The following is a 72,089-nucleotide window of genomic DNA, read 5'->3' on the forward strand; positions in this document are numbered from 1 at the left end:
GATGACTGATAGCAAACAAAACGTAATAGTTAATTTTTTTTTTATTTTTAAATTAATTTTGCAATTCATAAATTTACTAACCCTTAAACTATCTTTTTTTGAATTAAGTATGTGTATATATTTATTTTTAGAGACATCGGTAAAATAATGAATTTAACAGTATTTGTGGATAAAATAGAAGAAGTTAGAGGAGAGAAACACTCGTAAGTCATATATATATATATATATATATATATATATATATATATATATATATATATATATATATATATATAACAACAGACAAATTTTTCGTTATCATAAACTTATATCAGTTAAATTCATATTTACATCATGTTGATTTGAACCGATTCCTTTACCTTTGCAGGAGTTATTTGAATATAACAGCAAAGTTTAAAAATGATACAGATGTCAGTGGTGAAGTTCTGCAAGGGTAATCATTCTTAATTAATCTATACAAATATAATTATACTGTAACCCTACAAGTATTAGTGACATTACGTGACAATTAGCATTTGGGTTTCTAACATCCCCCTAGTATTGTATCATCAAATAATGATATGATTTCAATACTAATGAATGAGTTAGAAAAATTCATTTTATTTATATCCAACAGTACAATAAAACTTCCTGTTTCAGTAATGGAAATATACCTTTAACCTTTCTCCTTTTCAAAGCCTAACTGGGCACACTTGATTTTACAGAGATGTCAACAGAACTTAGATTTTCCATTCAATAATATATAAAGAATTGTCATATTAAAACCTAAGAATTTTTTTAAGGAAAGTTGAAAGGTCAACCCCAGAAACAAATTGTTGTTTAGTCTTCAATTAATTTGAAAGAACATTTATCACTCTCTTCTCGTTTTTAAATGTTTTAAAATGCAGGTTTTGATTATTTCTCTTATTCAATTTCCTCTAACAGTATGGTTTTAGAACACATGAGTGCGATTCTTGCTATTTTCTCCGTGGAAGTGCCAGAGAAATTGGTCAGTACTGAAGAAAGTTTTCCAGCCGCAGTCATTGCACTAATTGCGATCTGTGGAGTGATGTTCATCGGTACAATCATCCTTATAGGTGTCATATATACCACAACAAGAAGGTATAATAAATGGAAATGAATTTCAGATTTTTTAAACACTCTTAAAATATTTAATATCTTGTTAATACGCCGCTGTCTTGTATTAAATTATCTTCATTGTTATAATATATAACTGTTTTGTTGTAAAGGTTTAAGAAATATAAACAGCTTAGCGACCATCTTACACGAAGGAGTTCCTTGTACGAATCGCAAGAGATGAAGATTCAAATGACAGACGAGCAAACCTCAGATTATAACGGATCTATTAATGGATCCCATGATTTGCCAAGTCTACATAATGCGATAACTGGCGAGCTTAAAGAAGGTGTTGTATCAGCATTTACAAATCCAGTTTATCCTGTTGACGAAGAAACCTTGGTAAAATTGGATCCTGCAGAAGAAGAGGCACAACAGACTCTGAATGATTTGGCAGACCATCTTGATGCAGAAGATACCAATATCTTGCCTGTGGACAGCTATAATCCATCCGAGAGTGACATAGAGGTCGAAATTAAACCAGATTACGATGGACCAAATGACTATGTTAATGCTCCTCTAAAATTTGGAGAAAATAGTGCATCCGGATACGAAAACGTCACGAATTTGTCAAAATCATCGGATGTTGCGGAAGATTATCCAAATGACAGGAGAGATACTGATTTGATTAAAGATGAAGACAATAAACGTGAACAAAATGAGGACGAAGATGAACCAAATCCGGATTATGAGGTCAAGGCCGTTCGCTTCTCGACTCAAGTGCTAGACACAGACGAAAATAAATTCGAACCTTTGAAAGAAAAAGATAGTACTGATGCCAAAAAAGATGAAGAGTCTGGAGAAGACATCGATGAGAGAGAGGAAGATATCGATTCACAAGAAGATGGAGAAGAAGGAGACGATAACTCGAGAGAAGACCTTGACCAAGGGAAAGATGATGATTTTGGGGATGGTATTGAAATTGAACGCATCGATGAGGAAATTCTGTCTCCAAACGAAACACTTCCAGACGACAATGACTCAGATGAGGATAATATTCCTCACTTTGACTTTGATACCAAACTGTGATATATGCATGTCAAAAATATATACTTGACATCTATGGTTTCGTTTTTACTGACTAGTAATCAAAATCTCTTTGCAATAATATTTAGAGTTGTAAAATATATAGGTGTTTTTGTTTAGAGGAATAAGTTTTGTCAATAATGGATGCAGATAATAAGGAGACCTTCAAGAAATGTGAATTTTGATTTTAAAAAAAACCCAGATATCTATAACGTGTAAAGAAATCGTATTATTGTGTGAACTTTTGAGTTAAACCAGTTATGTACTGTAAAACGCACGTGCACATTGTTTTGGGTTGTAGTAGAAAAATGAGTCATAACATGTTTTAGGTAGAATGACCCTCCATTTAGAGAGACAATTTAAATGATTCCAGTGCCAGGAGTAATTAGTTTTCGAACATGTTACGAATAAACGACATTAAATAACATACCGAAAACGACTGCTGATTTACTTCCAATTTCGCTGTTTTACCAACTTTGCTCAACTCAAAACAGAGCCTTGATTACAAAAAATTATATTTCAGTGATAAAAGGTCATTCTACTTAAAACAAAGAGTGCGTAAGACTGAGATTTTGTTTAAAAAATATGTTTTTATACTTTAATCGATTGCTATGCATATTCTTGCCTTTGTCTATCACATAAATTTGTGTTTGTTTTGTGTATTGTTGATTTTTTGTGTCGAACACGTATGATTTAAATGCGTTGCCATATTTACTTAAATTAGATATATACGTATATACTTAAATAGATACCGAGATTTATTACATTTTCAACAGTGAAATACTGTAATTTATTTACTGAATAAAAGTGATATTCTGACACAGTGTGGAAGGATAACAAAAATGGTATTCTCACAGTGTGAGAATATCAGAAGTGCGGCAAATCTTACGAAGACACAAAGAGTGTTTTTTTTTTTTTTAAAAATCCCCGGCTGTTATTAGATAGAGTTAATGAGCCATCCTGACAGAGACTAATAGTAATACTACCAAAGTTTTTTTCCAAACATGTCGTTAAAAAATCCATGTTTACAACGTTTTTCAATCTAGCAACTTAGCTATGAAGTCCCAACCGCTCAATTGTGACGTCACAGCCTATGACACTGTATTACGAAAAGACAAAGGCGGAAATCTAAGAAAATGTAATAAACAGAAAATTCAATGTTTTGTAGATGAATATGGAATTTATTTCACTCGTGAGACAGGATTTTTTTTATATTTTCACTCGTGCTTCGCACTCGTGAAAATATCAAAAAATCCTGTCCCAGTCTTGAAATAAATTCCATATTCATCTACAAAACATTGAATATCCTCTATATCACACTGTAGTAATAACCAGAAAGTAAGGACATTATTTTATCTTTTGAACAGAGGATTGAGCTATGATTTGGAATTACACATATTTCTTGTTTCGAAATTTTAATGTTATGTTTACTGATATATATTTTCTGATGTACATCATGAAATTAGTTTCAATTAAAAATCTTTCAAAATAATGCAGATTTTCAAATTACAACGTTATCCAACCCAATAAAATTATAAATAAAATATATCTTCTTACTGTGTTATCTTTGTATGACAGATTACCGGTATATAAATATTTGATCGTCGCCAAAGAAATATGAAGTAAAGGTATTTACTTTCAACCCTTCAACAGTAGATTATATCATACAGTCGTTCAGTTGATTTTCTTTTGTGATAAAGTGTTATAAGTACAGTGTGTCTTGTTTTCCTACTACTCCTGTTCTCTCAGATCATCGTTTAATATCAGTAAGTGTAATAATGGCAATTTTTGGAGCCTAAGAATAAAAGAACCAACAAAGTAAAGTGATCTAACAGAAAGCGCACATTACCTTGAATAAGGATTTATTTGCTTTTGGTTAATTTACATTATGTATTCTCAGATTATATATGCATACAAAAGTAAGGTTAAATCACCCAAGGATGATTAGTACAATGTATGTTTTAACAACATTGATTAATGCAAAACATTGCGTTTTTCATAAAATGATGATATATCTATTTGCAATACAGGTTATAGTTAACTACAGCACCCAGCCTTTTTTTCAGATAATTTAGATTCAAAACATATTTGGAAATTCGTTGACAATGTAATTTTTTATCGCTTCATGCTCATACATGTAGACATTTAAAGCATTAAATTTTTTGTGTATGATAGGGAAATCGCCACTATTTCTTTTAAAATACAAGTAATCTATAAAAATAATCAAAATGATTCAAACAGATATTTCTTGAGAGCGAACATCCTTGATAATTTTTTTTTTCTGCTAATTTTTTTTTTTTTTTTTTTTTTTTTTTTTTTTGCATCACGTCCCTTGTTTGAAAATTGTGTTACCTGAAAACTACATCGGCTACCGATAATGTCTGCCTGCACTAAAGCGAAATGTGTTTGTATTTCTACTTTATTACGATTATATTAATACCTTCATGAGAAATAAATTATTAACACATATTTCTAATTTTAAGTATAAGGGGCTAGTAAAAAATATCTTAAAAAAAATAAGAAGAATATCAGATCATGATGACTTTACACTATTCAAATAACTTAGACACAGAGGAAGAAAGTTATTTATGAAGAAAAACATTCTAGTCCGAGTCACTGTGTTGTGTTATCGATGACCACCATTGCAAAAGCTGAGAAGTAACTCATCAACGGACGTCAAAACTTATGTAAACTTCCGACTGCTAAATATAGTGCAAGAAAAAGAGGAAAAGTGATTTTTACTTACATCTGAATATTAAACAGTATAAAATTCAAAATCTAACATGATACATCTTTCTTTTTAGTCTTGCAAGATGCTGTTTACATGATTATTTATATTAATCAAGTATAAAACATCAGGGGGAAATGTGGATTCTAAGGATAAAACGTTTCATTTTATTCTTCTTAAAATTATTTATAGACATTTACGGCATATGAAAGTAAAATTTAAAAAGAAATCAGGGTCTTCTGAAACGAATTCGAATTACAATTTATATGTTGAACGAAAAATGAGATTTCAAGATTTCGGTGGTCGATGGTTTCCAAAAAGTATTAAGCGCTTTAAAGTCGCCTTATGTATTATTTTCTGATTTTTCAACATTAAACGTAAATATTACTATGTTATGACACCTATGTATTTTCTGGCGTATCTGTTTCCAGCTTTGTTTTGCAAAACAGTCCAATTTTGAGTTCTGATATGAATTTATCATCCATAAAAGCGTAAATAAAAGGGTTCGCCAAATGGTTAATGATATAAAATAACTCAATCATTCTAACAACGCCATATTCTGTAACAGAGAGTCTCTCCCAAATTCCAACTATTGCACTCTCCAAAATAAACGTAACAAGTCTTGTTATGAAAGATATAATGAAGATTATTGTAATAATCATAAACATCAAAGAGACATTATTGTTCTTTTTCTTGTCATTTTCTTTTGAGTTGGCCTGATAAAATGTGGACAAAGGTTCCTTCTTCCGTCGAAATATGACTTTGGCTATTTCTGCATATAGAATGGTGAGTGCAATTGCTTCAGCTAACATAAACAAAGCACAGATGACACTGTGGATTAAAGACGCTGTTTGGGTTGTAGAGGTAAGTCTTCGACAAGCACTTCCTGTCACGTTCAGTTCTTCGTTGTATACATTCTCTGATCCAAATGTAAAATACGACGGAATAGCAAGCCCAATGGATAAAATTAATGAAAGCAACAAAGACATGCGCCTCCAAAACAGAGTCATCTGTCCACCAAATGGTTTGCATACTTTCAGGTATCGTTGTACCGAGATTATCAAAAGAATGAAAGCGGAGAGAATGGTTGTTAAAAATGCCAATGTGAAACTCCAGCTACACAGTTCATTATATTTGAATGTAACAGGGAAGAAGTTAGACATGGCATGTAACGCCACTGATAATATCAGAGCCAGTAGATCCGCCACAGCTAGATATGGAATGAAATAACGACCATTGTGTCTACCTCGTAGACGGAATCCGTAGACATATAACACGATAATATTCCCGGGAACTCCCACAGTTAAAGATACGAACAGGTAAACCGTGCACGGGAGAAAGGAATCAAATCTGATATTATCCCACAACTTAAGTCGGTTTTGCTCTGTTAGATTGAGGTGAGGATTCATTTTCTATTAAACAATACAGAAACAGTTCAAGCCTTTATGTTGTTTCTTATCATATCTGCTCCCAAAAGTGTTTCAAAGGTGGCTTTCTTGCTTGAAAATCAAATTCCAATTAAAAATAAATTAGGTGAACCACCAAAAAACACCTCAGTGTTTATGCTCTTCATAAATCGGTTATTCCGTGTAAATTCACGGAACAAAATATTTTAACAAAATCCCTCTAGTTGATTAAGAAAGCGAAAAAAATCATCCTTTAAAAGGAAGTAGCTCTTAAGTACTTATAAATAGGTCATGTGATCCATTAACTCCAAGTTAAAAGTATTTCATTTCCAATGAATATAATCTATTACTTAAGTTGAATAGAAATTGAACTTAAGGAAATATTAAAATTAAACAAAAAATATAAAAAGTTACATAACTAAATTAAAGCAATTGTGCCCACTTTCCATAACCGTGAATGTACATGCTTATTACAACATAAATTTTAGAAATGAGTGTCTAAAGGGTTTCAGACATGACAAGACATAAAAAAGACAAAGCACATATATTCGCACACTTCAACCTTTCGAATCTTGAGTCATGTCTTCTAGCAATGTCGTCAATACCTTTTCTTCACCATCTTCACAAGATAAAAATCCACAATACAATGTCATTCAGAATTTGTATTTAAGAAGCCGCCCCACCCTTGAAAATATACTGTTACTACTTAGCAGGGCTCTAAATAGGGATTAATTTAGTCACCAGAGCGCCTAAAAAATTTGATTGGCGCCCAGAATTTCTCTATAAATCGCCAAATTGGCGACATTTTAAATTGACTGGGCGAAAAAGACAATGGGAATTGGCAAACTCTTGAATGCTTTATATTAACATAAGTAAATGTACTAAGATTCCTTTGTAATAAGGTGAAATTCTCATTAGCATACATTTCCTTCAACGTCCAAATATCCAAGTAATTCTCTCTTATTACACTACACAATTAAACATCGTTTTAAAAAAGTCCATTGTGTTAACCATTTACAAAGATTTACAAAGTTTTGTGTACATTTAAGCAATGAAATCAGACCAGGATGAAAAATTCAGAATTCAGAGGAAAGGTTCACACCCTTATATTGATACTTCTAAAACTGAGACTTACCGAAATAAATAACACAAAAGAATTTAAGATTTTCAAAAAAAATCTTTATTTCATATTTTAAGAATGAACTTTTGTAACTTTTTATATGCCCATTTCTGTTAAATGATAGTGAAAGTCCAGATACGAGTCACAGAGACGGGATAATAATCTGCCTTAGGGAAATCGTGAATCATCATCGTAAAATTAAAGCCGTCAATTTTAACACCATCGGCGGCCATGTTGCCCTCGTTAAATATTGCATAGGAATTCTCAGATGCAAATGCAAACTTTTCGGAAGTAGATACATAATTGAAATAATTTCTGCCAGCTTCATTATACAATCCAGAAATTTCTTTAGTCTTGCCATTTTTATTTATCAATATATCAAAGTACTTCGAATTTAGAACTTCAGTTTCTTGGCCGCAATCATGAACAGCAGCTGTGTACCGAATGGTGACTTCATCTGTATTTGAACTAGTTACCTCAATCTTGCAACTGGATTCCATAAATTCGGTCTGTGTTCTATTTTGTAGGCTTAATTTTTTTTCTAATACGAAGGTATGGCTAGGGTATAAGAAAAGTGTGTATGTTTCTGATGCAGATGCTGACTTAATGGAGAACCAACAAGTCCCGCCATAAACTTGTAATCGCATGATGACTTCGAACTCCGAAAAGGTTCCTGAATCAGACACTAAAAAAGAAATTAATTCTAGAATCATACGATTCTTAAATTTGAGAGATGAAATACTTACCAGATTAGATGAGCCTAACTCTTTTATATTATATGGTATATCACCCAAGTTATGGCGATTCTGTACGTTATAAAATTGGGAACCTTACTTAATTATAAAAACATCTGAAATACTCTAACTAAATTTTTGTTATTGTATAAATCATATAGGTTTTATCCAATTATGATTTTTTAAATACAGGGCTTTTCAATCCCGTTTAAACGTTAGCATTTCTATGGTCGTTCTATTGACATCTTATGCAAATGCAACCTATCGTTGCGACGGGCTCACGGCGGGTGTGACCGGTCGACAGGGATGCCTTCTCTTCCTAGGCACCAGATCCCATCTCTGGAATTCCCAGGGGCTCCGTGTTTTATACTCTATTCACAGATTTGTATTGTTTTAGGTTTTTATTTTAGATCGATTACTATACGATATCTTTACCTATTTCATTTTGACTGACATGTTTCACACCAATTGCTAGACCATTGTTTTTATACTAATTTAGACTGTGCATTATTCTTTTTATCGCTAAATACATAGGGTTTACAGCGGGCTTGACCGGTGGACGTGGGATGTATACTCCTCCTATGCACCTAATCCCACATCTGGTGATTCCAGGGGCCCATAATTTTTGCCCCGCTTCACATTGTCTTTTATTAATTAACAATTAGGCATGTATACTAATTGGCAAATTAAAATTGTTAATTATAGTAAAACAAAACAATATGTATTGTTTCAAAAGATTTATGAGAACGATCACCGTTCGTTTTTTTTTTTTTTTTACCTTTTCTACCATACCGTCATGTGGAATGTCTTCGCTTTGTATTACTAACATGTTATAGAATAAAACAACTGTTTACATTGTATTCCATGCGAGAGTAGTACTGGTCTAGGAGCACATAATAAACGACTAATACTGAAGAAATTTGCATCAGATCACATTATAGCTTCAAATGTATGCAAAGTGAGTCATTAATATATCAAAGGTGTTTTTTCTATAGAAAAAATCCCAATTACTTAATTGTTTGCAGCACGCTAGAAGCATCATTTGCACATTTGCACGGATGAGCAATACATGTTGTTGGCATTTCCATATATTGACAGCAGACTTGCAACAAGCCTCATCAGTATGATAAAACGTTTGCTTGCAAAATTGCTTCATACTTGTTGCATATTTATAACAAACAAGTAAGTTACTTAGGAAGTGATGCTTGCTAAGATTTAACCGGGTGGTGGGGAGGGGTGGGGGATCTGTCGATAATTAGAAGTTACGATATATAAAGAAGTAGTCCCGGTATTTTGGTTTAGAAAGTTAGGGGTTTTAATTTTTTTTTTTTAAATTTGCTTAAGTATTGTTGAATATATGAATTATTATATATATTACGCGTGACGAAAAGCTATACAGATTATACAGTACCTTTCGCAAATTTCAACAACTGTAAATCGTCCTCACAGAAATCATAGACAGGACCATATACAGAATCAGAGGGACCGCGAAATCGTCCGTAGTAGGTAGAAAATTGCTGGGCCTCGTCGATTGAAACGTTCATATACAGAGGTTGTATCTTCATCTTTCCAAGGTCTCTCAACACCTTGACAGCCTGTAATTAAGGGAATACAATAATGAATCAGCGGTTTTTTTTTGAACACGTTATTTCATTTTTTTCATTTGTGAATTTTGCTTGGGACAGAAAAGTAAAATTACAATATGTTATAATAGTGACTAATGATAGCAAAATAAAGATTGAGAATTGCAAACTTGTAAACTCAACGGATCAAACTAATATTTTATTTGGAAAACCTGATAATTAGTGTTTTATGAAGCTTGTGCAAACTGTTCATGTCATTCAAAAGTAAGTTAAATGATTTTTTTTAAGTTTCTGAAAAAAAAAAAACAGTTTATATTTGTTATACTTAATTTGTGACCCAATCCCTGTCGTGGGGGCTACTGAATAGTCTTGTACTAGAAATCTGACATTCAATTTGATAATGTGTAGCTCTGACGTTCTTGTGAAAATTAAATAAGATTTTTTTTTTTTAAAACATTGTCTTGATGTCAGTGTAGGTCCCCAGAGGGATCCAAAGATCAGGAAGATTTATATTTAAAAAAAATTCTAAAACACTTCATTAGGACGCTTACAAAGAAATTTCAGCCTTGAGAAAAAAATAATGACAAATTGTTGAACATACATGTATTTCTAAATTTTACTTACGAGACCCTTTTTGTGGTTTCGCCCTGGTCCTTTCGGTCATGTTTGAATACTTTGAGTTTGCACTCATTAAGAAGGATTTGCCTTAAATAATTTGGTAAATTACAACACCGTTTACAGAAGACTGTTAGTCGCCCGCGTGGCGCAGTGGTTAGAGCGTCGGCTCTAGAGTCGCGAAGTAAGGAGTTGATCCTTACGTCGCGGGCTCGAATCCCACTGTGGGACGTGGAGACCGGTCCTTCGGATGAGACCGTATAAACCGAGGTCCCGTGTCGCAGTGGGTGCTGGCACGAAAAAGATCCCTCACTGCTCAATGTCCGTAATTGCCGAGTATAGGACAAAATTTGCAGCTCTCCACCGGCAAATGGTGGCGTCTCCATAGGAGTGAAAAATTCTCGAGAGGGACGTTAAACATACAAACAAACAAACACAGAGAGGATTGTTAGATGAATGTTATTTTTCCAATATATTTCTTTAAGACCTGGGACCCTTTTTGTGGTTCCATAATGGCCTTGGGGTCATTGAATGACTGTAAATGTAAACTACGTAAGAATGTCTTACTATTATAAATTTCACAATCTGCAGCCTCGTACAGAGTGTAGCTAATAAGCATTTCAAAAGAAACCTGTATATTTCTACTGCTTTTAAGGAAGTTCGTTTAAAATTGGCACAGTGGTTCTATGGATGTGAAAAATATGAAAAGTTCATGAATGACGGACTCAGACCAAAACAATAGATCACTTGTTGACATAAAAGTATTAGTAGAAACGTATTTATAGTAGAAATGTGATTATTCATATTGGCAGAATTGATTAATAGAAGTTTAAAAAAAAACTTACACAATGACTGCTTCCAATATGGAACACTGCAACATAAACAGCTACCCACGTGATGGTAATAAACATTTTCATACTTTGATTTTTAAAGTCCTTAGAGACAGTGTATTGATAGAACTGAAAGTTTCAACTGAATTCTAATATATATACAGGTGTTTGCACATAATAGAGATAATAACGATAAGGTCAGACTCATCCATTTACCATTAATTTGAGAATTTAGGTTGAAAATGACAGACTAATGTCATTATGTCAATTTGCCATATGGCAAAGACACCTACAGGGCTCTTTTCATAATAGGATCAGAGCTTGAAAGGAAAATTACACTACGTATGTCTTTCTGTGTTTAGAATATTAAAAATCTTTTTCTCCCAATTTTCTTCATTTAAATTACTTTTTTTCTATATTCTTGCAGTTGTTTTGGGACAAGAAACACAAGAATTTATAACAAGAAAGGCAAAGAAGTGCATTTTGGGAGTATCCAACTTATTACATTGAGGATACGATGCCCTCAAATCCCATCTGAGACGAAACAATGAATTATAATCCCTCAATGTAGCTTTCCTTTGCTCAGAAAATAGTAACTTAAGTCGAAAATTGTTTGCGACATCCTTTTTATATCAAAGACAAGGAAAACCCGTTCGTGTTGAGTCCATGTATTATTTATTAATGAATGAGCTTTTTCAGTTTATCATTAACTTTCCATAATGAGAGATTGGTTCACGTCGACAAATATTCGCAAACATGGGTAAGGCACAAATCAAATTGAACATTTCCTGGCTCTCGAATTATTGTTGGTTTACAGTAGATAACAATAACAAAAAATTAAATACATGTAACTGAAAGACTGTACAAAATTATGCAAAATATTTATGAGTACAATTTTAGTGAATGACGTCATTATACATGCTTAAATACATGTAAAACGGTCAAGAGGAGATCGTTTTCATTTAATGAAGGTAAACCTGTAATTTTATCATTGTGACCTTTTAAGAAACTTTGACCTTTCCACTATACGCATACAAATTCATTACTCTCCTGGAGAATTGAGATAAACTGCACATTTTTCTGATTTTGATCATATTTAATATCTACTTTTGGCAATTAAATGCATGGGTCGAAAGTTCGGAGTCGTAAAATGGCTTACTAATTTAACCTCATCCACTAAACACTAACAAATAATTTGTTGTTAGAATGTCCGTCTGTACTGAGCAGTTAAATCAACAAATACTTTCATAATTACACGAGCATAAGGTCTCTAGATGTACTCTTCCGTACCTTGGTGACTAGTGAAGAAGCAACGATAGTTATTCTGTAATTTACATACTAATTAAATAAATATACATGTATAAAAAAAAATTAGTCAAAGGAAAATTTAGCAAAAGATGCAAGAGCATGTGGCGAATGGACCTCTTATATAAATATTCCGTGTCATAAATTCATTACTAGTCTGAAATTAAATACTCTAATGAATTATAAATTCTGTTTTAAATACATTTAACATTCCACTCCATGTAAGTGGTTTGATTTACCGTAACTATTCTGGATTTTAAAATTAATTCATGAAAATCCTAACAAAGAAAGACATACTGCAGAGTCAAGTAAATTTTAAACCAAGACCCTATCCTTAAGCCTCGGCAAAAGATAAACTTCAGACCTATTGTGCAAAAAAAAAAAAAAAAAAAAATTCAAGAAATCGTGTAAATCAAATGTGGATTCTTAAAAAAAATCCCTCAAAATAACTTCTAAAAAATTTAAAATTTCAAAACTTTTGAAAAATTAATAGCATCAAAACATATGACTTGTCTACGCTTTTTACAACCATTCCTCGCGCTAAATTAAAGCGCAAGCTTTTTGACATCATAGACAAATGCTTCTTCAATATAAATGGAACTCGTAAATTTTCGTATCTTGTAATTGCCCATCTACAAAATTACTTTGTTGAATATCATTCTAAATCTACATACACGTACTCTGAAGCTGATATTAAACAGATGCTGGAGTTCCTTATTGACAATATCTATGTAGTTTTGGAGTAATTTTCATGGCCATTTACTGTGCTCCTTTTATTAACCGATTTTAAACTCACCATATATATATATATATATATATATATATATATATATATATATATATATATATATATATATAGATATATATAGATATATATAGATATATATATATATATATATATATATATTATATATATATATATATATATATATATATATATATATATATATATATATATATATATATATATATATATATATATATATATATATATATATATATATATATATATATACTGTCATCTTCCCTTATTTATGTAGCAATATTCCAACATAACCTGCACATGGTGTTTATGTCTCCTAACTAATTCGATAAGCAAGAGCATGCTCTGAATACGATCAATTTTTAAACCGTGGCAAGCTACTGACAAATAAGTTAATGTTACAAGGATTTCAACAAACCTATTTAAAGTAAGCTTCTTGCAAATTCTACGGTCGTTATAATGACCTTGTTTATAAATAAAACCTACCGTTTGGTCGTATTGTTTCATACCATTTTATTTATACTGAGTTTGATAACAACGTACTCCGTCTAACTGATCAGTACATGGGGCTCACGGCGGGTGTGCTGGTGAACAGGGGATGATTAGTAACTTCTTGAAATTTGATCCCAGCTCTGATATTTCCGGTGTCCGTGTTTTTGCCCTGTTGGCGATTCGTTTTACTTCTGGATTTATCAGATTGATCACTATTCGTTATCTTCACCTTTTACGTTAGAAGAGGAGGTTTGGAATAGAGGTTCCTTTTTTCAAAAAAAGGAAGAAAGAAACTGCTTGAACTTTACATCTCCAATTGGCCATTAGGGTGAAAATTGAAAATTTTGAACCTTACTGAACATCTCAAATCATATCCTAAAAAGATATTTGGCTACTGTGTAAAATGTAAGAGAATTTCAGGGAACAAGTTTTTTTTCGGAGCAAAATATCGTGTTTGGTCCCCAAACGGGCCCTAGGGAGAAAGTGAAAATTTTGCAACCTTATTGCACCTGTACAGAATCCACCAATAATGCTCCAAAAGATGATTTAATACTATAAAAATTAGGGGAAAAAACATGGAGTTTCGTAGGGAAAAATCCCGTTGATTTTGACCTCAAATTGGCCCTCAGGGTGAAAATGAATTCCAAAACCTTGCACATCCTCACCACACTATTTATCATATTCCACAAGGAAGATCGGCTACTGCATAAAATATAAAAGGAGTTTGAAGAGAAAGGTAGAACCAAATTATATCCCGTAGAAAGTATCGGAATAACAACACTTGCAACAATGGCTGTAAAATTAAATAACACTCGTCTTTTTAGGATATTCACAGTCAACTACTTAAAGTAACATAATTTATTTGTATGTTATGATATTGCAAATATACATGTATATATATACGCGCACTTTCTAAAGAGAGTTTGGGAATAATACTTTTATCTTCTTCTTCAAACTCCTCTTATATTTTAAGCAGTAGCAAATTTGTCTTTTTAAATATCTAGTAATAGGTGATGTCTTACAGATATGCAATAAGGTTTGGAAATATTCATTTTCACCCTATTGATCATTTGGGGGAACTCGAAAAGCGACGTTTTCTACAAAATCTTCTTCAAACTCCTCTTACATTAAAGCAGTAGCCAATTCATCTTGTGAAATATTATACATGGTATCCAGTAGATATGCAATAAGGGTTGGGAATTCTTATTTTCACTTTGGGGACCAATGGAGATTTATTTTTTAAAATCTTCCGCAAACTACCTTTACATATTAAGCAGTTGTTGATTCATCTTTTGGAATATAATACAGTAGGTGGTTTCCTGCTGATGTGCACAAGGCTTTAAAACTTTTGTTTTCATCCAGGGGGCCAAATTGAAGTCGCAAAAAGCTGCTTTGTTTCTAAAAATCTTCTTCCCCAAACTCCTCTTAAGATTTAAGCACCCGCCACTTCAACTTCTTCTGGAATATGACAGTGGCGTGCAATGTGCAATGACGTTCAGGAATTAATTTTCATTTTCACCCTAAGGGACAATCGGGGTAAAAAAAAACTTTTCTACAGAATCAGCTATTAGAACATGATTAGAGTGCCCTGAACATATGGAATAAGATTCCCGAATGATCTTTTCCATATAGGAGGGGTCAAATGTGGTGAGGAATACTTTTTAAAGACCAAAATTTTCCTTCCAAAGCTCTTTTTAAACAAAAATTATGCTTCATTATTTTCATTTTTTTTTTTTTTTACTTTCAGACTGGAGATGAATTTATTATATGAAATAATAACATAGGAGGCTCGCAAGGCCACGTGCTCACCTGAGCATTTTACATGTATATTCAATTTGATACATGCATATTTATGTAAATTCTGGAAAGCTTTTCAAATGATTTCTGTAAATTAAGTTGTTTCAATAGAATGAACTAGTACAAGTACTTATTAAAAACTATATTATTAATTAATCTCTACCTGATTTCACAATTGTGATCTTTGATTTTGTCAATAAAACCGGAAGGGGGTAACCCTTTTTATTTTCATGCATGTCGTCTCTCCGCAAGATTCAGAAATTAAATCAAATTTGAGAAATCTTTCTCTTGAAGAAGATACTTTGCTCTGTTAAAATTAAGCATGCGTTTGTAATGATAAAAAAACTTTCGATGATAATCATTTATTTCTACTGTTAAGAAACAAAAGTTGGGTTTAGTTATACATTCCATTTACGAGATAATCAATGCGAGAGTAATGTCGGCGTTGCCAGGATTCGAACAATTTTTTGCCAAAAATAACCATTATAGCTATGATAAAAAATATTCCAAAACACAACAATGCTATCAAGCCCCCTAATACTGCAGAAGACGGTTCCATTTGATTAATTTTGTTCTCAAGACGACCATTGGTGACATTTTTGTCTTCCTCTGAAACGAAAGTAACATCTTTATCAATAAATAAGTTACTAAATCAAATGTTATAAAAGCAAATTCTTTAACAGCGTCTGACATATGGTTCTTTAACGTATTTTACTTAGAAATTTTCTCAAAAAACTATAAAAATTGGAACTACTGCATATAGATTTGAATTAAAAAAATATTCACCTTGTGTCATTGTTTTAAGCTCCATCGTTTTGTTTGCATTCAGGTCACTTGTTTCTGTGGAAGAATTCGTGTGATCTATTTCTGAAATATTTGTCAATATTGCCGCTTTTGTCGTTGTTGTTGTTATTTTTGTGACATTGGACGATTCAATGATATCCGGTGCTATTGTAGTGACAACAGATGATTTGTTCTGTTGTGTAGTAGATAAAGATTTGGAAGATGAGGATGGCGATGAAGATGTGGTTGTTGATGATGATGTTGATGAAGATGACAACGACGATGAACTCAAAGGAACAAATGACTGTGTTGAAATTGGCGGAGGTTTAATTTGTGGAATTGTTGTTGAATTTACTAGGGATTCATTGACTTGAAGTCCGGGTAGTGTTATGTTGAGAAGTTGACTTATTTCCTTGTTTGTCAATTCATCACTTGTTATATTATTTTTATCAGGTTCCATATTCTCAGCTTCATTATTAGAATTCCTTATGGTGTTGTTTGTTATAGAAGCAGACGTTGTAGTGAATGGACCTAGTGAAATGACAGATGTTGCATTCTGATCGCCAAAAGACTTTGCAGCTGACACGGAAGCTTTGGCAGTTGTTGTTTTGAGCTTTGTACCAATTGTTGTCTTGTTTGTTGTGGTCTCCAAAACTGACGTCGACGAAACCATGATAGTTTTTGTTGTATTTGGAGGTGGTGGAGCTGGAGTTGTTGCTGTCCGTGTTGTTGTTGCTGACGGTTTTGTTGCATTTTTAGTTATTATAACAGGAGGAACGTCAGTTATCAACGGCGCCTTCGTCGGTGTCCCTGTTCCCTTTACTAATTGAGTAGTGCTTTTAACAGTTGTTGAATTCTTCGGTGTAGTTCTTGTCGTTAGAGTTGATGCGGAATTTGTTAGTTTTCCTGGAGTGCTGGATTCAGATGGTGGTGCATTTGTGGTCGACTTTGTCCCATCTTTCATTGGTCCATCATGGTTTTTATCAACAATAAAAGTCACCATACCATCTTTATTTTCAAAAACACACTCGAGTTCTGACGTACACTCAAGAAGAAAACAGTTTACTTTGGACTGGTTGTCTTCAGTGTCAAAAATCCCCACAGAACATTTTACTGGAAAAAAAAATAAGGATGAGTGTAATTAAGACTATAATATTAACTTATGCAGTAATAAGATATTTGAATGTTTAGTATAAATAATCAATGAAAAAAAGTTCATTTGCTCTATTTAATGCAAATAATGAAAAAAAAAAAAAAAGAATGATTCATGCGTATTTTATGTATTTTTTTTTTCGTTCTTTATTAATTTCTCACCTGTCTGACAACAAGCTTGTTGGCATTCCTCTTTGCTGCTGACTTGAGCCTCTGATAGATATCTGGGGTTGTGGTCATTCTTCAGATTATTAACGTTCACCCACTGATTGTCCAACGTATCTATGACGTCACAATGGTCAGCACGCACTGGGCGGACAGTGAGGGAAAGCACAATGGCCGTTATGACACTTCTAAGTGCCATATTTGAAAAGATGTTGACATTCGAGTAGCATCAATTCCTAGTCCATCGAAGTACACTTTTAAACAAAAAATATAATATCAAACGCCGTGTCCACTTTTGATTTCTTTTCCCTTCATATATTAATAAAACAACATGGCACGCGATAAAAATATGAGCAAGATTTACTGCATCTTAAACAAAGGCAACAGAGACGTAAGGAAGACATACACAAACTTTATTATGCAGGTAATTTTGTTTTTCATTCAATGATAGCATATGTGCGCAAAATCATAGGAAGATTTTGATTGATGTTTATTTTGTCTCCACACAAAATTAAAGGCGACAAAAGATTCTATACAGAGATTGCGGATTCGGCCCAGCTGTCTCATGGTATGCATAAGAAATCGATTATTTGTGCAAGATATACACGAGAGGTACTAAGGTAAGGTAAAAAGAAAAAAAAGGAAAAGATAAAGAGAAGTTAAGACTTTAATTTGAAAGATAGATAGCATTGCAAAGAATAATTTTTTTAAAAAAATAATTTTATTATTTATTTACTAATATTTATTGTTTAAGATAGATAGTTCTGATAGGATGGCAAAATATAGTTTATTATAAATCCAACGTAGCAAAATCCCAATAGGTCAATCTTTACACCCTTGCTTCCCTTGAGTTTTTTTTCCATGGTGATACGCAGTTTCCCACGCCACCCCACCAACCCAACCCCCCCCCCCCCCAATCCCCGGAAACTTCCATCTGAAGAAAGCTAGGCGAGCTAAAATTGAGTCGATCAGCTATAGAGGAACAGCAGGGTAGACCAACAACAATGTGTTGTGGAGTGACATTGAACTCCCTCTTATCTTGTTGTTAATTCTTAAAATTTATTTTAAAAATTCGGGTTAATTTACTTTTTTAAAAAAGAAATAAAAAAAAACTTTAAAACTCTTACCCTAGTTATATCGTCTTCTTCAAAACATGGGGTTATTGACAAAAACTTGTAACGAGACACGATCAATATGTGTATATGTAATGCACCATCGAATGTCAATCCCCCAGCTGTTACCAAGATTAAATAAGAGGCTGGAAACAGTCATATCCCAGTACATCAGGACTGTATTATATGCAATGCACAAATCTTTTCAAAACTGCATGGAACATGCATTAAATAAGTCACGGACACTTATTCATCTTAAAGTAAACATTCAAATTTTAAATGATCAGTACATTCAGGCCCGTATAAATCAAATCATTTTTTTCTTTAAAGGGGGAGGGCCAAAATCAAACAGAAATTCCTTTTTTTTTAAAGAAAGATCGTCGTGCAGACCTTATTATTAAGGGGTACGTACAAACGTAGATTAGTAATTTTATATGCCCCCACCCCCACGCGGGCCTGAAATTACACAAAAAACATGAATCATGCGTGGATCTAGAGGGGACCTAACCCCCCATCCTCACTTCCTATATGCAGGAAAGCGCCCTCTTTTACATATTTTTCGCATTGTAATGCAAAACTTTGAAACTTTCCTCGAATAGGCGCGAAACTTTCGCCAATAAAAGGGTAACTTTTGCGATATAATGCAAAACTTTTGTGAATAATCACGAAACTTTCTCCAATAAACGCAGAACTTTCACTATTATAAACGCGTATCTTTGCAAATCAACGCGAAACTTTCTTGAATAAACATGAAACTTTTGCGTTATAGTGCGAGACTTTCGCAAGTTATAAGTTACTTCAAACAGAAACTCATAAGAACAATGAATGAATTTAGATGATGACTTTTCTGCATTAAATGCGCTTTAACATCGCTCTCAGAGGTTGCTTATTCAATATAATGCTTTAATTTAATGTTACATTGTTCTGTCCCTAGATGTTTAAAAGAATAAAGCTGAAATAAACTGTAAATGGATAAATTGAAATGAATATAAGTATTATTAATTTTTATAAAACCATATAAAATCCTGGAGTCTGATACCCAGGATAAAAAAAAAATCAAGGATTTCACATTTTCAGTAAGGATCCATTGTTACAATTTGCTTAAAAGTACAAAAGTACAAAATTTGATGAAAGTTAAATTATAATGGCTTTCTTACAAAAAATAGTCAGATTTTTTTCTTTTTTCGTAGGTGTGGAGTTCCTGTGGACACCCCCACCCGGAAAAATTTCAGTGATCTGCGCTTGTGCATTTTGATTAACTCCGTGATTAATATGAAAAGCTGTCTATATCTTTTCCGTAAGACTACATGCATATTCCTTTTGTCTACAAGTCTCAATTATGTTGTCATTTACATGTTCATGCTGTTAGTGATGCAGAACATTGCAAAAGAAATATTGTGCGGTTTTTTTTTTGGGGGGGGGGGGTAAATTTTTATCAAAGTGTTAACAGGTGTCGTAGAAATTGTAATGATGTTTTTGTTAAATGTGGGCAATTAGTATCGGAGAGGGGGTAACTGTTTTCTTTTTTCTGAGAAAAGTACGATTTTTGCTGTTTAGTATGGAAATTTTCATTTCATGCACCCCCCCTCCCCCCATGAATTAGGTTTTCCGAATTTGGAGAGATATCTCGTCAAAGATTTTATCAGACAATCTACTTAATTTTATCTGCCCCCCCCCCCTTTTTTTTCAAAACGATACTACCTCCCTGAAATGCAAAAATCTCTGCCAGTATCCTATGTACCACTACCATACCTGAATGTTCATTCTAATAATTTTAAATGGTGATTTGCGGAAAATTATAAAATTTTGAATGCGTGTACAGGTTGACTGATGACATGCAACTCCATATAGGACGTATTTACTTGTAATACAAAGTGAACAGACAAATAAATAATTAATAAACAAATGTCAAATGATCAAATAAACCCTAAATAAAAAGGAGAATGTTGGTTTGAGTATATAAAATAATAGTTTCCAAAGTTCTTTAATTGAAGATGTGCAATCCAGTGTTCAAAAAACGTCAAAAATACTGAATATTCACTTTATCCTTCTTACAGTGATGCAAGGTGAAAATGGCAATTTTTCTGTTCATATTCAGTACATGAAATGAACAAAATTGAAATGTTTTTATACTATTCAAGTATCTGAAATATTTTCATAATCAGTCCACCAGACTCCCAGTTAAATGCACGATATGTGTTAGCTGTTATAGATTTTGTATGTGCCACAATAGAATCACTAATGTGTTACTTGTACATTTGTAGTTACCTGTTTATCTTTTCCCATGCACATATGAACAATCTTGCACAACTTTTCCTCACACATAATTATGCCTTGAAATTCAAAGCTCATAATGAAAATTCATAAACCAATGACAACATATATTGCTGATAAAACTAGGTTTTAATGAGAAAAGCATCTTTGAAGAGGATGGTTTCATCTACCACAAAACATAGATCAGAATTTGCACTGAAGTGCTTCACTTTTACTCTCAAATAATAGAGAATTCCATTTACATCCTTGCTTTAGCCTTACAAGAATCAATCCCATAAGCATATAAAAAAAACATGATCATGTTTCAACGTTTAGCTTTCAAGCAATAAAAAGATAACGAATACATGTACATGAATCAAAACTGATACATTTATAAAGTTTAGCTTTTTCATAAATTATTCACATACACATAAATCGTAAAAGCTTAACATATTTTTATAACATTAATTATTTTATTCAAAGCAAGACAACTTCATAATGTCATCTTCAATAGACATATCCTCCTCCTATTGGGTTTTAGCAATGCTCTTCTGGGACAGATTAATCTTGTCTCCCATACTCAAAGCCATGCCCTGAAAAAGAGGCAAAAAAGAATCTCTGAATTTCTCATTTGATGTTAAAAACAAGTGCTGGTGCCCTGTTCTCTCTTCCTTGGGGCAAGTGGAAATCAATAGAGAGAAAGCAAGGGAGACAAAGCTAAGAAGCAAGGGCAATATAAGGGAGACCACATAAGGCATGGGTGTGACTAAAACTTGCACAGTCATTTTCATCACCCTTTCTAGCTCTCTCTCATTGTCATTCTTGCTTTGTTGCTCTTGCACACTTACTCCCACATTTTTGCTCACTTGCACTTTTGTCCTCTCGTTCATGCGATGTTGCCCCTTATAATCTTACTCCCTTGCCAAAAGATCAAGATGATGGGAAATGTGTGGACCTACATTGTTGGAAACCCAAGGGTGATTACATTTCTTTCCTCTCATTGGCTCTCAACATGATGGAGTGAGAAAGTTTAAACAACAGTGGGCTTCCAAAATAGGGGACCTACATTACTGACCATATTTTTGATAATGTTTTACCAATATACAATTTACACTCTATCAGTAAGAAATCACTTTGTTTACCTGACTCTTTGCCCTGATTCGGATGTGACCTTGAACTGGAGCATCTCTAGACAGGTGGGCAGGCTTCTCAATGCTAAGATTTGCCAGCACATTCTCTCCAAAGATGGACTTGGCATACAAGTTAGCAGCCATAAATCCACAGTCCCCTTGTAATGCCTGAATAGAAGACAAACATCAAATCAGTATACATGTAATAACACTTCTCAATACAATAATAATATGTCAACTTTCAACTAATATCGTGTCTGTAGCTTTTACGAGATAAACTGCAAAATTTTAAATCTAGGAAACAAATGAAATCATCTCATTTTTTTTAATGTAAAAGCAACAATCTGTCAATTATAGTCCCAAATGAATAAACCAGACCTGTTTACCCATATTGTTGTCTCTCAGTATTTTTTATTAGATTTGTCAGTGAGATTTGGCATTTGCCCGTAAGATTTCACTTTCCATCGATTTTACATATATTACTTGTGAATACCAAAACATGGTTTAATAACAAGGAAAAACATCATACTTTGCTTTCTTTTGAGAGGTTTCTATCATTTTTAAACAACCGCGTTTTAGCAACCCGACATCACTTAAGTGTTTGAAATCTTTCTCTTTTTTCAGCGATTAAAAAGCATCAAACTGAGAAAGATCATAAGGAAAACTAACTGCAAACTGACTTCCCGATTTCCGTATTTTCATAATAGCAAAGCATGAGACGTATTTTGGACTCAAAATTTGTAGAAAATACGGCGAAATCGTAAGAGTAAACAGGTCTGATAAACTAATTTTCATCTTCTCTCTGTTCACTTATGAAAAACTTTTGCTTTAATGATAATAACTTTCCAAAAATAAAAATCTAATTCTACATGTAGTTAAAATGTGCACCATTTCAGCATATCCTAAGTACAAAATTTGACAGAAATCACCTCTTTTAAGGACATACGCAACGTACCTTACCTGCTGATAATTTTTCAAGATATTCTTAATTTAAGATTAAAGTGCAATCAGATTTTCGTAGACAAAAAATCAGCATGCATTACCAGGGGTTTTGAAAAGATATCAATTGATGAAAATTCTTGCATATTTTAAAGAAAAATATACAAAAATTACTAAACATATATTCTAGATGTTTTGTTTATCCAAACTTGTTTTAGAAGAAGTGTGCATTAGCATACATAGACATTAAAATGTATCACACGGTTCCTTTAAGTATTGGAACTCTTCAACTCCAGGGGAAAAGACAATAAAGTTCAAACTACGTTGCGTGTGTCCTTAAACTTAACACTTTTTTCAGGGGAAAAAAATCAATCCCAGTGAAAGTTATTTTTCCTGTCAGAAGATTAATGAAATTTAAGGAGTATATTTTGTAAATATCCATCTTAAAAGCAGGTTAAGACATTTATACCTTTTCAGGAGTGAGACACCTCATATTGGTCACCTTGATGACGTGTTGTAAGAACTCGGCAAGATCTGAGACATTGGTATTGACCGCCACTTTGTTCTCCCACTCAAACTCTGCCCACATCTGTCGGAATTCTGTGTCGTCGCAGGAGGCAGGGACGATGTAATCCATGATGTCGATGTGGATGTCGTTCAGCACCACACAATTACGGTCACTTCCTGCTCCACTGATATCGTACACTGAAATTTTAATTTCCATATTCATTATCGTGTTTAATTACCTTACTTTGTGTGAGGCCTTATTTTTTTTGTTTCCAGCTATTTTGTTTTCACTGTTTCAAAAGATAAATAGGACCACCTACACGTGAATTAATTTTATTTTGAAAATACAACGTACCATAATAAAATCAAAGCTGTGTGTAGTATAGCTAATGAAATGCTTTGCAACATGAACAATTCCATACAAAGTTTTGATTTAAGTGTCAATCATATGTATACAATTTTTTTATATTTATCATTTCAAAACACAAAACTTTTTTATGTAATCTGTGCAACAATTAAACATACATACCAATATTTCCAAATATGATTCCATTTTCTGTGGAAGCAACTTTAACATTTGCTTTAATATTACAGAAATCATGGGGTGCCATGGTCATTGGTGTGGGTTTTTCTACCAACTTCAGGTCACCTAAAATCAAAATTTTCTTTCATTAGTATTTATCCTAGTAATGAGAGTACAATTCAAACAGTGATTCTTATTCATAAACAAGTTCCTTTTCAAGGTCCAAATATTTCTAGATTACTTCATGTAAGCTAAACTTCCCATATTTTATGTAGTCTGACCTACTCTCCTCTCAAATCTTACAAATCTGATTGAACAATACAACACTTACCCAAAGTTGCCAGCTATACGTTCAGATTCTGTAAGGTAACACTTACCCAAAGTTGCCAGCTCTACGGTCAGATTCTGTAATGTAACACTTACCCAGAGTTGCCAGCTCTACAGTCAGATTCTGTAACGTGTCAGAGGTCTGGTTAACGACCAGTATGTCTAGTACTATGTCAAACTGGTTCACGTTGATGTAGGCCTCGGCATACACTGGGTCTGAGAAACCAGTCAACTGAGACACCTGAAAAAAAGAAACAATTACTGATTTATTCTGAAGGACACAGCAGCAGCTTTTCTAGGATTGGGGTACTTTTTCAACAAACATAGGCTATAAATAATTGCATGGACTCTAAACAGAAAACACTGCTTTAAATAAGAGTACTTGCAATCTGAGAAATGTCAAGTTGTAAATGTGCTACCTACCTTGTTCAACTTAGAAGCTCCAATAGGATCAGCATCTTTCTTGGATGACATTCCCAAAGCCTGGGACAAGGTGAGCTCAAACATGTTCTGAAATAGGAAAATCTTGTTCCATTTCCATTGAGATAAAAATAAGGCAGACATGCTAATTCATTTATTTTCCCTCCCTATCTATGTCATTTTTTCAATGTCATGTGAAATATTCTCTCTTAATATTACAGAAAGTCATACCTCAGTTGCTCCCATCTCAGCCTTGTTGACGAGCTGTGCAAACATTATAGGATCATCAGCTTGTACTTTCACAGCTCTCTTCTCAGAAGCCTGAAAACAGTAAAAAAATATTTCATGAAGTACAAGCAACTCTTTAAGTAAGACATGAAAAAACATCATATCTGTACCCTTACAATATGTATCTGTTCAATATTCTGCAAGAAAGAAATGTTAAAGAGTCTGACCTTCTGTAATTCCTTTTCCTCCTCCATTTTGGCTGCCAGCATCATGGAGAGGGACTGTCTACAGTCTACGTTGAAGATCTCTCCCATTAGTGGGGTCCTCTCGGCCAGAACTCTCAGACAGGTGGCAATTCTATCTACATCATCATCAGTTATTGGCTAAAACAACAACGGATAATGACATTTAGAAGAAATATGACACATGGGTTATATAATGCATATTACACTGAATAAAACTATACAGAGGAAAATTCAATCATACATGTCTACATTGTGTTAGCCAAACATTCAATAAACTTGTTAACTTTATATGAATATCTTTTCTTATAAAACAATACTTAACGTGAACAATACATGGATTCTCACCTTTGCTGGCAATCCAGACTTTCCAAGATGGATAATGGCTGCCATGATCAACATAGATTCGGCCACTAAGGACTGTAAATAAAATATTAGATTTCTTATAAAACTTTAGATTACCTTTCACTAGTAAACATTAAAATATTCATCCATTTTCCATTCTATACTACTTTAAAAGCATTTATATAACATGTCTTGTGTTAAGCTCACATTTTGCCTTTTCATGTCTGGAGTATTGTTAATATACTTCAGAGCCAGCTTTGTCAACGTGGTAGCCAGGGCAGCTCCCACAAAGAAGTCCCCGTCCATCATGTACTGCCTCATTGGTGGTCTGCAATAAAAATATTTTGTCAAATACTTCCAATGACTGAAATTTAAAGAGCTAGACAACTTTGCACTCATTGAGGCTTATCAAAACAGAGCCAAAATTCTCTTTCTGTGCTCTACTTACATTTTAAGGTAACTCTTCTTACATACAGTATAAAACGCTTATAGTGAAGTGCCAGGGATGAGCAATTTTGTTTTGATATAAATATAATTTGTTATATCCATTAAGTTTATGTTTTAAAACTCATGGGAATGAAAATCACTTCACTGCAAGTGTGAATTCATTATACAAGCATGTTTCCTGTAACAGTGTATTACTGTAGTATGTCTGTTCATCATTGATAAATGCTACGTGTAGAAGTCATCCACTTGCTACAGGCACTGAAGATACAATGCCTTTACCAAAAATTTATTAAAGCGACAGTACGACTGCAAAATGTGTGCTATTTCATCCAAATTTACCCAATATGTCATTAAGAAATAAGGTATAAAGTTGATGTAAGCAGTTTGAGAAACAGAAATATTCTCTACTCAAACAAAATTAACGTAATTAGAATCTGCCGGAAAATCAAGGGTCGTACGAACCGGAGCAATCTTAGATCTGTTTATTTGTACCACGTGAATTCTAAAACGGCACGTGCCTACACTGTAGAGTTTACAGTTATAATGAATATTAGGTGAAAGCAATTTTCAAAAACACAAATTATCATAACTTTCTGATAAAATAATCTAAAATAATAATCGTAAAGATTTTAGTCTGTATTCAGGCGAATTTAACAGAATTAAAAGTACAAATGTTTACGTTTTGTGTATTGGGGTCCGAGAAAGGGAAAACCAACTAATCATACGTTATCGCGGCAAATGTCAAACAAAATATTTTTCTGCACAGTTAAAAAAAATTAGCATTTTAAATGGCAACAATGTTTATAAGTCAAAGATGTATTTTTAATGTTGAGTTTACACTATTTTTTTTCTTTGAAAGCGACGGAAAAATGAGAAATGATAACAAGTATCAACAAACCTGTCGAAAGAACCTTCGAGAGCCCTGCGTGAGTGTCGCCGAGTTCCCGTTTCTTCCTTATCCAGCGATTTTATTAATCCCCAAACTAAATTTTAGTCATGAAAGTTGCTTTTTCAAGTTCTATTTTCAGTTTCTTTTTCTTTTTGGTCGACTTGGTCAATGTAGCAGGCCTACCGGGATTCCCTCTCTAACCATGCTGTTTTGTTTATGAAAACTACGCATGCGTGCATAGCATGGAATGTGGAACCCCGAACACGTTGCGATGTATATATTTACGTCCCATAAATAACAATTAATTTTAATGAAATAATCCAAATTATTTAATTGTAAAAGTTGTAATTTTCTGAAAGTTTATACATTTATGAGTAGTAAAAAAATTCCAAATCTTGTCGGATAATTTTATCTAGTCAGTTTTTTGATGAGATGCGCCGTACTGTCACTTTAAGTGACACAGTGACTTCGATGGGATGCTTCTATCAGAATCAACCACCTTGCATACATGTCAGATCTTCATGTCATATGTTTAATGAATTAGAAAGTGTCAAATATTTGTTAAATGATTCAGTAAACCCTACCTCTCCTCCTTCTTTGCCGAGGATGAGGCAGTGCTAAATGCACTCTGCGTGGCGTATGTTCCATCAGCTGTGACCAGCTTCTGAACTTGTCCCCCTGACTGCATCTCTGCCATCAAAATTCAGAACTTAAGACTTAATTACTCAAAACCTTGTTTATCAAAAACCAACATATTTTAAAGATTTGTTCATAATGAATTCAGAACAAGAAGAAGACTGTATGTTAATCTAGGACCAGAAAGAGCTAAGTAAACAAAGTGTAACTAACCATCTTCTTCTACTTCTCCTGCTGCCTTCTTTATCTCATCATCCACAATGGGAATCTATAAAATACATTGTGCATATCATTTATAAGTACACTGAAGTATATGTATAATACAGTACATCAAAAACATCAGCAAAACTGATAAACTTTAATATAAACTTTAGCTACCTGAATTACAACCAATGAACAAATGTACAGGATACATGTATGCACAATATAAATGCTATGAATGGAAAATACAATCACATAAGCTTGCTCTTACCTCCCCAAGTGCTTGTCTGATCATAGTCATCACATTCTGAATATCCTCATTAGTTTCACAGTACTCTCCCAAAATCCACAAAGCAGCTCTGTGAATCCTGAAGCAGAAAAATTACAATCAAAACATATTCATAATCAGACCCTGCATCAAAGATGACCAGTATAGTATGGATACTGTAACAAGCCAGTGAAACTTGATCAATTCTACTTACTTCATGGCTTTGATGGAGGGGAAGACTTCCTGTAGCTTACTGATGATCAGTCCCCTCAAAGACTCAAATCTCTGGATAGCCTCCCGGACAAAGACCAGCACATCCAAAGCAGCAAGCTCGTTCTGGTCTCCTAAGAACTCTATCAGCTGTTACAGAAGAACAAAAATGATTTTTTTTCACTTTTTCTTCTTTGCACATTATGATGTATTTAGAGTTGCATGTACCTTTAACATACATCCCCTTTAGCAATAACTAATGAAAGTGAATTATTGATTCTTTCCAATCTCAAACTCTTTGTTATTATAAACACATTTTTTTTCAGATTTCAAGCAGTACATTTTAAGTTAACTTAAATTTTTCCTCCTTTTTTCTGCAATAAGTTTACTTAGTAAATAAATCAAAGACTGATTTTAATCTCAAAATATTTCACTGTTACATTCAGTTTTAAGGCAGAACATACCACTGGGATAATGGTGGTAGCAATATCCTGGAACTTAATGCTACACTGATGCAGGGTTCTGACCAACAGCTGTCGGTACTTCCCAGTGTCCTCATGTTCTACGTTGTTAGTTTTCACCACTTCTTTTTTCAGCACCAGGACCATCTACAAAGGCAACATTTATCAAAACGTGCATTTCTTCTAACTCTCATGAAACACTTAATTCAACATAGAACACTAATACAAAATTTTTAGACAAAATAATTTTGTTGTAAACCTTACCTCTTCAATGTTCCTTGAGGACACAAGGTCAAGAGCCAGAGTCAAGGTCTTTTTCCTTACTTCTAAATCTGGGGCACTAAGGACTCTCAAAATATCCATCACAAGGTCCTACAAAAGTTAATGCAAATTAACATCAAACAGTATAAACATAAATTATGTACTTATGTTTTAAATCATAGTTACATATTAATTTAAAAATCTACATGTATGGTTACAATGGATTTGTTACAGAATCCTTTTATTCAGAGAATACACATGTACCTGCAAGACTTTCTCATGGGCAGGTACCTCCTTCAGTGCAATTAATCGATCCAATACAATCAGTTTGACATTGTTATCACTTTCTTTGATGATCAGTTCAATGTAACAACTAGCAGCAGCCTGAATAAAGATGAAAAAGAAACAACACATTAATGTACAACTTCCTGCAATATGTAAGCAAAATTCTGATATAAGGCATTTTCCACTTTGAAGTCAAATCTAAATGTTTCACAGGAAAGTTGTCTACCTTAACTGCAGTAGGAGCACTAGACAAGGTGACTAGGGTACCAGCTGCCTCGTAGCGGACAGCAGGGCTCTGGGAGTTAAGGAGGTTATAAATACAGCGGATAAAGCGAGCTCTCTCAGAGGGATTATTGTGACAAACCTGAAAGATAAATATTACTTAAAAATTAACATTTTCATTACACCGTATGTTGAAAGGGGTTTTTTCCTATATCAAAATTTAATTTACATCTATGGTAACTTGGGAACAAATAAATAATTTTACCATTTTTATGAGTGAGAAATATACATGCTGCTTTGTCCAAATATTTTCAATAAAATTGTTTATACTCAGTAGTGCTTCTCAAATAAAAATAACTTGCTTTATAAATCAGCTCCACAATAACCAGTTGTAGAATGTCCCCAAAGGAGTTGACCTGATCAATACAGCTACTCAGGTAGTTCAGGGCTCTCTCCTACAAAACAATCAGTCCAACGTATTTAAGTTATAAAATCTTTGTTTTAACCAATTCCAAGAAACAGGCATCATGAAACTATTTTTTTCTTCTCTGAAACAGTTCATTAGAGTTGAAGCACAGGTATTCTTTCTCACCTGATCTGCATGGATCAACATCATGAAAGCATTTCTCTTACAGGACATATCCTGCTCTCCCTCCAAGAACTTGGCAATCAATTCAGGTGCATCTGGGATCAGGGAATCATGGTTCCTGTAAACAACATAAAACTAAAGCCTTGTAAACTCATGTCCACTAGGATAAGGTTATCTATGATGAAATACATGTAAATTCTGTAAGCTTTGCCATTAGCAAGATTCCTGTCCCATAAAGTCATATAAAGCTTTAAATTTTTCAGAAATATTCTTAATAATCTGACATAAAGATAAAGCAAATCCTTTGCACTGAGTAATTTTGCCTAGTTTTGAAGCCTGATACCTGTAGATGGTATAGATGGCCAGTACAGCGTTTCTTCTGACATAGGAGTGTCTATGCTCCAGACACTGTCTGATGGCTGGCATTAGGGGTTCTAACAGTTCCCCCTCCTTCAACTTACACAGAAACCTCAGGGTGGAGCCACGAATAAACTCATTGGGATGCTGCAAATCCTACAATCAGTACAATTGAAATTTTCATTGTAAGGTTACTGTGAGTATAATTTGTATGAATGTCATTGGTTGATAGGAGCAGACATTTCACTCTGAATGCAGACTTCATTAATTTACAATACAAGTGTATGCACATGGTGCATGAATAAAAACCATGTATCAATGTTATCATTTAATTCATACATGTCATTATATAGTGTCATATGCAATAAACTATAAAAAATGCATATTACTTACATTTCTTTTTAAACAAATAGCTATAATGAATACATCTAAAGACATTACAATTAAAAACTATTTCACTTTTTTTCAAAAGTATTTTTTATTATTACACAACCAAGTTAATCAAAATATACTTACCTTTCTGTAGGCATCACAGACAAGAATCATCTCATGTAACATTTTGCCATCAGGTGTATATTTAGGGACTACCTCCCAGAAGATGAGCAATAATTTCTTGATCATGTGATCCTGGATTGGCATAACAAATCTAATGATGGCCATCAACAAAGAAGGGAGTTTCTCTCCATTCAATATCTGCTGGATTGTCTTTTTCAGTGCTTCTGTCTTGGTCTTTATGTCCCCTTTTTCTAAAGTAAAAATAATAATATAGACATATAAAATTTTTTTAGTTATATTGCAACTTTGTTTTTAGTTATTGTGTATTTTTTGGTTATTGCATGTTCTCCTTGTTCCTTAAATAATATACATTTCAAAATTATTTACAATCTATCTGAGGCTGCTATACATATGAATAGACCAGGATATTCTCCAAATTTTTATATTTTGAACAGTAATATTTACTTTTTTCTTCCTTTGAGGTTTTCTGTCAGAATTTGTTTTTCATACATTATTAAGTATAGACTCTGACCTAAATCCTGTCTGAGCTGTAGCTCAGTAGGGGGCTCTGCATCTGAAGGGATGTTGATCAGGGTGTAGCATGGCTGCTCTGCCAAAGTGGCCATTTTCTCAGCTTTACTCTGTTAAATATGCTAAAATCATTAAAACTGCTATAAAACAAAGCTAAATGAGTTTAATTAGTAAAAATTTAGTTAAAGTAGGAAAATGATAATTGCAGATTTTAAGAATTTGATATATATATCATTGTGTTGTTTACACAATTTACATGATGTACATAACATGCATGCAGTATCTATAAATTACACATTGTTTTTCAGACCTATGTTGTTACCAACACCACGTTTGCTGGGTGATAAATCTACTATAATAGCAAATAAAATTGGGAGGAAAACAGTAAAACTTAAAATCTAATTACTTGTGTAAACATACACAATTAAAATAATAATAATAAAAAAAAAGAAATCTACATATCATATTTGTAAAAATATTTTATTTCTACATCTATCAGAGTTAACTAAAGCACTGATTTCTTCCCCACATCACTTACCATCTTTATAAAGCGATTAACTATTTACAAACATGAAAATTTTATTATTGTACATTGTCAAAGAAGAAGGAACATAATGGTAACTGGACCTTTTGCCCCAACTGACGATTCGCGCTGAGACCATTCATCCCTAAAGACATTTTGTGCTGAGATGTTTCATGCCGAACATATTCAACATAATCTATATTATCTATATATGTTAAGATGTTTATGAATATTTACATATAAAGTTTATTGACTTTATTAATTTAAAAATAAAAATTATCAAGCTTATTTTATTCATTTATTTTGCATATCACATTTTTTTGGAACCTGAGGATGGGAAAACCTTGATACTTTGGTCTATCTGACAGAAAATACAAATTTAAAAAAATTGACATTATTACACTTCATATAATTTTATTAACATGATTAAAAACCCTTAAACATGTTAAAATAAAAGTAAAACTGTGTCTTCTCTTTTTCATTTTGTAGTACTTATTGACATACATGTCTTTTTCCATGATTTTAAAAACTTTAAGAAAGAAAAAAGAACGAAAAAAAAAAAGATAAACAAGGATTTGAATAGTTCATTTATGCAGGCTATGCGTCAATTATTTCTGTTGCTCCCCTCTCCTTTCCAAACTCTGAAGTCTGAAATATGTTGTTTATCGTTTGTTTTGAATAGTTAAATAGAATAAAATGTTAATCATTGTACTGTAATGTCACTATTAAATATCTTCACAAAAATAATAAAATTATGCAAGATATCTACCCAAAAATATAGAAAATGTGCTGTGTGGCATGAAGACAATAATATACAATTATGGTAAGACAGTCACAAAAAAGTTAATAATTACTATAAACAAGGGGTAATTAGCATTTAATTGAAAGAAATCATTACTTGACCTTCGGCACAAATCGTCTAGGGGCAAAACATCTCAGCGTAAATGGTTTTTCAGGGCGAACCATCCCGCATTCAACATAATAAGCCTGTTAATGCAATGCATTTCTTACAGTGACAGAACGATTAAACTCCAGAAATTCCTAATTTTTTTCTTCCAAAACTAAAAAAAAATGTAAAGTCTGGTGCAAAAAAATAGAGTCAGTCAGGTAGCAGGAAACAAGACTTTCATTTTTCTTGGCCTAACTGTATTAATTGCTTTATATAGCCCCAAAACTTTTAGAACTTTGAGTACAAAGTCTCTTAAGGAGATGCAATTTGATGAGTGATTTTTTTTAACATGCATTATTTTAAGAAGAGTTCAAGGTTGAATATTTTCACTGTACCAAGGTGCAACTTCTTGTGCATGCTGAGAAAATAACATATTTAAGAAAAAAGTGTGATAAAATAGATAAATCAAGCTATTCTGAATAGCTTAATAAAGCTACATAGCTAGATCAAGCTATATAGCTAAATCAAGAGATTGTGCTGGACCTGTTGTGCTGTATTCTATGTGCCATTTTACTGAATAAACAAAGATGGTCTACCAATTCTGGTCATCTGCTAACAAACTTGCTGTATATGTGATTTTAACAGAGCTGATGCTCTTTCCGCAGTAGGCCTGCTGTACCTTTCAGGCCCGTAGGAAGCAATTTCACTTTGGGGGGGGGGGGGCACAGCCATACATTTCCAGTTGAGGGGGCACTAACAAGTACCAAATATTTCTTGACAAGCAAAAAACAAAGTCATCAGACGTTTTTATTGAGGGGGCACAAGCATTTGGTATCTAATTTTACTATAGTAATCTATATATCGGCAAAACTATTTGGGGGCACGCCCCCCCCCGTGCCCCCCTCCCCGGTTCCTATGGCCATGCCTTTACATAGAATGTGATAAGGTTGAAACAACTTTGATCTGAATCAAATGCCATTTGGTGTTAGAAGAACCAAGTTGTTAAATAACATGTATGCTGTTCGACAATAAACGAGTAATAGGATCTATTAATTTAAAAAGTCTCAAAACACCCCAAATTGCAATTCTGGGTTTAATTTACCTGAAAAAGTCGACTACTTTTCTTCAAGTTGACGTGGCCGGCTTACCACGGCAGAAATGACGTCAAAGTTTTGAGCTAGTTATTTTCAGAATATCAAGCCCGATGCATATGTACATTTAACGATGAAATATTCACACTGGACGATTTAGCTGATGTGCAAAATGAGAATCTTGGAAAAAACACAAATGTATATATATTTTTTCATTTAACATTTTATTTTATACTCAAAAAATACTAATAAAATAGTGAGAATGAGCTTCAGACACAGTGCTTTCCCTTTTTAGAACTCTCTCTACTGGAAAGAACAAAAAAGGTGTTAATCATGGCTGCTCTTAGAAGGACAAGTTTGTTATTGAAAAATGTTTTATGTAATTCTCGCACCAGAAGTGTGAATCCTATTAGAAGTATTGGAGAAATATGGGTTGATGGAAGCTGCATCAATCGTAATATATTTTTAGCCCCGTTTTCATGATTACTGATTAAGAAATCGCCTTTAATACATTGTATGAGGCCACATAATTCAAAGTTTAGATTCTCATCCTCATTTGCTTAAAATTGGGGTGGGTGGGCGGATTTTATTATTTATTTTCTAATTCTGTAAACATCTACATAACGATCTATTTATTCGAAATTTTTACATTGTAAATGCCAATATGGATAGATTTCATTGCTTATTCTTTAAAATGTATACAGAAGATTCTTATCGTATAAAATATTTATCTTACACATTGTAGTAATGATTTTATGAGAACGTTGGTACACACCACACATAACAGTTTCTGCATGTATAAAATTAGGTGCGGATCCAAATACTTTGTACATAAATTGTTGTTGTATGTGTTATTCACCACTTCTCATTGACCTTTTTCTAAATATATATTTTTTATTTTGGTCTGATTAACGAAAACTTATGTTTTGTCTGAAAATATCACAGATTTCTACTGTCCTTATAACATAATTTTTTTTGTTCTTGACACATTGTCGAAATTTAATTTGCACAACATGTCTAATTTAGCCTACTAGACAATTTTTATATAGATTTACCATTTTCTGTAGCGATATTATCATCTTAAGTTGCCGACAAATGTTAAACATGAAATAAACAGGTTTTTTGCTCTCCACAAACTCCTATGGTCAGTGGTAAAAATAGCACCACGTGACATAACACATTTAATACAAATGGGATGTAACTCTAAAACTTTGACCATGATTGATGGCAACAAAGTTATTACAAAACCTAATTAAAAAAAAGAAAACAGAATAAAATACAGTGGGTAGGGACATTTTGTGAGGGGCAGGCAGGGATGAGAATCTAAAGATTAATTTTTCTGGCCTTACTGCAATTATGTACAAAATACAAATGCCTAACATGTTTTTTTTAATTTCATTAAATCATATCATTTTTTTATTTTTTTAAAAAATAGCTGCACTAGGATTAACAGATGAACAAAAACAGATACAGAAAGTTGCAACAGACTTCGCTAAAAATGAGTTATATCCTAATATGGCAAAATGGGATGAACAGGTATATAATTTGGCATAAAATGTCTTATGTATTTTAAATAAGCATTTTAGGGAACTTTAATTTTTCTTGACTTAACAGTACGTATAAGAAATGGGCTGGTTGAAAATCAAGCAATGTTAGCATTTTATTATAACTAGCATTTTAATTAATTTAATCAGTGAAAGAAAAGGTAACTGTGTTTGCTATAGAATATGATGATCTTGTACGGCCAGGAAGGAAAATGCATCATGCCTTCTATTGAAATAAGATAATAATAGATTTAGAGGCAAGTCATAGCCAATATAACTAACATTTTAATTATTTGGTGCTGTACCATTTTCTGTTGTCAATTATAGTAAATTTATGTGTTGCATGATAGGAAATATTCCCAATAGATACAATGAAGAAGGCTGCTGAACTCGGATTTGGAGCTATTTACTGTAAAGAAGAAAATGGTGGAACAGGGTTAGGGCGTATGGATGCATCAGTGATATTTGAGGCCTTGTCACAGGGATGTGCCAGCACCACAGCTTACATAAGCATTCATAAGTAGGTGTCATGATTTTAATCAGCTACAATTTAGAGCTAAGGCTAAGCAACATGCTGAGTAACATAGTGTTTATTTCTTCACTTCCTGAGTTATATTTATATTATTTAAGAGTATTAAAGGAGATAAAATTGCAATGTTTGGATTGAAAATGAATGAAACGTATAATTTAACTTACTTTTACAATTTACACATTTATTGGGGAAAACTTCAAAATAAATTACTGGTAGAAATCTTATCAACAATAATGAGTGATGTGCACATTTACATACAAAGCAATATTACCTCTCTTTCTTCCCCCCACAGTATGTGTGCCTGGATGATTGATGAATTTGGCAACAAAGAACTCCAACAAAAATGGATCCCAGAGTTGGGTTCTATGGACAAGCTTGCTTCCTACTGTTTGACAGAACCAAATCATGGCAGTGATGCAGCAAACCTCAGCACCACAGCTAAACGTCAGGGAGATAAATTAATACTGAATGGATCAAAGGTGAGGATAATACTAAAGAGACAAATGACTCTGCTACATTGATTTGTATTACATATTCTGAGTACTGAGAAAATAATGGTCACTTCTGGTTCAGGAATTGATATACTGGCGGAAGTATTTTGTGGAATTCATAAGTACATAATGTATAGTCCATAAACATTCTTTGAATTTAAATGAATTTTTACAATGATTTAAAAAAAAAAAATAAGATGAAATATTGTAATTTTCAATTATTATTTGGCCCACTGATGAATTTGAAATATAAGAACATGTATGTACATGTATATGTATGGAACTACATATGTAATGAATTCTTACAGTGCTTTGCTGGATATAAATTACTTTCATTGAAATATTATCATAGTTTTGAAATATTATCATAGCTATTTAACTTCCTTGAATGCACCTAACTTTCATAAACACTTGAAGATCACTCTGTTGACAGGCATTCATCAGTGGAGGAGGGGACACAGATGTTTATATAGTCATGTGTAGAACAGGGGAGCAGGGCCCTAAAGGAATCTCCTGTCTGCTGGTAGAAAAGGGATCTCCTGGGTTAGCCTTCGGCAAGAAAGAGAAAAAGGTTTGTAATAATTTTCATTTACAACCTTGTAAAGGTACTGTAACCGTATTACATCTAGCGGTGTATTCTATGTACCACCTTTTGTGGGAAGAAACTTCCACTAAAATTCACTAAATGTCTTGCATATTTAATTTTTATGAAGTACTTTCAAAAAGCGCTAAATAAAATCTCCACTAACTTGTTGAAAAATCCATTTCTGCTAAATATTGTACATGCCAAATATAATACATATACATTTATTGTTGTTGAATCAGTTGGTAGCATTGCGATAAGGGGGATAACTCTTGAAAATATGATAAAAATATGAAAATCAATTTGATCAGGTATGTAAAAATTTATTTTGTTGTCATGGTCAATATATTTAATGTTTGCTAAGTGTGTTGTAAAATGATATCTGAAAGTAATTTAAGTAGTAGGTAATAGAATATTTATTCAACCAATTTGGGCCCGCAGTGGAGCATAAATATGAACAATGTCCGAAATCATAGTTATAAATAACAATAAACAGAACAAAACAAACAATTCTATAATGAACAGAGAGTTAGCTGTCAGCTTTTAGGATGTATTAAATGTATACAAATAGTTTAGGTATAAAGACTGTATTATGCCTATATGTTAATATGTTGTTTTCTCATATTAAAATTTGCATTTAAATGTTGGCATAATAAAACAATAAACTCAGAATCTTCATTTGACATAATCCATGTAAAAGTATTAAATTTGGAAAAGTTTAAAAAAAATTTATTTAGAAACTCTCCTCTAGAATCATTATACAGTGGACATTCTAGCAAAAAATGTATTTCATCCTCTGTTGGACTTGAAATACAGTAACAACAGGCTCTTTCACACCTGGGAAGAATTTCATTTTTACCATATTTATTAAGTTTCCCTTCATATCTCCAATTTCTGCCCTTAAGCAATGATTACTAATTCTGAATTTTGTGAGAATTACCCGATTGTCCCGGTTTTTCATATTCAAGTATTTTTCAAAATTGAATGACCTTTTATGTAATATGTATTGGTCTCTAAAGCCATACAACATGTAGCTGGCTCTGAAGTTATTTTTCTTGTATGGTGTAATCAAATTTTCACATATGACCTAACATGTCGCAAGCCACAGGTTTTGTGTCCATTCTATTTCCACAAATGTGTGGAAATAGAATGGACACAAAACCCGTGGCTTGCAACGATGATGACCTAATTAAAGTTAGTTTTCTAACTTTTCTTCAGGTTGGCTGGAACTCTCAACCTACCCGAGCCGTTATTTTTGAGGATTGTGAGGTACCTGCTTCAAATCTGATAGGGGAACTTGGGGATGGTTTTAAGATTGCCATGAGAGGTTTGAATGGAGGAAGGATTAACATAGGTAACTACAGGTGGAATTTCAGCATGTTCTTGTCAATGGCATATATTCCATATAGGCAAAAAGGCTGTAGCCTACACATCATTTTGTCAGGGATAAAATTTAAGTTGAAAAAATGGGAAAGTGGAGTTGATAGAAAATCTTATCTATTAATATTATTTTGTCTGTTTGTTGCAAATTTTAAAAAAGCATTCTTAGCAATCTGCACTTTTATACCTATACAATGTAAATGTTTACAGTTTTGCTTTTTAAAGCCAAAATTCAAGTTATATTAAATCTTATCAGACAATTCCAAAACCATCCACAGCAACAGGATTAGTGCAGGAAATGAAATTGATAACTGGAAATATTTTTGGTTAGTAGGAAGTTAAACGTATTGATTGTATTACGATTATTCAGTAAGGAAGCTAGTTTCAATATTTTCTAAGCAGAGTAAAAGGATAAGTTCTCATTTTTGTTAACTGGTCTTCATATCATGATATAAACTGAAAATATGTTTACAATATCATTTTCACTGGTCAAATTACAATCCTAGATGTCTTCGAGCTTGCAATAATGCTCTCTTTGTGCCCCCCCCCCCCCCAAATACCTATCAAGAGGGGTCCCTTGTCTACAATTAAGTTAAGTTTAGCATGTTTTTGAGTTATGCTTTGGTTTTTTACTGGTGCAGTAGAACTCCTTTATAATGAACATGAAAGGGGGCGAAGGGGGGGGGGGGGTCAGCTTTTATAAAGTACACTTGTACAACAAGATAATGAAAATTATTGTACATGTACTGCAGAAAATGAGCAGCTGTGGAGATATGACAGTTTCTAGAATGAGAAAACAAAATGTTGCAATGGTAATTTGTTCTCCCTTTAATTAATATACTATTGAGGAATTTTAATTCATTTGTTTATGTTTTCAGCTTCGTGCTCATTAGGGGCAGCACAATCTAGTCTTGAACTTGCCAGGGATCATCTCAAAGTCAGAAAACAGTTTGGAAAGACATTGGACAGTTTCCAGGTAAAAAAAAAAAACTTTAGAGCTTTGTACTTGACAAGGACAGTCTTTTATACAAGTTTTTATGTGAAGGGTAAATGTAATGGTATTTTCTTTTTGAAAGTCTGTTACAGTCATTTAAATGTAAAAATTGATGTTTTTCAAATAAAATTTTTCATAATTGAATTTACAAGTATTTGAAAAAAGACCCACCATTTTTCAAACAATAGTTATACATGTAATAAAGCTTGATTTTTTTTTCTCAGCATCTCCAATTCACATTGGCAGAAATGGCCACTAAACTTGTAACCTCAAGAAACATAGTCAGAATGGCTGCCAAAGCCCTGGATGAGGACTGGCCTGAAAAAGTGTCCCTGTGCTCTATGGCCAAATATTTTGCTACAGAAGAATGTTCAAAAGTAACCAGCTTATAAGAATCTTCTTAATTGTAGTCAGGTTTCATGTATTTTAATAGTGATTGTTTGATACCAGGACATTTTTAACATTCTGAATATAGATTAATTTTTACTGCAGATCTATTTTCACAGTAGAATACAAATAATTTGACAGTTAAATTCACATATACAAATTATATAAAATGTACAGGTTATGAAATGGTACCCCCCCCCCCCAAAAAAAATCAATCAATCAATCGTGAAATGATGAAATGTGAACTCTTCAATGACTATTATGTATATATTCAGTGTTTCCTGATTGTGATGAACTAAGATCCAAGCATCTGTGGTGTACATAATTCTATTGATTCTGGCATGCATAAGTTGAACATTATAATATATAAAGATTTGAACATGCCTCCTAAGTACCAGTTCTTTCATATTTCCCTAGATTTGTAATGAAGCTTTACAACTCCATGGTGGCTATGGTTATCTGAAAGACTATGCTATACAACAGTATGTCAGGGACATTAGGGTACACCAGATCCTGGAAGGTAATTTATGGTTTTTAATTACATTGATAAACATTTTCACTTTACTTTCTTAGCAGTAGTTCATAGGAAAAAGCCATTCATTGACAGATTTATGAGGGATGCACCCCCTATTATAAGCTATTTCTTTATTAACTTTGTGCTTTCTGTATTAAACTGAAAATCCTAGATCTGTCCCCCAGCTCCTTGCAAAATGTCTTTGTGTTTTAAAGCCCATTATCTGATATTTTTAAAAGTTGATTTTTTTTTTTTGTTTATCCTAGCTGTTAGACTACTGATATTAAAGTCATTCATGCTTGTTAAAAAATTTACATGGCTAAGAAATTATGGGTATCCTTTTCTTTTTCAGGAACAAATGAAATAATGAGACTTTTGATATCCAGGGACTTACTGACAGATGGAGAAAGAAAATATTCTTGATAGTATTGTAGTAACCTGCTCTTTTATTTGACATAAAAATGTGACCTGTCCATTTCCATGTAATTTCTTGTGATGAGATTTTATGTTACGAATCACAACAACACAGAATACATAGTATATACCTGAGTATTTTGTTGCTCTGCATAATATATAGTGTGATACATTTCCTGGGTAATTAAAACTCATTTTGAATGATCTTTTGGTAGGAAACTGCAAAAAATACACTGATGGGTTGTATAACAGCATGTATGAAAAGATCAACATCATTTTTTACTTATAAACTAGGTACATGTAAATGCATTTATTTCTTCCTGACTGTTGAATTCTAACTTTTACTCTCTGTGTGATGTGCTGCTTCTTGCCAATTTTTAATGGGATTATCAACTTTTGGCAGATGATTTTTTGGAGAAATGGAATTAAATTTGTTTTCTTATCTTAAGAATCAAATATACAGTTACTTTAAAAATTTGATATCTCAAAAATAACAGGACTGTTAAAAAACTTTGTGATATACCAGATTTCGAAATTGAAACTGGACTCACTTTGATGTATCTTTTGTATTCATGCAGAACTGTGATGTTTGAGATATCAGAGTTCTATGAAATAAAGTTCACTGGAAGGGTATCAACATGTTTCCTATTTTAACTCATGGGAATTAATAAGAAATGGCATTTAAATTAAAAGTGAATATTAATAAGTTACATTCTGCACATTTTGATTCCACCAATCTGAAAATTATTGGTTAATTATTAACTTTTTCAGACTTAGAAACTAAGGATCCATGCAGAGCTGATATATGTGATATTGATTACATTTCTACTGTAAAGTAATTTTAAAATCTACTTGCGAGTTTTGCAGACTTGCTTTATTTTCTAGTACATCTATGTGGAGAAAAATTTCTTCATATGAAACAAGAAATTTTAAAACTAGTTTTTTTTTTAAATATTATACAAGATGACTGTGATATGTACATGCATAATATGAATATAAAGTAAAAAAAAAGAGAGATTTTTTTGGTTGTTGTTCTTTAAATAATTTTTTGGGTGTGGTTATGTATGCACGGTGTATAAAATCCCCCCCCCCCCCCCACACACACACACTCTCTCGGTACAATGATATAGATATCATATAGATATAGACACAATCCATGGTCTTTTTTTCTTCCTAGATCCGTGCATGAAATCTGTCAGGAAGTGTGAAGTGTCTGCCAGGATGAGTTGATGTCTTCAAAGGTTAACTTTTAGTTTCGGTTCCCTATCGAAACAAGAGGGGGACTTTCTTTTTCCGGAAATATAGCATTTGTCTGGTTCATGTTTTAAACTATTCTTCCGGGTATTTTTAACGCTTGATTAGTCAAAACATTTTCACCTTGCTGAGAAGCGTTTCAATCAATTATCGACGTGACGTCAGAAGTCGATCTGTTGACGGACGGAGGAGATTCGGGATTTGTAGGGCGAGAAGTGATCCTCATCCTGGAATATTAAAAAGCGATTTAGGTATTGTAAAAGTTCATTGTTCGAAAAGAAAGTAGTTCCTTTTGCTTTTCTCTTTCTGGGTCATTGAATTGTATGTGAAGATCATAGTGTTTAACTGCAGTTGATGAATAGGATAGTTGTGACTTTGCACGCACTCGTCTGCTCTCTCTCGTTCCAGTAAATCGGGGGATTGATCATTCATGATCAGTAAGAAGATTGACTGATTTTCGAAAGCAACGATGAAAGTGCTCAAAGCATTTTAAAGAGATATATAACTCTATTGCATAAATGCGTTGATAACAATTTCATTGACAAGTAGGCTAATACGGAACTTTCGAGATACGCCGGAATCGTGGTTTACGGCTGACTTTTACGGGAATACCTAATTGAAGACCTACAGGTAATTGAAGACCTACGGAAGACCTACAAAAATATGGGCTATATATAGCAAAACTGATGTAATATTCTGATTAATTATGTCTTAAATATATAAAATACACAAAAAAGTTTTCTAAAAAGAAGTTTTAAAGTGTATTTTTAAAGCTAGATATGCGGTACTATTTCTTCTCTCAGACAACCAACACAAGAACGATAACTCGCGTAAATAACAAATCAGCTGTTCACCAAAACATATCGGAAAAATGTAAATAAATCATTAATAAAATATATGTATACAGCAGTCACGTGATAATAAGGAAATGTAGGGCATTGTAATGGCGAATGTTTACATCGCAATGAAATATTGAGCAGACGAAATTATTCGACGTCTGAAAAAAAAGAAGAACACAGATACTCCCAGCCACTACTGGTGTTCTTTGCCAGGGTGTGCAGCAGACGGGAGGCCAGTTGAGCCACTTATCCTTGGATGCAAGGCGTCCAATTTTAAGAGGAAACTCAAATTACGAAGGCAGTGGCCGGCATGGCCTCAGCAGGTCTTTCGAGATGAGGAGTTTTCCCCTAGACGATACCACTCCGTTTGTTCCCTACATTTTGTAGATGGCTGTCCCACTGAAAACAATCCTATCCTACCCTATTTAGTCGCTACAATTTCAAGATTCCAAAATAGAAACCACCTCCATTGAAAAACCTCAGCATGCATATGCGAATACAACCGCTATGAATATACATGTATACCTCTACATCAACAGAGAAGAAGTGTGAAGAGGGTCAATGTAAAAAAAAAACAGGGCCATCCAGGAAGCTGACTAGATTCGAAGAATTCTTGATCACACTCCTTAGAATTTGACTTGGTGTCAACACCTCTTTACTTGCTAACTTGTTTGGGGTAGCCGAGAGTCAGGTATACCAAATATTTAGCACATGGATTAATCTCATATATAGGGTGTGTTACTAAGAAATATTAGATTCAAACTGCAAGTTCACTAATTTGTCTAAGTTTCAAATAAAAATCTAAATATTGTTAATATTTTATGAAAATATCTTAATTTTTTTTATTATATTACAAATGGTTTATTTCCTTAAATAAATTAATTACTGGTAATTGGTAAATATATTATATATATATATTTATTTATTTAGATTCACAAATAATATAATTCACACAGAATACTAGTATTTTGACTTTGAAAAGTATTACTAAGTAACTGTATTTTATATAGGTATTTGGACCTCAAATTAAATGGCCTTCAAGAGCACAAGTATAAGGAAATTCATACCACACTCGTTCAAGAATGCTTTTCCTTGGACAAGAGTTCAGAGTAGTCGACTGAACAGAGATGTTTGTTCAGCGGCCATGTACCCCTAGAGCACAGCATCAAACATACAATAACTATAAGAGCCATAACACATTAAAGTGCCTTGTTGGAATCACTCCCTCTTGTATCACCACTTGACAAACGAATAATGATCTATATATGATGCATGTAATTGTACTATCCAAAGATGTGTTCATGAATGCTCTATGATCATGAATAGTAGCTATGCACATAATATGACATCTGAAACAAGTGCTTACATGTAAATTAAATCAGAAGAATAAGATCTTTTTTATGTATCTGAATGTTCATTCCATAAAGGCATCTAAGACATACCAGACCTGGGGTCAATTACTTTAAATGTAATGCATTAAATTACAATTACTTCGAAATTTTTACCATTACAATTACCATTACCCTCATTTAGAAAAGTAATTAATTAAATTACAATTACTTTGTTTAAGTAATGAATTACATTACACATTACATTTTATAAGAGAAAAACACAAATTTTATGACCACACAATTTATATCTATACTTTTCACACTTTGTGCTTGGTTGATATGCTTTCCCTCATGTCTGTTAGTCAGAGTGGTATTTGGATTTTGTATTCATTTATCATGTCCATGTAGTTTACCAATCTACCATGATCTACAGTTGACAAAGAAAGTGGATCGGAACACTTTTAATGTTGCAGTTTTGTTCAGTCTCTGATGTTAGTTCCTCCGTTTTTTTTTTAAAATAAATGTATTAATGTCACTTGTTTTGTGGCTTCTTTGAAACCCAATGATTTCTTTTTTTTTTTTCAAAACAATTCTGGCTTTCTTCAATTGATTTTATAACTGTCTTGTCAAGAAGTTTTCCATTAAAACAATTATTTAGTATGTCTGTCAATCACCACTGAATAAACATTTTTTTTTTAAAAAAGTAAGATATAGGATTTTAATTTTAAGACTTTAACATTATAAATAAAAAAAAATAACCTCTCAGTGACCTTTATTTGTTTCAGATTCAATAATGAAGAGAGATTTAAAACCAAAATATAATTGAAAGGCAATGGTCATTACTGACATTTTTTTTTAAATTAATGCATAAACATTACAATTACTTGTAATTGAAAGATGAGTCCATTACACATTACATCCAATTACTTCGAAAAAATGTAATGATTACAATGCATTACCATTACCCCAGGTCTGATACAAACTGTAATGTAAATATTGTATTATTTTTGAAAGAATTTAATCATATGATCATGATGATTGAAATATTTTATTGTTTGTTCCTAATTTATATTTATCAGTTCAGGTATTCTGCCATCAATAAATTATGAATATTAATGAATCCTGTACCTTAGACCAAAAGTGTTTTAAGTTTTTCTCACTGTTATAATCAAGAATGCCATAAATTAGTATGCATTACATGCTTATCTCATTCACAAATTTGTTACTCTGCTATACTTAGAGAGACATAATTGCAACTTTCAAATGTTTGTTGAAGAAATATTCACATTTCTGTACTATTTCCTCAAATTTCAAAGGATCATAATGTATTTGCTCACAGAAAAATCCACATTTTGTGTAAAAACACAGGAGTTGAAACAATTTTTTTTTTCTTCAATTTCTTTAATAGAGTTGTTGTTCAAGGACTTGCATGGGTTGTTTATTGAATGGTGAGCGCTAACTTCAGGTTCTTCTCCTGTATAGTCCTGTAGTTTTATGTAATTGGCCAATACAAGATGAGATGACACGAGGCTTAAAAAATTGTCCCAAACACATGGAATATCTGTTCCGACTTGAGTGTGACAGTCTTTGTGCCTCTCACAGAATGAAGCCACAGCAAATATCGAAGCTGTACAGTGCTTACACGACCCATCATCTCTAAAATCAAGAGAACTTTTGTTCAAAGTGATGAAGTATTGAATATGAAATTCCATGACATGAATAGTGTATTGAGCAATTTACATAATCATAAATGCTTGTAGGCTGAGACAGGGCTCCCTCTGTGTATGTTTTTTTTATGAACAAAAAGCATTAGTATATCTTTATGAAATAACATTTTTGATAATTATTGCTTTAAATCCTACTGGAGAATCTGTAGTCATAATGTGAAAACCAGAATATTTACACTACATCCACCTGAGTGAATCTGTTCATTGCCCTCAACAAATATCCAGGTCTTGTACGGATCTGCATCTGGCTAGTCTCAGGAACTGTGTCACACTTGATGTACTGAAAATCATCAGACAGGGGGGACACTTTCACTTTATCAACGTGGTTGTTTTAGTCTGTATCCATTGTCTTGTTTCTGTCTATGTTTTCAACCGAGAATAACGTACTCCAGCCATCGTTCAAAAGTTTTATGAAAACATCGGAAATCTCAATGTTCGGCAGTTTTATGAGATCTTCAGACCACCTATCAACACTTGTTATATTTCGGAAAACTTTATCTCCAACAGTTTGACATCACCATGCACCCTGTAGGCCTAATCATCTGCCACTTCTGAATTTCAACTCCCAGTTCACAAAGTCTTATCAAATGATGATTTAAATATATTGAAAAAGCTATTCCTTTAAGGGATAAAAGGTCTTTCAGCATAGGCACTTGCCAAGAATTGAAATTATAGTCGTAATCGCAGTCTGTATCTAATGACGCCATCGTTTACGATGAAAACGGAAGTAAACATGCCCTACATTTCACTTTTGCGTGATGTAAAAATCGGGTCGGAAACGGTAACGGGATGTTTCGCACCTAAGCATGGTTCGCGCTGCGATGTTTCGCACCAATTCCGTTTCGCGCTGAGATGGTTCGCCCCACATTGTTGTACAAATATGTGCTAGCCTTCTGAAGTTGGTTTAACAAAATTTTAGATTTTAAACATGTAATATGGTGTAAATTTTGATATTTTTTGACAATTTTTTTTTAATTCAAGAAGATTATATTTGTAGCAGAGACATAATTATTTATGTCTGTGTTTGAAGTATACATAGCATATAATTATGTATTATTTCAACACCATGCTAATTATAATACCGCCATCTAATTAAGTAATTATTGCTGGTTTGACTACCAACACGTCAATTAATAAATTCTCACCTTTCGATCTACAACTAATTACAATTAAATCCTCATGGAATATTTGATGAACACGATCCGTAATCTTTGGCAGTGCATACATGTATTATTAAGTCATGCATTTGAACACACAACATCTACATATGTATATCTTATAATTGATAAACAATTTTTTAAAATGGATAAAAATGTCATGGAATATTTAAAATAAATCGTGAGATGTTTCGCACCTTAATCGGCGCGAATCATCCAGGCGCGAACCATCTCAGTCCGAAACAGAATCGGCGCGAAACATCCCGGATTCGTCGGAAACGTATCTCGTAAGTCGCGTATTAAGGGGCAGTGTCTATAGGTTGCACAACAGTATTAAATTTTCCTATATATTCTTACCAAAAATGCGCAACTTTGAGTAGGTGGTATTAATTGAAAACAAACTTTTGAGAAGTTTCCTTTTCAGATCTTGTAAAACAATTCTTTATAAAGATTTTAGTACCAAAAAATACATAGCCATCCAGCAAGGCACGCAAGTTTGTCTCGCTCGAAGTCGAGCAGCTGCTTGAAAATCAAGTCCAGGACCTAATCACTCCCCACTCAAATACAGTATATAGAAAATTGAGCACGCCCTAAACTTTAATGAATCTAGTCAATATAAGAAGTTTACATATTGTTTTTCATCTCATAAAAAAATTCAGCTCCAGTCTCGTGTTAAAATGTCCGAATCGGAAGGGAAGATTCAGGAATTATTTTGCGTCAGCCATGATTTGACGTGAACCTCAAGTGAAATACTGTTATGACACCTGCAATAAGAGTGAACATTTTTGCTTGCCAGTATAATGCTATTTTCCCGATCTGTAATGAATATTCAATGTAATAAAGCAAGTTTCATAAAAATCCGTCTCAAGGTAGGAAAAATATTGGCGACACTCGGTGACAGGGGTGTTCGCGGTGAACACGGATTTCTAAAAATATGGCAAAAGTTGAACTGTATGTAATGATCTTGCGCGTTGAACATTTGTTGTTTTTTTGTCTCAAATTTTTAATTAATGCATACTGCTTCACAAAAGGATTAAAAATTATTTAAAATATGTTTGCTTTTTATAACAGGGCGAAAGAAGTAGTCTTTGTCATAAGGAAGGGGGGTGGGGTTAAAAAGAGCATTGAAATAATACATATTATTGAAATATCATGACGTGTTCTGCTTAATTACGATTGTTTTGCCTAAATAATTCTTTTTACGAACCAGATTTCTTTATCTGTTACCACTGTGTTCCAAATTAACGGATATTTACACATATTCAGAATTTTTATTTTGCTCCGGGTTTAGTCTAAATTCTTTAAATTTATAGATTTTGAAATTGTTTATGAGTAAATAATGTTAACGAGTGTGATGGCAAGGTATTTGTTAAAGTGTCCTCTAATTTTCATGCATTTCTCTCAACCCGATACATCGAAATCAGGCCCTTGTGTGGTCAAGATAAATTATTTTAGAGGAAATCTGGACTAATTTTCTATGCTCCATTAAACGCGAACGAACAGCAATGACGGCCAAAAAATGCCATTATTTCTCATTTTCCGTCTAAACTCACGAAATTAAACCTTAAATTATAGACTACAATATTTCGAAGTATAAAATCTGCTTTTACTGCAATAAGAGTGAAAATTTTTGCTTGCCAGTATAATGCTATTTTCCCGATCTGTAATGAATATTCAATGTAATAAAGCAAGTTTCATAAAAATCCGTCTCAAGGTAGGAAAAATATTGGCGACACTCGGTGACAGGGGTGTTCGCGGTGAACACGGATTTCTAAAAATATGGCAAAAGTTGAACTGTATGTAATGATCTTGCGCGTTGAACATTTGTTGTTTTTTTGTCTCAAATTTTTAATTAATGCATACTGATTCACATAAGGATTAAAAATTATTTAAAATATGTTTGCTTTTTATAACAGGGCGAAAGAAGGAAGTAGTCTTTGTCATAAGGAAGGGGGGTGGGGTTAAAAAGAGCATTGAAATAATACATATTATTGAAATATCATGACGTGTTCTGCTTAATTACGATTGTTTTGCCTAAATAATTCTTTTTACGAACCAGATTTCTTTATCTGTTACCACTGTGTTCCAAATTAACGGATATTTACACATATTCAGAATTTTTATTTTGCTCCGGGTTTAGTCTAAATTCTTTAAATTTATAGATTTTGAAATTGTTTATGAGTAAATAATGTTAACGAGTGTGATGGCAAGGTATTTGTTAAAGTGTCCTCTAATTTTCATGCATTTCTCTCAACCCGATACATCGAAATCAGGCCCTTGTGTGGTCAAGATAAATTATTTTAGAGGAAATCTGGACTAATTTTCTATGCCCCATTAAACGCGAACGAACAGCAATGACGGCCAAAAAATGCCATTATTTCTCATTTTCCGTCTAAACTCACGAAATTAAACCTTTAAATTATAGACTACAATATTTCGAAGTATAAAATCTGCTTTTACTGCAGGTTGCACAACAGTATTAAATTTTCCTATATATTCTTACCAAAAATGCGCAACTTTGAGTAGGTGGTATTAATTGAAAACAAACTTTTGAGAAGTTTCCTTTTCAGATCTTGTAAAACAATTCTTTATAAAGATTTTAGTACCAAAAAATACATAGCCATCCAGCAAGGCACGCAAGTTTGTCTCGCTCGAAGTCGAGCAGCTGCTTGAAAATCAAGTCCAGGACCTAATCACTCCCCACTCAAATACAGTATATAGAAAATTGAGCACGCCCTAAACTTTAATGAATCTAGTCAATATAAGAAGTTTACATATTGTTTTTCATCTCATAAAAAAATTCAGCTCCAGTCTCGTGTTAAAATGTCCGAATCGGAAGGGAAGATTCAGGAATTATTTTGCGTCAGCCATGATTTGACGTGAACCTCAAGTGAAATACTGTTATGACACCTGCAATAAGAGTGAACATTTTTGCTTGCCAGTATAATGCTATTTTCCCGATCTGTAATGAATATTCAATGTAATAAAGCAAGTTTCATAAAAATCCGTCTCAAGGTAGGAAAAATATTGGCGACACTCGGTGACAGGGGTGTTCGCGGTGAACACGGATTTCTAAAAATATGGCAAAAGTTGAACTGTATGTAATGATCTTGCGCGTTGAACATTTGTTGTTTTTTCGTCTCAAATTTTTAATTAATGCATACTGCTTCACAAAAGGATTAAAAATTATTTAAAATATGTTTGCTTTTTATAACAGGGCGAAAGAAGTAGTCTTTGTCATAAGGAAGGGGGGTGGGGTTAAAAAGAGCATTGAAATAATACATATTATTGAAATATCATGACGTGTTCTGCTTAATTACGATTGTTTTGCCTAAATAATTCTTTTTACGAACCAGATTTCTTTATCTGTTACCACTGTGTTCCAAATTAACGGATATTTACACATATTCAGAATTTTTATTTTGCTCCGGGTTTAGTCTAAATTCTTTAAATTTATAGATTTTGAAATTGTTTATGAGTAAATAATGTTAACGAGTGTGATGGCAAGGTATTTGTTAAAGTGTCCTCTAATTTTCATGCATTTCTCTCAACCCGATACATCGAAATCAGGCCCTTGTGTGGTCAAGATAAATTATTTTAGAGGAAATCTGGACTAATTTTCTATGCTCCATTAAACGCGAACGAACAGCAATGACGGCCAAAAAATGCCATTATTTCTCATTTTCCGTCTAAACTCACGAAATTAAACCTTGAATTATAGACTACAATATTTCGAAGTATAAAATCTGCTTTTACTGCAGGTTGCACAACAGTATTAAATTTTCCTATATATTCTTACCAAAAATGCGCAACTTTGAGTAGGTGGTATTAATTGAAAACAAACTTTTGAGAAGTTTCCTTTTCAGATCTTGTAAAACAATTCTTTATAAAGATTTTAGTACCAAAAAATACATAGCCATCCAGCAAGGCACGCAAGTTTGTCTCGCTCGAAGTCGAGCAGCTGCTTGAAAATCAAGTCCAGGACCTAATCACTCCCCACTCAAATACAGTATATAGAAAATTGAGCACGCCCTAAACTTTAATGAATCTAGTCAATATAAGAAGTTTACATATTGTTTTTCATCTCATAAAAAAATTCAGCTCCAGTCTCGTGTTAAAATGTCCGAATCGGAAGGGAAGATTCAGGAATTATTTTGCGTCAGCCATGATTTGACGTGAACCTCAAGTGAAATACTGTTATGACACCTGCAATAAGAGTGAACATTTTTGCTTGCCAGTATAATGCTATTTTCCCGATCTGTAATGAATATTCAATGTAATAAAGCAAGTTTCATAAAAATCCGTCTCAAGGTAGGAAAAATATTGGCGACACTCGGTGACAGGGGTGTTCGCGGTGAACACGGATTTCTAAAAATATGGCAAAAGTTGAACTGTATGTAATGATCTTGCGCGTTGAACATTTGTTGTTTTTTCGTCTCAAATTTTTAATTAATGCATACTGATTCACATAAGGATTAAAAATTATTTAAAATATGTTTGCTTTTTATAACAGGGCGAAAGAAGTAGTCTTTGTCATAAGGAAGGGGGGTGGGGTTAAAAAGAGCATTGAAATAATACATATTATTGAAATATCATGACGTGTTCTGCTTAATTACGATTGTTTTGCCTAAATAATTCTTTTTACGAACCAGATTTCTTTATCTGTTACCACTGTGTTCCAAATTAACGGATATTTACACATATTCAGAATTTTTATTTTGCTCCGGGTTTAGTCTAAATTCTTTAAATTTATAGATTTTGAAATTGTTTATGAGTAAATAATGTTAACGAGTGTGATGGCAAGGTATTTGTTAAAGTGTCCTCTAATTTTCATGCATTTCTCTCAACCCGATACATCGAAATCAGGCCCTTGTGTGGTCAAGATAAATTATTTTAGAGGAAATCTGGACTAATTTTCTATGCTCCATTAAACGCGAACGAACAGCAATGACGGCCAAAAAATGCCATTATTTCTCATTTTCCGTCTAAACTCACGAAATTAAACCTTAAATTATAGACTACAATATTTCGAAGTATAAAATCTGCTTTTACTGCAGGTTGCACAACAGTATTAAATTTTCCTATATATTCTTACCAAAAATGCGCAACTTTGAGTAGGTGGTATTAATTGAAAACAAACTTTTGAGAAGTTTCCTTTTCAGATCTTGTAAAACAATTCTTTATAAAGATTTTAGTACCAAAAAATACATAGCCATCCAGCAAGGCACGCAAGTTTGTCTCGCTCGAAGTCGAGCAGCTGCTTGAAAGTCAAGTCCAGGACCTAATCACTCCCCACTCAAATACAGTATATAGAAAATTGAGCACGCCCTAAACTTTAATGAATCTAGTCAATATAAGAAGTTTACATATTGTTTTTCATCTCATAAAAAAATTCAGCTCCAGTCTCGTGTTAAAATGTCCGAATCGGAAGGGAAGATTCAGGAATTATTTTGCGTCAGCCATGATTTGACGTGAACCTCAAGTGAAATACTGTTATGACACCTGCAATAAGAGTGAAAATTTTTGCTTGCCAGTATAATGCTATTTTCCCGATCTGTAATGAATATTCAATGTAATAAAGCAAGTTTCATAAAAATCCGTCTCAAGGTAGGAAAAATATTGGCGACACTCGGTGACAGGGGTGTTCGCGGTGAACACGGATTTCTAAAAATATGGCAAAAGTTGAACTGTATGTAATGATCTTGCGCGTTGAACATTTGTTGTTTTTTTGTCTCAAATTTTTAATTAATGCATACTGCTTCACAAAAGGATTAAAAATTATTTAAAATATGTTTGCTTTTTATAACAGGGCGAAAGAAGTAGTCTTTGTCATAAGGAAGGGGGGTGGGGTTAAAAAGAGCATTGAAATAATACATATTATTGAAATATCATGACGTGTTCTGCTTAATTACGATTGTTTTGCCTAAATAATTCTTTTTACGAACCAGATTTCTTTATCTGTTACCACTGTGTTCCAAATTAACGGATATTTACACATATTCAGAATTTTTATTTTGCTCCGGGTTTAGTCTAAATTCTTTAAATTTATAGATTTTGAAATTGTTTATGAGTAAATAATGTTAACGAGTGTGATGGCAAGGTATTTGTTAAAGTGTCCTCTAATTTTCATGCATTTCTCTCAACCCGATACATCGAAATCAGGCCCTTGTGTGGTCAAGATAAATTATTTTAGAGGAAATCTGGACTAATTTTCTATGCTCCATTAAACGCGAACGAACAGCAATGACGGCCAAAAAATGCCATTATTTCTCATTTTCCGTCTAAACTCACGAAATTAAACCTTAAATTATAGACTACAATATTTCGAAGTATAAAATCTGCTTTTACTGCAGGTTGCACAACAGTATTAAATTTTCCTATATATTCTTACCAAAAATGCGCAACTTTGAGTAGGTGGTATTAATTGAAAACAAACTTTTGAGAAGTTTCCTTTTCAGATCTTGTAAAACAAAGTCTTTATAAAGATTTTAGTACCAAAAAATACATAGCCATCCAGCAAGGCACGCAAGTTTGTCTCGCTCGAAGTCGAGCAGCTGCTTGAAAATCAAGTCCAGGACCTAATCACTCCCCACTCAAATACAGTATATAGAAAATTGAGCACGCCCTAAACTTTAATGAATCTAGTCAATATAAGAAGTTTACATATTGTTTTTCATCTCATAAAAAAATTCAGCTCCAGTCTCGTGTTAAAATGTCCGAATCGGAAGGGAAGATTCAGGAATTATTTTGCGTCAGCCATGATTTGACGTGAACCTCAAGTGAAATACTGTTATGACACCTGCAATAAGAGTGAAAATTTTTGCTTGCCAGTATAATGCTATTTTCCCGATCTGTAATGAATATTCAATGTAATAAAGCAAGTTTCATAAAAATCCGTCTCAAGGTAGGAAAAATATTGGCGACACTCGGTGACAGGGGTGTTCGCGGTGAACACGGATTTCTAAAAATATGGCAAAAGTTGAACTGTATGTAATGATCTTGCGCGTTGAACATTTGTTGTTTTTTTGTCTCAAATTTTTAATTAATGCATACTGCTTCACAAAAGGATTAAAAATTATTTAAAATATGTTTGCTTTTTATAACAGGGCGAAAGAAGTAGTCTTTGTCATAAGGAAGGGGGGTGGGGTTAAAAAGAGCATTGAAATAATACATATTATTGAAATATCATGACGTGTTCTGCTTAATTACGATTGTTTTGCCTAAATAATTCTTTTTACGAACCAGATTTCTTTATCTGTTACCACTGTGTTCCAAATTAACGGATATTTACACATATTCAGAATTTTTATTTTGCTCCGGGTTTAGTCTAAATTCTTTAAATTTATAGATTTTGAAATTGTTTATGAGTAAATAATGTTAACGAGTGTGATGGCAAGGTATTTGTTAAAGTGTCCTCTAATTTTCATGCATTTCTCTCAACCCGATACATCGAAATCAGGCCCTTGTGTGGTCAAGATAAATTATTTTAGAGGAAATCTGGACTAATTTTCTATGCTCCATTAAACGCGAACGAACAGCAATGACGGCCAAAAAATGCCATTATTTCTCATTTTCCGTCTAAACTCACGAAATTAAACCTTAAATTATAGACTACAATATTTCGAAGTATAAAATCTGCTTTTACTGCAATAAGAGTGAAAATTTTTGCTTGCCAGTATAATGCTATTTTCCCGATCTGTAATGAATATTCAATGTAATAAAGCAAGTTTCATAAAAATCCGTCTCAAGGTAGGAAAAATATTGGCGACACTCGGTGACAGGGGTGTTCGCGGTGAACACGGATTTCTAAAAATATGGCAAAAGTTGAACTGTATGTAATGATCTTGCGCGTTGAACATTTGTTGTTTTTTTGTCTCAAATTTTTAATTAATGCATACTGATTCACATAAGGATTAAAAATTATTTAAAATATGTTTGCTTTTTATAACAGGGCGAAAGAAGGAAGTAGTCTTTGTCATAAGGAAGGGGGGTGGGGTTAAAAAGAGCATTGAAATAATACATATTATTGAAATATCATGACGTGTTCTGCTTAATTACGATTGTTTTGCCTAAATAATTCTTTTTACGAACCAGATTTCTTTATCTGTTACCACTGTGTTCCAAATTAACGGATATTTACACATATTCAGAATTTTTATTTTGCTCCGGGTTTAGTCTAAATTCTTTAAATTTATAGATTTTGAAATTGTTTATGAGTAAATAATGTTAACGAGTGTGATGGCAAGGTATTTGTTAAAGTGTCCTCTAATTTTCATGCATTTCTCTCAACCCGATACATCGAAATCAGGCCCTTGTGTGGTCAAGATAAATTATTTTAGAGGAAATCTGGACTAATTTTCTATGCCCCATTAAACGCGAACGAACAGCAATGACGGCCAAAAAATGCCATTATTTCTCATTTTCCGTCTAAACTCACGAAATTAAACCTTTAAATTATAGACTACAATATTTCGAAGTATAAAATCTGCTTTTACTGCAGGTTGCACAACAGTATTAAATTTTCCTATATATTCTTACCAAAAATGCGCAACTTTGAGTAGGTGGTATTAATTGAAAACAAACTTTTGAGAAGTTTCCTTTTCAGATCTTGTAAAACAATTCTTTATAAAGATTTTAGTACCAAAAAATACATAGCCATCCAGCAAGGCACGCAAGTTTGTCTCGCTCGAAGTCGAGCAGCTGCTTGAAAATCAAGTCCAGGACCTAATCACTCCCCACTCAAATACAGTATATAGAAAATTGAGCACGCCCTAAACTTTAATGAATCTAGTCAATATAAGAAGTTTACATATTGTTTTTCATCTCATAAAAAAATTCAGCTCCAGTCTCGTGTTAAAATGTCCGAATCGGAAGGGAAGATTCAGGAATTATTTTGCGTCAGCCATGATTTGACGTGAACCTCAAGTGAAATACTGTTATGACACCTGCAATAAGAGTGAACATTTTTGCTTGCCAGTATAATGCTATTTTCCCGATCTGTAATGAATATTCAATGTAATAAAGCAAGTTTCATAAAAATCCGTCTCAAGGTAGGAAAAATATTGGCGACACTCGGTGACAGGGGTGTTCGCGGTGAACACGGATTTCTAAAAATATGGCAAAAGTTGAACTGTATGTAATGATCTTGCGCGTTGAACATTTGTTGTTTTTTCGTCTCAAATTTTTAATTAATGCATACTGATTCACATAAGGATTAAAAATTATTTAAAATATGTTTGCTTTTTATAACAGGGCGAAAGAAGTAGTCTTTGTCATAAGGAAGGGGGGTGGGGTTAAAAAGAGCATTGAAATAATACATATTATTGAAATATCATGACGTGTTCTGCTTAATTACGATTGTTTTGCCTAAATAATTCTTTTTACGAACCAGATTTCTTTATCTGTTACCACTGTGTTCCAAATTAACGGATATTTACACATATTCAGAATTTTTATTTTGCTCCGGGTTTAGTCTAAATTCTTTAAATTTATAGATTTTGAAATTGTTTATGAGTAAATAATGTTAACGAGTGTGATGGCAAGGTATTTGTTAAAGTGTCCTCTAATTTTCATGCATTTCTCTCAACCCGATACATCGAAATCAGGCCCTTGTGTGGTCAAGATAAATTATTTTAGAGGAAATCTGGACTAATTTTCTATGCTCCATTAAACGCGAACGAACAGCAATGACGGCCAAAAAATGCCATTATTTCTCATTTTCCGTCTAAACTCACGAAATTAAACCTTGAATTATAGACTACAATATTTCGAAGTATAAAATCTGCTTTTACTGCAGGTTGCACAACAGTATTAAATTTTCCTATATATTCTTACCAAAAATGCGCAACTTTGAGTAGGTGGTATTAATTGAAAACAAACTTTTGAGAAGTTTCCTTTTCAGATCTTGTAAAACAATTCTTTATAAAGATTTTAGTACCAAAAAATACATAGCCATCCAGCAAGGCACGCAAGTTTGTCTCGCTCGAAGTCGAGCAGCTGCTTGAAAATCAAGTCCAGGACCTAATCACTCCCCACTCAAATACAGTATATAGAAAATTGAGCACGCCCTAAACTTTAATGAATCTAGTCAATATAAGAAGTTTACATATTGTTTTTCATCTCATAAAAAAATTCAGCTCCAGTCTCGTGTTAAAATGTCCGAATCGGAAGGGAAGATTCAGGAATTATTTTGCGTCAGCCATGATTTGACGTGAACCTCAAGTGAAATACTGTTATGACACCTGCAATAAGAGTGAACATTTTTGCTTGCCAGTATAATGCTATTTTCCCGATCTGTAATGAATATTCAATGTAATAAAGCAAGTTTCATAAAAATCCGTCTCAAGGTAGGAAAAATATTGGCGACACTCGGTGACAGGGGTGTTCGCGGTGAACACGGATTTCTAAAAATATGGCAAAAGTTGAACTGTATGTAATGATCTTGCGCGTTGAACATTTGTTGTTTTTTCGTCTCAAATTTTTAATTAATGCATACTGATTCACATAAGGATTAAAAATTATTTAAAATATGTTTGCTTTTTATAACAGGGCGAAAGAAGTAGTCTTTGTCATAAGGAAGGGGGGTGCCTAAATAATTCTTTTTACGAACCAGATTTCTTTATCTGTTACCACTGTGTTCCAAATTAACGGATATTTACACATATTCAGAATTTTTATTTTGCTCCGGGTTTAGTCTAAATTCTTTAAATTTATAGATTTTGAAATTGTTTATGAGTAAATAATGTTAACGAGTGTGATGGCAAGGTATTTGTTAAAGTGTCCTCTAATTTTCATGCATTTCTCTCAACCCGATACATCGAAATCAGGCCCTTGTGTGGTCAAGATAAATTATTTTAGAGGAAATCTGGACTAATTTTCTATGCTCCATTAAACGCGAACGAACAGCAATGACGGCCAAAAAATGCCATTATTTCTCATTTTCCGTCTAAACTCACGAAATTAAACCTTAAATTATAGACTACAATATTTCGAAGTATAAAATCTGCTTTTACTGCAGGTTGCACAACAGTATTAAATTTTCCTATATATTCTTACCAAAAATGCGCAACTTTGAGTAGGTGGTATTAATTGAAAACAAACTTTTGAGAAGTTTCCTTTTCAGATCTTGTAAAACAAAGTCTTTATAAAGATTTTAGTACCAAAAAATACATAGCCATCCAGCAAGGCACGCAAGTTTGTCTCGCTCGAAGTCGAGCAGCTGCTTGAAAATCAAGTCCAGGACCTAATCACTCCCCACTCAAATACAGTATATAGAAAATTGAGCACGCCCTAAACTTTAATGAATCTAGTCAATATAAGAAGTTTACATATTGTTTTTCATCTCATAAAAAAATTCAGCTCCAGTCTCGTGTTAAAATGTCCGAATCGGAAGGGAAGATTCAGGAATTATTTTGCGTCAGCCATGATTTGACGTGAACCTCAAGTGAAATACTGTTATGACACCTGCAAATAAGAGTGAACATTTTTGCTTGCCAGTATAATGCTATTTTCCCGATCTGTAATGAATATTCAATGTAATAAAGCAAGTTTCATAAAAATCCGTCTCAAGGTAGGAAAAATATTGGCGACACTCGGTGACAGGGGTGTTCGCGGTGAACACGGATTTCTAAAAATATGGCAAAAGTTGAACTGTATGTAATGATCTTGCGCGTTGAACATTTGTTGTTTTTTCGTCTCAAATTTTTAATTAATGCATACTGATTCACATAAGGATTAAAAATTATTTAAAATATGTTTGCTTTTTATAACAGGGCGAAAGAAGTAGTCTTTGTCATAAGGAAGGGGGGTGGGGTTAAAAAGAGCATTGAAATAATACATATTATTGAAATATCATGACGTTTTCTGCTTAATTACGATTGTTTTGCCTAAATAATTCTTTTTACGAACCAGATTTCTTTATCTGTTACCACTGTGTTCCAAATTAACGGATATTTACACATATTCAGAATTTTTATTTTGCTCCGGGTTTAGTCTAAATTCTTTAAATTTATAGATTTTGAAATTGTTTATGAGTAAATAATGTTAACGAGTGTGATGGCAAGGTATTTGTTAAAGTGTCCTCTAATTTTCATGCATTTCTCTCAACCCGATACATCGAAATCAGGCCCTTGTGTGGTCAAGATAAATTATTTTAGAGGAAATCTGGACTAATTTTCTATGCTCCATTAAACGCGAACGAACAGCAATGACGGCCAAAAAATGCCATTATTTCTCATTTTCCGTCTAAACTCACGAAATTAAACCTTAAATTATAGACTACAATATTTCGAAGTATAAAATCTGCTTTTACTGCAGGTTGCACAACAGTATTAAATTTTCCTATATATTCTTACCAAAAATGCGCAACTTTGAGTAGGTGGTATTAATTGAAAACAAACTTTTGAGAAGTTTCCTTTTCAGATCTTGTAAAACAAAGTCTTTATAAAGATTTTAGTACCAAAAAATACATAGCCATCCAGCAAGGCACGCAAGTTTGTCTCGCTCGAAGTCGAGCAGCTGCTTGAAAATCAAGTCCAGGACCTAATCACTCCCCACTCAAATACAGTATATAGAAAATTGAGCACGCCCTAAACTTTAATAAATCTAGTCAATATAAGAAGTTTACATATTGTTTTTCATCTCATAAAAAAATTCAGCTCCAGTCTCGTGTTAAAATGTCCGAATCGGAAGGGAAGATTCAGGAATTATTTTGCGTCAGCCATGATTTGACGTGAACCTCAAGTGAAATACTGTTATGACACCTGCAAATAAGAGTGAACATTTTTGCTTGCCAGTATAATGCTATTTTCCCGATCTGTAATGAATATTCAATGTAATAAAGCAAGTTTCATAAAAATCCGTCTCAAGGTAGGAAAAATATTGGCGACACTCGGTGACAGGGGTGTTCGCGGTGAACACGGATTTCTAAAAATATGGCATAAGTTGAACTGTATGTAATGATCTTGCGCGTTGAACATTTGTTGTTTTTTCGTCTCAAATTTTTAATTAATGCATACTGATTCACATAAGGATTAAAAATTATTTAAAATATGTTTGCTTTTTATAACAGGGCGAAAGAAGTAGTCTTTGTCATAAGGAAGGGGGGTGGGGTTAAAAAGAGCATTGAAATAATACATATTATTGAAATATCATGACGTTTTCTGCTTAATTACGATTGTTTTGCCTAAATAATTCTTTTTACGAACCAGATTTCTTTATCTGTTACCACTGTGTTCCAAATTAACGGATATTTACACATACTCAGAATTTTTATTTTGCTCCGGGTTTAGTCTAAATTCTTTAAATTTATAGATTTTGAAATTGTTTATGAGTAAATAATGTTAACGAGTGTGATGGCAAGGTATTTGTTAAAGTGTCCTCTAATTTTCATGCATTTCTCTCAACCCGATACATCGAAATCAGGCCCTTTTGTGGTCAAGATAAATTATTTTAGAGGAAATCTGGACTAATTTTCTATGCTCCATTAAACGCGAACGAACAGCAATGACGGCCAAAAAATGCCATTATTTCTCATTTTCCGTCTAAACTCACGAAATTAAACCTTAAATTATAGACTACAATATTTCGAAGTATAAAATCTGCTTTTACTGCAGGTTGCACAACAGTATTAAATTTTCCTATATATTCTTACCAAAAATGCGCAACTTTGAGTAGGTGGTATTAATTGAAAACAAACTTTTGAGAAGTTTCCTTTTCAGATCTTGTAAAACAAAGTCTTTATAAAGATTTTAGTACCAAAAAATACATAGCCATCCAGCAAGGCACGCAAGTTTGTCTCGCTCGAAGTCGAGCAGCTGCTTGAAAATCAAGTCCAGGACCTAATCACTCCCCACTCAAATACAGTATATAGAAAATTGAGCACGCCCTAAACTTTAATGAATCTAGTCAATATAAGAAGTTTACATATTGTTTTTCATCTCATAAAAAAATTCAGCTCCAGTCTCGTGTTAAAATGTCCGAATCGGAAGGGAAGATTCAGGAATTATTTTGCGTCAGCCATGATTTGACGTGAACCTCAAGTGAAATACTGTTATGACACCTGCAAATAAGAGTGAACATTTTTGCTTGCCAGTATAATGCTATTTTCCCGATCTGTAATGAATATTCAATGTAATAAAGCAAGTTTCATAAAAATCCGTCTCAAGGTAGGAAAAATATTGGCGACACTCGGTGACAGGGGTGTTCGCGGTGAACACGGATTTCTAAAAATATGGCAAAAGTTGAACTGTATGTAATGATCTTGCGCGTTGAACATTTGTTGTTTTTTCGTCTCAAATTTTTAATTAATGCATACTGATTCACATAAGGATTAAAAATTATTTAAAATATGTTTGCTTTTTATAACAGGGCGAAAGAAGTAGTCTTTGTCATAAGGAAGGGGGGTGGGGTTAAAAAGAGCATTGAAATAATACATATTATTGAAATATCATGACGTGTTCTGCTTAATTACGATTGTTTTGCCTAAATAATTCTTTTTACGAACCAGATTTCTTTATCTGTTACCACTGTGTTCCAAATTAACGGATATTTACACATTCAGAATTTTTATTTTGCTCCGGGTTTAGTCTAAATTCTTTAAATTTATAGATTTTGAAATTGTTTATGAGTAAATAATGTTAACGAGTGTGATGGCAAGGTATTTGTTAAAGTGTCCTCTAATTTTCATGCATTTCTCTCAACCCGATACATCGAAATCAGGCCCTTTTGTGGTCAAGATAAATTATTTTAGAGGAAATCTGGACTAATTTTCTATGCTCCATTAAACGCGAACGAACAGCAATGACGGCCAAAAAATGCCATTATTTCTCATTTTCCGTCTAAACTCACGAAATTAAACCTTAAATTATAGACTACAATATTTCGAAGTATAAAATCTGCTTTTACTGCAGGTTGCACAACAGTATTAAATTTTCCTATATATTCTTACCAAAAATGCGCAACTTTGAGTAGGTGGTATTAATTGAAAACAAACTTTTGAGAAGTTTCCTTTTCAGATCTTGTAAAACAAAGTCTTTATAAAGATTTTAGTACCAAAAAATACATAGCCATCCAGCAAGGCACGCAAGTTTGTCTCGCTCGAAGTCGAGCAGCTGCTTGAAAATCAAGTCCAGGACCTAATCACTCCCCACTCAAATACAGTATATAGAAAATTGAGCACGCCCTAAACTTTAATGAATCTAGTCAATATAAGAAGTTTACATATTGTTTTTCATCTCATAAAAAAATTCAGCTCCAGTCTCGTGTTAAAATGTCCGAATCGGAAGGGAAGATTCAGGAATTATTTTGCGTCAGCCATGATTTGACGTGAACCTCAAGTGAAATACTGTTATGACACCTGCAAATAAGAGTGAACATTTTTGCTTGCCAGTATAATGCTATTTTCCCGATCTGTAATGAATATTCAATGTAATAAAGCAAGTTTCATAAAAATCCGTCTCAAGGTAGGAAAAATATTGGCGACACTCGGTGACAGGGGTGTTCGCGGTGAACACGGATTTCTAAAAATATGGCAAAAGTTGAACTGTATGTAATGATCTTGCGCGTTGAACATTTGTTGTTTTTTCGTCTCAAATTTTTAATTAATGCATACTGATTCACATAAGGATTAAAAATTATTTAAAATATGTTTGTTTTTTATAACAGGGCGAAAGAAGTAGTCTTTGTCATAAGGAAGGGGGGTGGGGTTAAAAAGAGCATTGAAATAATACATATTATTGAAATATCATGACGTGTTCTGCTTAATTACGATTGTTTTGCCTAAATAATTCTTTTTACGAACCAGATTTCTTTATCTGTTACCACTGTGTTCCAAATTAACGGATATTTACACATTCAGAATTTTTATTTTGCTCCGGGTTTAGTCTAAATTCTTTAAATTTATAGATTTTGAAATTGTTTATGAGTAAATAATGTTAACGAGTGTGATGGCAAGGTATTTGTTAAAGTGTCCTCTAATTTTCATGCATTTCTCTCAACCCGATACATCGAAATCAGGCCCTTTTGTGGTCAAGATAAATTATTTTAGAGGAAATCTGGACTAATTTTCTATGCTCCATTAAACGCGAACGAACAGCAATGACGGCCAAAAAATGCCATTATTTCTCATTTTCCGTCTAAACTCACGAAATTAAACCTTAAATTATAGACTACAATATTTCGAAGTATAAAATCTGCTTTTACTGCAGGTTGCACAACAGTATTAAATTTTCCTATATATTCTTACCAAAAATGCGCAACTTTGAGTAGGTGGTATTAATTGAAAACAAACTTTTGAGAAGTTTCCTTTTCAGATCTTGTAAAACAAAGTCTTTATAAAGATTTTAGTACCAAAAAATACATAGCCATCCAGCAAGGCACGCAAGTTTGTCTCGCTCGAAGTCGAGCAGCTGCTTGAAAATCAAGTCCAGGACCTAATCACTCCCCACTCAAATACAGTATATAGAAAATTGAGCACGCCCTAAACTTTAATGAATCTAGTCAATATAAGAAGTTTACATATTGTTTTTCATCTCATAAAAAAATTCAGCTCCAGTCTCGTGTTAAAATGTCCGAATCGGAAGGGAAGATTCAGGAATTATTTTGCGTCAGCCATGATTTGACGTGAACCTCAAGTGAAATACTGTTATGACACCTGCAAATAAGAGTGAACATTTTTGCTTGCCAGTATAATGCTATTTTCCCGATCTGTAATGAATATTCAATGTAATAAAGCAAGTTTCATAAAAATCCGTCTCAAGGTAGGAAAAATATTGGCGACACTCGGTGACAGGGGTGTTCGCGGTGAACACGGATTTCTAAAAATATGGCATAAGTTGAACTGTATGTAATGATCTTGCGCGTTGAACATTTGTTGTTTTTTCGTCTCAAATTTTTAATTAATGCATACTGATTCACATAAGGATTAAAAATTATTTAAAATATGTTTGCTTTTTATAACAGGGCGAAAGAAGTAGTCTTTGTCATAAGGAAGGGGGGTGGGGTTAAAAAGAGCATTGAAATAATACATATTATTGAAATATCATGACGTTTTCTGCTTAATTACGATTGTTTTGCCTAAATAATTCTTTTTACGAACCAGATTTCTTTATCTGTTACCACTGTGTTCCAAATTAACGGATATTTACACATACTCAGAATTTTTATTTTGCTCCGGGTTTAGTCTAAATTCTTTAAATTTATAGATTTTGAAATTGTTTATGAGTAAATAATGTTAACGAGTGTGATGGCAAGGTATTTGTTAAAGTGTCCTCTAATTTTCATGCATTTCTCTCAACCCGATACATCGAAATCAGGCCCTTTTGTGGTCAAGATAAATTATTTTAGAGGAAATCTGGACTAATTTTCTATGCTCCATTAAACGCGAACGAACAGCAATGACGGCCAAAAAATGCCATTATTTCTCATTTTCCGTCTAAACTCACGAAATTAAACCTTAAATTATAGACTACAATATTTCGAAGTATAAAATCTGCTTTTACTGCAGGTTGCACAACAGTATTAAATTTTCCTATATATTCTTACCAAAAATGCGCAACTTTGAGTAGGTGGTATTAATTGAAAACAAACTTTTGAGAAGTTTCCTTTTCAGATCTTGTAAAACAAAGTCTTTATAAAGATTTTAGTACCAAAAAATACATAGCCATCCAGCAAGGCACGCAAGTTTGTCTCGCTCGAAGTCGAGCAGCTGCTTGAAAATCAAGTCCAGGACCTAATCACTCCCCACTCAAATACAGTATATAGAAAATTGAGCACGCCCTAAACTTTAATGAATCTAGTCAATATAAGAAGTTTACATATTGTTTTTCATCTCATAAAAAAATTCAGCTCCAGTCTCGTGTTAAAATGTCCGAATCGGAAGGGAAGATTCAGGAATTATTTTGCGTCAGCCATGATTTGACGTGAACCTCAAGTGAAATACTGTTATGACACCTGCAAATAAGAGTGAACATTTTTGCTTGCCAGTATAATGCTATTTTCCCGATCTGTAATGAATATTCAATGTAATAAAGCAAGTTTCATAAAAATCCGTCTCAAGGTAGGAAAAATATTGGCGACACTCGGTGACAGGGGTGTTCGCGGTGAACACGGATTTCTAAAAATATGGCAAAAGTTGAACTGTATGTAATGATCTTGCGCGTTGAACATTTGTTGTTTTTTCGTCTCAAATTTTTAATTAATGCATACTGATTCACATAAGGATTAAAAATTATTTAAAATATGTTTGCTTTTTATAACAGGGCGAAAGAAGTAGTCTTTGTCATAAGGAAGGGGGGTGGGGTTAAAAAGAGCATTGAAATAATACATATTATTGAAATATCATGACGTTTTCTGCTTAATTACGATTGTTTTGCCTAAATAATTCTTTTTACGAACCAGATTTCTTTATCTGTTACCACTGTGTTCCAAATTAACGGATATTTACACATATTCAGAATTTTTATTTTGCTCCGGGTTTAGTCTAAATTCTTTAAATTTATAGATTTTGAAATTGTTTATGAGTAAATAATGTTAACGAGTGTGATGGCAAGGTATTTGTTAAAGTGTCCTCTAATTTTCATGCATTTCTCTCAACCCGATACATCGAAATCAGGCCCTTTTGTGGTCAAGATAAATTATTTTAGAGGAAATCTGGACTAATTTTCTATGCTCCATTAAACGCGAACGAACAGCAATGACGGCCAAAAAATGCCATTATTTCTCATTTTCCGTCTAAACTCACGAAATTAAACCTTAAATTATAGACTACAATATTTCGAAGTATAAAATCTGCTTTTACTGCAGGTTGCACAACAGTATTAAATTTTCCTATATATTCTTACCAAAAATGCGCAACTTTGAGTAGGTGGTATTAATTGAAAACAAACTTTTGAGAAGTTTCCTTTTCAGATCTTGTAAAACAAAGTCTTTATAAAGATTTTAGTACCAAAAAATACATAGCCATCCAGCAAGGCACGCAAGTTTGTCTCGCTCGAAGTCGAGCAGCTGCTTGAAAATCAAGTCCAGGACCTAATCACTCCCCACTCAAATACAGTATATAGAAAATTGAGCACGCCCTAAACTTTAATGAATCTAGTCAATATAAGAAGTTTACATATTGTTTTTCATCTCATAAAAAAATTCAGCTCCAGTCTCGTGTTAAAATGTCCGAATCGGAAGGGAAGATTCAGGAATTATTTTGCGTCAGCCATGATTTGACGTGAACCTCAAGTGAAATACTGTTATGACACCTGCATGCACGACCGTCGTGTACTTATGTTCTCATCAGCTATTCGCACGACCGTCGTGTACTTATGTTCTCATCAGCTATTCGCACGACCGTCGTGTACTTATGTTCTCATTAGCTATTCGCACGACCGTCGTGTATATATTTTCAATGACTATTCGCACGACGTTGTATACTGAATGTATCTATTCGCACTGTTAATTCAAAACGCAATGACGTGAATTCACCTTCTAAAAATTAAATTTATCGCTTATAAATATCTGAATAATGAAGAACAAACCCGAGCAATTTTTTTCACAACAAAGTACTAGTATTGGACAGAGTTGTCATATTAAAGCCTTAGTAACAATATTTCTTTAAAAAAATGATAATAATAAAAATGAATTATTAAAGAAATGACTTCACGCCATATTGTTTTTATAAGCAAAGTGGCTTCAAGCCAATATGGTGCAGAATGTCTATAGCTTCAGATATATAAAAATCATATTCAGTTTGTGAATTTAGTATTTAGAGTAAAGTTCTCATTATTGAAACTTATGAAATTATGAGAAAAAACTTGGTAACGCTTAGCAATTAACACCAAACAGTTGCCGATATTTACTTGTATTTACCTGTATTTCCCTAAAGTTTTCCATTTGGTTGTGAGTACTTACACGGTGATAAAAATTGTATGAATCTCGCATTTCACACTGGTGGGTGATAAGTTTTAGATGTTTTAAACGATATGGAAATTGTTCATACAGAAACCAATCGGGGGGGGGGGGGGCAATGAATAATCTACGATGAATTTACTAACAGAAAAGTAAATGTTTGAAAGAATGGTGCTAATGGTTTTAAATTGATGATCTTATCTAGTGTTTTACAAGACTTATTCTACTTAAAATTGGCTAACGGAGGAGGTACCAAAAAAAGTAGCGGAAAAGCTAAAAATTATAATAATCGCGGAAACGCAGTAAAACTTATCGCGGAAAAGTAGGACTTTTTTCGCGGAAAAGCTGTGTCGAATCGCGGAAAAGTGAAACTGCGGTATTTTTATAACGGGCTTGTACATCACAGGTAATAATTTCAGGCAATAAGCTTGAGGAAAATATTTCTGTTCTTTGTTGGGTGTGTAACTTATACATATATAGAGGATATTCAATGTTTTGTAGATGAATATGGAATTTATTTCACGAGTGGGACAGGATTTTTTGATATTTTCACGAGTGCGAAGCACGAGTGAAAATATAAAAAAAATCCTGTCTCACGAGTGAAATAAATTCCATATTCATCTACAAAACATTGAATTTTCTGTTTATTACATTTTCTTTGATATTCCCTTTGCCTCTGTCTTTTCTTAACACAGTGTCATAGCTAGGCTTGATGTCATAATTGAGCGGTTGAGACGTCATAGCTTAGAAGTTGTGTGTCAGATTGAAAACATTACATAGCATGGATTTTAGCAACATATTTAGGAAGAAATTTGCAGTTTTAGCTCTATCAAGATGCTTAGTTACCATCTCTATCTTATGACAGGACAGAAATTATTTTTTACTTACTTTGATATCCTTTCACACTGTGAGAGAATATCATTTTTGGTATTCTTTCACACTGTGAGAGAATATCACTTTTATTCAATAAATAAATCACAGTATTTCACTGTTGAAAATGTAATAAATATATGTACTAAATGACTTAAAAAATATAATTACAACCGATTTCTGGTTATGGAATATTGATATTCAAATACCGATAATCAATAATGATGTAGAATATAGATCTCTGATATTTGTTATGAAATTCATTTAAATATATTTTTTTAAAAATTGATTAAGAATTGAATCCGGTGCTTTTAAAGCTATATATTTATTGATAAAACGCATAAATCAACGAGAAAGTTCAGTTGATCTAAGGAAAGTGTGTCTTTGAACTGAATCTTAGTTCCCTTGCATCTCCCTTAGTTAATCAGTTCCACATAAATTTTATTGTTGGCATTTTCCTCCTTTCTTCTGTCCTCATTATATGTAATTACCGTAAAACATTATGTCCACTACTTATTAACCATTTTGAGAGAAGAAGAAACTGAATTTCAACGGTTGTCATAGTATGATTAACTCATTATGCAGGTGTATAGAGATGATGCGTCTCAGAATCTGAATGCATTCAACATATATCAGGCACATTGTAAATGGGTGGAGTCTGTGTCAATGTCTAAATCACATATGCATACTTAGAGGTTTAAGTAAATCCCCAGCAATTTCAGGAAATTACAATTAAAGAAGAAATCTAAGAATGAATATTAGTACTCCTCCAAAGACGCTGGCTGATTTGGGTAGCCGTTTCACAATTTCACTTGTGACGCCGGTTTATTTTAAAAGAGTTTTTAAGTTCAGCTATCTTGAGTGCTTTTAGCGGGAAAATTTAGATATGTTAAAATGAATGAAGGAGACGAATTCAACTCATTTGAGGAGTTTCAAGACAAACTACTACAATGGTCTGCAACTACAAATGTGATTTGGGTTAAAAGCCACAGCAAAACTGTACAAAGTGCTAACAAGAAACTATCATCTAAATCAAAAGCATTTGACCAAAAATTCAAGTTTAGAAACGTGCTGTACAGGTGTAAACATGGAGGCGCACCAAGAAGATCTGGAAGAGGGTTACGACCAAATCAAAGGTATGTTCACTTTGAATTTATCATGACTTTCGGTAATGACAGTTGTGGTTTGAGTTAGATTACCGCTTAAAAAATTTGATAGAATATAGGGGGTTTTTTTCTAACAAAAATAATATAAGTTCTTAACTCATGTAGGTTTTATTTTATTTAATATTTGGAGAAAAGAACTTCCAAAATCCACCAGGACTTATATCAAAATGGCACCCATTTATTAAAAAAAAAAAAAAAAAAAAAAACCGAACTGGTTTACCGTTAAGGGAAAGATCGAGGTACTCTTGACTTCCTAGACTCTCCCACCCCCTTTCCTGAAACGGTAAAATGTTTTTTTCGTGTTTAATTACTGCGTGTGTCAGAGGTCAAAGGGGGGAGGGTAGTGGTGTACATGTACCTTGTATTAATGTTAAACATACGTTCAATATAATATTGAGATAAAAAGGAAGATATTGTCATAATATGCACAATGTTCAAGCACCTGAATTACGGAATAAGTATGGAAATAAAAAAATTACTCCAGTTTAACTTTATTGATTGTCTCTACTTATAAATACAGGTTCGGTATTTATAATTTAAAAAAATCAATAAAACTTGACATACTTAAGTGATTTCATATATCCAGTTTTTGATACAGTAAAATACTAGTATATTCAATGAAGTATAAAATCCAGATTCTCAAGACTTGATTGATTGATTCATTCATCTATTTATTTATTTTGCTTGTCAAAAATACAATACAGATTTAGGTAGTTAGACAGAACTATGCAATCAAACAAAAAAGGACACTAATTGTTAAAAGTTCAAGAAAATTAACATTTATTTATTCTCAAGTAAACGGTATATGTACGTCACTATCGTGAACTTATTTTTGTTCATGTTTATTTTTCTTACAAACAATAAAAACTTATAACACACGGAATCACAAGAAAATATAATTGTACCCATTAAATTGTTTTTTTTTAAATTGACGTCTTATAAAGTATATCAAGTATATCATATCTACAACATGAAATAAATGCATTGTATAAATTAGTTAAATTGACGAGTTTGCGAAGCAAACAAGTCTCCGCCCATTTGATTACCCACGATAAAATTTACTTTAACTGACTTGTATCAAAAGCCAATCAGACAGCTCGGAAAATTGCGTCCATTTTTCTTCCCAAAGACAGCCCCCTAAGCATCTTTTATTCCGTAATAAAGCCCGCCAAATTATCGGGGATTTCCGCAACAAAGCCCGCGAAAGTCGAAATCTTTTCCCGTTACTGCAGCAGAAATTTGTTGTTGCTACAATAGACTTTCAGAATATTGTCCGTAAATATTCTTTAAACGTTATTTAAAGACTGACTTGTAGATAATATTTCTCATAAAACTGCATTTTTTAAGAGTGTCGTCGATTAATATTCAATCTGTATTTGATAATAATTTGTCATCATTGCAATCATTTTCAACTACAGATTGAAAATTAATCAACGACAAAAGCATGCATGAAGTCCTTTAGGATCTTAACAAGTTGTCTGAAACAGGCACGTAGTATTTGTATTGTACATTTGTTTGTTGTACATCACGTGTTTATGTATACGTCAATTTGTTTGTGTTGGAGAGGACAATCTAAGTTGGTAAAACTTGTGTCCAATCCTGTTGATTATGTTTCAATAAAATATGTTTAAATACAAATACTTGGTCTATCAATGCATCTTAGCCATGTTATAGGTAGTGGTTAGCTTATAGGTAGATAACGTGTCGCATCCTACTTAAAGGTCACTGTGACCTTTAATTAAAGTGAAATTTAAAATAAAAACTATATATTTTTTTTTAACTTTAAAATTACACAAAGCCAACAGATGTAAGAGTATTGCAGTAACCTTATAAAAAAAAATGTTAAATCAAGAAAATACATGTACACATTTTTTTTCCCATGATATACTTTTCAGCAACCCATAACAAATGTAATGATTTCTTTGTGTCAATAACAGAAGGAATTCCACTTCTCCCATGGGGTAATTAATATCAAGAAATGATCAAGGAGAATTTGGATAAAAGAAAATTGCATGTCAAATTAGAGATTTATTAATAAGTTTAGAGTAAGGAGATTTTTGGTAGAGCATCTAGCTCTTATCAAGCAGGCGTTATCTTGGGAATTTGACAGAGAAAGTCTAACCTCTAATTGCAATTGATAGTTTGTCTGAAATGAACTGAATTTTATTAATATCTTCACAATTTTAAAATTGTATACAAAGATAAACATAAATCATGGTGACAAATTAAAAAAAAAAGTTTTATAGCATGCCTGAGTATGAGAATAGACAAATAGTACAATTATAGATATATGTATATTATATTCTAGTTCGGGAAGCACATTTTAGTAATGTTGTTAACAAATGTACACAGTTTTTTTTATACCTCCCACAAACGAATTTTTTTTTTTTGGGGGGGGGGGGGGGGTATATTGGAATCAGCATGTCCGTCAAATTTCAAATGTTAGTTCGTTTTTGCATATTCTGAAGTTTAGATTCTTTGAAAAATTTTGAAGGTCTGAATACCATTTTTGTTTAAATTGTTTTAGTAAAGTGAGTTTAAAGGTCTGACTTTGCCAAATATTTGAAAGTCTGCAACTGTTTAGAATATTCAAGACATTATTTATCCAAGCAATCTTCTCGTCATTTCATTTAAAATATCACTTAATTTGAAAAGTGGACTTGTTTTTCTTTCTTTTCTAAGTTTGTTTATACCAAATTGAAATAATATGCGTTTGTATTTCTAAGGAAATAGGATGCCAACCGAGTTCACAATATATGATAGTCAGGAGTAGATTGTTTATAAGGTTCAGAAGTAATTTACTAAATTTTAGCTGCACTCTGTCTACAACTGCATAGTTCGAAAATCCCCATATTTCACATCCGTACAGCAATATAGGCTGAACAATTTTATCAAATAGATTTAACTGACAGGCACTAAGCATCAGAAGGGGGGGGGAGGGTACACCCCCCCCTTTTTTTCCAGACATAACTTTTTACTATTGAATATGTTCATTGAAAGGCCGATTGCACCCCCCC

At 33.0% G+C, this 72,089-nt stretch overlaps 7 protein-coding genes across 7 annotated transcripts in view; 3 read left to right on the top strand and 4 right to left on the bottom strand.

The window, feature by feature from the left end:
- Positions 1–3,056, top strand: part of LOC133204336 (cadherin-87A-like) — a 5,055-nt gene extending 1,999 nt beyond the window's left edge. Inside the window, exons 6-9 of the mRNA XM_061340060.1 lie at positions 132–203; positions 368–433; positions 925–1,101; positions 1,230–3,056. Coding sequence (XP_061196044.1) covers positions 132–203; positions 368–433; positions 925–1,101; positions 1,230–2,145 — 1,231 coding nt within the window. The 3' untranslated portion in view covers positions 2,146–3,056. The remainder of the gene's footprint in view (positions 1–131; positions 204–367; positions 434–924; positions 1,102–1,229) is intronic.
- Positions 3,057–5,253: 2,197 nt separating this feature from the next.
- On the bottom strand, positions 5,254–6,403 carry LOC133203896 (neuromedin-U receptor 2-like). Its single transcript, XM_061339697.1, has one exon. The coding sequence runs from the start codon at positions 6,277–6,279 to the stop codon at positions 5,272–5,274; it is 1,008 nt and encodes a 335-aa protein (XP_061195681.1). The 5' UTR covers positions 6,280–6,403; the 3' UTR covers positions 5,254–5,271.
- Positions 6,404–7,433: 1,030 nt separating this feature from the next.
- LOC133203952 (uncharacterized) lies at positions 7,434–11,277 on the bottom strand. The gene is made up of 3 exons (XM_061339747.1): positions 11,174–11,277; positions 9,542–9,725; positions 7,434–8,081 (listed from the first exon to the last, which is right to left on the bottom strand). Exons 1-3 carry the CDS (start codon positions 11,243–11,245, stop codon positions 7,510–7,512), a joined length of 828 nt encoding a protein of 275 aa, XP_061195731.1. The 5' UTR covers positions 11,246–11,277; the 3' UTR covers positions 7,434–7,509.
- Positions 11,278–15,861: 4,584 nt separating this feature from the next.
- Positions 15,862–17,960, bottom strand: LOC133203905 (uncharacterized protein C11orf24 homolog). The gene is made up of 3 exons (XM_061339703.1): positions 17,613–17,960; positions 16,302–17,411; positions 15,862–16,124 (listed from the first exon to the last, which is right to left on the bottom strand). Exons 1-3 carry the CDS (start codon positions 17,812–17,814, stop codon positions 15,910–15,912), a joined length of 1,527 nt encoding a protein of 508 aa, XP_061195687.1. The 5' UTR covers positions 17,815–17,960; the 3' UTR covers positions 15,862–15,909.
- Positions 17,961–21,111: 3,151 nt separating this feature from the next.
- On the bottom strand, positions 21,112–34,089 carry LOC133204135 (coatomer subunit beta-like). The gene is made up of 24 exons (XM_061339900.1): positions 34,008–34,089; positions 31,495–31,603; positions 30,984–31,213; positions 30,454–30,623; positions 30,114–30,228; positions 29,884–29,976; positions 29,526–29,663; positions 29,279–29,398; positions 29,018–29,125; positions 28,757–28,900; positions 28,297–28,442; positions 28,086–28,182; positions 27,827–27,881; positions 27,562–27,667; positions 25,849–25,969; positions 25,645–25,716; positions 25,282–25,437; positions 25,058–25,147; positions 24,830–24,916; positions 24,503–24,647; positions 24,086–24,205; positions 23,519–23,754; positions 22,123–22,278; positions 21,112–21,573 (listed from the first exon to the last, which is right to left on the bottom strand). Exons 2-24 carry the CDS (start codon positions 31,586–31,588, stop codon positions 21,508–21,510), a joined length of 2,865 nt encoding a protein of 954 aa, XP_061195884.1. The 5' UTR covers positions 31,589–31,603; positions 34,008–34,089; the 3' UTR covers positions 21,112–21,507.
- Positions 34,090–34,295: 206 nt separating this feature from the next.
- Positions 34,296–41,850, top strand: LOC133204136 (isobutyryl-CoA dehydrogenase, mitochondrial-like). Its single transcript, XM_061339901.1, has 10 exons — positions 34,296–34,450; positions 35,432–35,532; positions 35,891–36,060; positions 36,365–36,551; positions 36,997–37,134; positions 38,365–38,500; positions 39,405–39,502; positions 39,745–39,897; positions 40,325–40,427; positions 40,774–41,850. The coding sequence occupies exons 1-10, from the start codon at positions 34,330–34,332 to the stop codon at positions 40,842–40,844; spliced, it is 1,278 nt and encodes a 425-aa protein (XP_061195885.1). The 5' UTR covers positions 34,296–34,329; the 3' UTR covers positions 40,845–41,850.
- A 26,635-nt stretch (positions 41,851–68,485) lies between these two features.
- LOC133204337 (uncharacterized) overlaps positions 68,486–72,089 on the top strand; it is a 6,342-nt gene continuing 2,738 nt past the window's right edge. Inside the window, exons 1-2 of the mRNA XM_061340061.1 lie at positions 68,486–68,549; positions 68,778–69,042. Coding sequence (XP_061196045.1) covers positions 68,486–68,549; positions 68,778–69,042 — 329 coding nt within the window. The remainder of the gene's footprint in view (positions 68,550–68,777; positions 69,043–72,089) is intronic.

Source organism: Saccostrea echinata, unplaced genomic scaffold, assembly GCF_033153115.1.
Source record: "Saccostrea echinata isolate AGI-Se365-2 ecotype Australia unplaced genomic scaffold, CSIRO_AGI_Sech_v1 ptg000052l, whole genome shotgun sequence".
NCBI lineage: Eukaryota > Metazoa > Mollusca > Bivalvia > Ostreida > Ostreidae > Saccostrea > Saccostrea echinata.

Bases quoted from the DNA above. Each gene is read 5' to 3' on its own strand.
- LOC133203896 (XM_061339697.1), bottom strand. From the start codon at position 6,279: ATGAATCCTCACCTCAATCTAACAGAGCAAAACCGACTTAAGTTGTGG.
- LOC133203952 (XM_061339747.1), bottom strand. From the start codon at position 11,245: ATGAAAATGTTTATTACCATCACGTGGGTAGCTGTTTATGTTGCAGTG. The intron at 9,726-11,173 runs GTAAGTTTTTTT...CCTTAATTACAG, and splicing joins ATATTGGAAGCAGTCATTGT to GCTGTCAAGGTGTTGAGAGA. The intron at 8,082-9,541 runs GTACTGTATAAT...TTTCTTTTTTAG, and splicing joins GTTGTTGAAATTTGCGAAAG to TGTCTGATTCAGGAACCTTT.
- LOC133203905 (XM_061339703.1), bottom strand. From the start codon at position 17,814: ATGGCACTTAGAAGTGTCATAACGGCCATTGTGCTTTCCCTCACTGTC. The intron at 17,412-17,612 runs GTGAGAAATTAA...TTTTTTTTCCAG, and splicing joins ACAAGCTTGTTGTCAGACAG to TAAAATGTTCTGTGGGGATT. The intron at 16,125-16,301 runs GTGAATATTTTT...CTTTCGTTTCAG, and splicing joins GCTTAAAACAATGACACAAG to AGGAAGACAAAAATGTCACC.
- LOC133204135 (XM_061339900.1), bottom strand. From the start codon at position 31,588: ATGGCCACTTTGGCAGAGCAGCCATGCTACACCCTGATCAACATCCCT. The intron at 30,624-30,983 runs GTAAGTATATTT...TACTGATTGTAG, and splicing joins TCTGTGATGCCTACAGAAAG to GATTTGCAGCATCCCAATGA. The intron at 23,755-24,085 runs GTATGTATGTTT...TTAAAATTTCAG, and splicing joins AATCATATTTGGAAATATTG to TGTACGATATCAGTGGAGCA.
- LOC133204136 (XM_061339901.1), top strand. From the start codon at position 34,330: ATGGCTGCTCTTAGAAGGACAAGTTTGTTATTGAAAAATGTTTTATGT. The intron at 38,501-39,404 runs GTAACTACAGGT...TTATGTTTTCAG, and splicing joins TGGAGGAAGGATTAACATAG to CTTCGTGCTCATTAGGGGCA. The intron at 40,428-40,773 runs GTAATTTATGGT...TTTCTTTTTCAG, and splicing joins GGTACACCAGATCCTGGAAG to GAACAAATGAAATAATGAGA.